Source organism: Humulus lupulus, chromosome 3 (genome assembly GCF_963169125.1).
Source record: "Humulus lupulus chromosome 3, drHumLupu1.1, whole genome shotgun sequence".
In the NCBI taxonomy this organism is placed as follows: Eukaryota; Viridiplantae; Streptophyta; class Magnoliopsida; order Rosales; family Cannabaceae; genus Humulus; species Humulus lupulus.
In genome coordinates this window covers 177,855,265-177,927,353 of record NC_084795.1, presented here as the reverse complement: position 1 = coordinate 177,927,353, position 72,089 = coordinate 177,855,265, and positions in this window count along the sequence as shown.

The window sequence follows — 72,089 nt, the reverse complement described above, 5'->3', positions numbered from 1 at the left end:
CAATCTATTGGTTATGAATGTGAATATTGTGTTATGAATATGGTTGGTTGACTGTTTGGATGACAAACTGTTATTACTGATTGGATAAATGGTATGAAATATCGAATTCTTAGTTGAGCATTGTGAAACATTAGATAGGTGTTGCTGATCTTGCTATGTTACTATGCTTTCTTGCTGGGCCTTGGCTCACGGGTGCTACGTGGTGCAGGTAAAGGCAAGGATAGGCTGAATCAACCATGAGTTGGAGAGCTCTGGGGGCGAGGTGTACATCGTCAGCTGCTCGGCCGCCACGGTCGAGAAATTGTACAGGAACGGAAACCGAAAATGTATATTTTGCCATTAAAGTGGCTTGAACTATTTGTAACTTCTAGAAATCGTTGTAACTAAGACACCTAAACCCTGTTTTGAGTCTCCATGTATTAAACCGTCATTTTGAATGGAAATAACCTGTTTGTGACCAAAATCTTTTTATTCTTACTCTGATAATGGTATAGAGTTTACACTTTGTCTGAATGACTTGATTAGCAAGTCTTGCACTATTTTAAACACACAGTGTAACGGTCTTGGTTATCCAGAGCGTTACAGCCTGGGGGTACGAACAGGAATTCAGAGAATAGATTGAGATTTATTTTGATGATGGGGAATATTTATTTGGTGGTTTATCGAGTGTTGGAAAGCAACGGGAAAATATTAGGGACACTTGAGGATTAGCGGGAATTGGGTAAAATGACTAAAACGACCCTATTTGGACAAAAGGATTTAGAGTTATTAAGAAGGGCATTTTGGTCATTTGGCTTTTAAAGATAGGTTTTATGAGGCTTTACACTTAGTGGGATTTATAGAGAGTGTTGGCTGTGGAGAGAAAGAAAGAAAAAGGAAAGAAAGGAAAAGAGGGAAAAACAGAGGGGTTTTCACAAGGGTCGGTTTGTGCATTTTTGCACCTTTCCGCTCCATTTTTCTTGGAGCAAAGCTTAGTGGAGAGCAAGGATAGGCTGAGCATCAAGGATCTTGGGTTAGACTTAAAGATTTGGCAAGAACACATCAATGTTTGAGGTAAGTTTTAGAGATTTTCGGTTTTAAGGGTTTTGATGGTTTGAGCTGTGTTTTGAGCTGAGTTAATGGGAATTTTAGGGATTTCTGGGCAAGCTTTGAGGGAGAGCAAGCTAAGGAGGCCTAGGGTTGATTCAAGGTCGAAATTCGCATTAATGGTATGATTTCTAAGACTCTATCTTTGTGGTTTGCTTGAATTTCTGGTTTAGGGTTGTTCGTGGTAGATTTTGAGATTTGAGTTGAATGTGATTGGGTTTTGAGTTCTTGGGATGTTTGGGATGAGTGTGAGATGTTTATAAGCTTGATTTTGGGCTTGGAAAAGGTTTGGACAGGTTTGGGATTGAATTGGTTGAAGGAAATCGCAGAAATGCGATTTTGGGTTTTCTGGGCTGCAACTAGCGCTACAGCGCTAGTCAGTGGGCGCTGTAGCGCTAGTCCCTGTTTCTGGGGGGTGCATTCTGCTTGTAGCGCTACAGCGCCCTCTTTAGAGCGCTGTAGCGCTGCACTGTTCACAGAGGTGAATTTTGGGTTTTTGATGAGGGATTTTGACCTAGGGTTCGGGGCTCGATTCCGCCACTTTGTTTTGGGGATTTAGGACTTCCCGGGGGCTCGGGATTGGTCCCGAGGCTAGGAATTCGGACTTGGGGTTCGGTGTTGACTTTGACCTATGTTTGTGCCTAGGTGTGCGCTAAGGCTCGTGTGGGATCATGCTCAAGGAGTCAGGTGACCTAAGCTATTGAGTGGAAAGGTAAGAAAACCGTAACAACCGATAATAGGGCATGGCCCCACTGTGTGATTGTAGGGCATGGCCCCGGATTGTATTATGTGTAAATGTTTAACCTTAAATGAACCGTGATGTGTGTGAATGTTTATTTCGAATGTACTATACGTGTGATTATGATGAAATGAACGGCAAGGGCCGAGTACGGCGTAGGCCGGGGCGGTCGTGGGGCCGAGTACGGCGTAGGCCGGGGCGGCCGTGGGGCCGAAAGAAACACCTAGCACATGGGATGCTATAGTTAGGGCGGGGCCCGGTGGATACATGTGTTATGCTATATTCAGGGTGGGACCCAAGGGATACATGAGTTATCCTCGCGGTGAGAACCGATACCCCAGGCTTCGGTAAGGCTCTGGGGCGGCTTGGCCGTGTTTGCTTAGTCTAATGGTTGACTTGTTTATCTGTGGGCTATCTGATATGATTAACTATATATATTGGCATATGTTATGTTCTGCATGAGTTTTCTTGCTGGGCTTCGGCTCACGGGTGCTCCGTGTTGCAGGTAGGGCAAACACTGAGTCAACTAACCATGAGTACGGAGAGCGTGAAGCGACGCGTACATGTTTGGCCTGCCCGACTGCTTTGGTTGGGGGTTTATTCGAAAATGGCTGTAATAATCTATGATTTTATGATTAAACAACTGTAAACTTATTTCAATATGTAAATAGTTTTCAAACCTTATTTTGGGATCCCAAGTGTTTAATACTAGAAGTTTTTATTGAGTCAACGCATTTTCAAAGATTACAACCCTAACTTTTAATTAAGCACACTTTTGTTTCAAAACCTCGGTTAGCGAGTTCATTGCACACTGTTTTGTCTTAAAACTCACTTAGTAACGGCTCTAAGGAAGTAGGGCGTTACAACTTGGTATCAGAGCGAGCCAGGGTTTATTGGTTCTGGAGATCGACCGAACATGTACGCTCGCTGTCAGTGACAAGCTCGACTCAGGGTTGGTTGGTATGATTGATTGACATGTCTGAATATATGTTTGAATGCCCTGTTTGCTTGCTTATTTATATGGAGCATGAGAAATGAGTTGACATATGCATGAGATGCTGTTGGGCTGGGCCCTTGATTATTGCATGTTGAGATTGATGCATGCTGAATAATACTATTATGCATATGGATGAATATTAGCATAATGGTTCGCATATTGAGCTTATGTGGTCAATTGTTTAATTTAAACTCGTATGTAATATCCGTTTATTTGCTTGTATGAAGCATGTTGAGACCTGGATATACTTAGTGATGTTAAATCTGGTAGCTGAATGTATATCATTGTGGATTTGACCTAGTATATGCTTGTGTGTGCATTATACCTGTGGATATTTGGATCTAGTTGTGGGTTGGTTCAGGGTGTGAACCTCGGAGTTCAGGAGTTGTGTCAGTTTTGGACAGATGAACTCATGTTGTTGGTTCCTTGAAGGGATTGTGGACCTGATATTGTGTTGAGATGGGGGATTCTAGATATAAGTTGGAGTTGAGAGCTCCAGTTATCCCTGAAGGCAGCAGCGGAGGGTCACTAGTGTGTGAGTAAGCTGCGGAGTTTGTTAGTTGAGATGGAATAGAAGAACAGCGGGTTTCTCTGGGGAAATTGCTGATTTAGATGTTTTAACAGTAAGGTTACCAGTGTTGGTTTACTGTGAGGTATGGACAGAAAAGGGTATTAAATGAAAGGCTTAAAGGGTGTCATCCTCGGGTTTTGAGGAGAGTTCGGACTGACAAGGAATTTATCAATAGACGGGCAGAGTTAATTCCACCCTTGGTTAAGAGGATGAGAGATCCCGAGTAGAGGGTTGTGTTAAATGTTGAGGCAGAGAGATGCCTGGAATTGGTACTCGGGATGAGGTACTGGCTTAATGGGTTAGGAAGGACCTAGATGATGGATGGTTAGAAGGGGTTATAAAGGCATGATCTGAACCGTGGAAAGTGGAGGCCTTTATAAGTTTGGTTCGGGCTGATAGGGTAACAACAGTGTAAATTAATGGGTTTGGTGAATCAGGTAATTCATTTTGGAATTTATACTGACGGATGTATCCGGAATTGATGACGACCCATTTAAGGATATGAGATCTGGAATAGTCTAGGGAATTTGGGCCGCCCTGATATAAGGAATTATCGTATGTATGTGGATGGCGGAGAGGGCCATGATGTCGAGGAACTGATGGTTGATGATTAGAGCATGAGTGCTAGAGCCGCAAGGGCAGTGCTTCCTTTGATGGAATTAGTAAAGATAGATTCGGGGCAATCAAGTTAAAAGAACCCCGGATAGGGTTGTGGCTTCTGGAATTGCCAAGAAAGGGGAGAGGTCTGGTTGAAAGGATGGTACTTTTATTTGATAGAACGCAGCGTTGGATTCACGATTGTTGAGGTAGAAGGACCCCAGACAGTGCTTGGGCACCTAATTTGAGATATTGAAAGAAGCTCGATTGCTAAGGTGGTTGTCGAGCTGGCGACAGAACCAGGGAGGTTAGTTAGTATGCGCGTGAGGTAGAGGATGCCACCTGAGAGGAGGTCAGGTGAGGGCATGAATTCTACGTAGAATGACTCGAGATGATGGGATGGATTTCCCATGGTGAGGGAACGGAGAACCAGAGTGCAGCGATACATTCAAAGTTCGAGGCTGAGTCCTCAAGGGTGAGTATTTAACTGACGAGCTTATGCTTTAGTCATGTAGCGAACTGGAAGGATTCGGTGTTGAGAATGCTCCGAGAGGGTGATGGACATAGAGAGGTTGCCTCAATGATGCCACTTGAGAGGCTGAGGACAGTGATACTTATTGAGAAGGAATTAGAAACTCTGGCAGATGGATTGTTGAGGATATCATCTGGAGTACGTAAAGGAGACAGAGCTGATCAGTGGGAAAATTACGTGGGTATGTAAAGAAAGATTTAGGGGATACTTCAAGGTCAGACTACAGATAGGATTGGTATAAGGAATGTTGTAAAAGACGGTTTAGCTGACAGAAAGTCTATTGAAGCGATCGAAGGAATCTGAGCCTGGTGTAGCCAGTGTGCTATACTGCGGGGATTGTTAGCATCGTCGGGTTAGAACAAAAGTTTAATGTTTGATACAAGATGGGACGATGTCCCCAAGAGTTGATCTACGACCTGGTTATTACCAGCTGGAAACCAAGGACAGAGACATTTCGGGAAATTGTCTAGTTTGCATCGGGTAGGGTGTAAGGAGTTGGTAACAAAGATTCTGGAATGGTTCAAGCTACAACAGCACAGGTAAGTTCTTTAGGCAGAGAATGCATGAACGGTATGGGTAAGTCCCTTCAAGCTCACGAGCAGTACATGTGGATTACTCCCAGACGGAAATGGTGAGCAACGATTATGCGAAAGACGTTTGTACCCAGAAGGTAGAGTCTCAGGTAAGGTTCTACGGAGTGTTAGTTTGGACGTCGTCAGGAGTACTCAGACTAGAGCTACAAGGAGAAAGGACAGGTAAGAGAGGAATTGATCTGAAGCCGCAAAGAAGCTAATGAGTATCTGAAGAATTGAAGGCATAACAAGACTGGTAAGCGCGTCATCTATTGCACAAGCACCTCCGGAGGCGACTACATCAGAGATGAGGAGAACAGTAAAACTTGAGGTTAGACGGATTGAGTGGTGTCAAATCAGAAAGAAATTCAGAAGACAAGGTAAGATTTGATTGGTTACGGACGATGATGGAATCTGTGTGTGTTATGGTTAAGTTAAGAGTGGTGGCATAAAGGACTTGGTCCATGATGAGGTACTTGAGGGTTGGGTATTAGTAAGAAGGTTAACGTTGAGACCCAGATGCGGTGAAAAGTAACAGACGGACGACCAGTGTTTGAAATCCTCGATTGAGCGAGGGGAGTTATAGTTTGGAGGCGGAACTCCTAACTGAGAGGTGTGTGTCAGTCAAGGAATAGCGTCTTAGATTGTAATGGAGGATACAAGGCAACGACTGAGATCTGCGTAACGTTAGCAGGTATGATTAGCTGGTGAGTGTCACTGAGCTATGGAACCTGAAGTGTCGGCCTTGGTTGAAGCAGGGAAGGACCCTGCTAAGGTGGTACAAGTTGGGATACCAGGAATGGATGAAGGATCCAATTAGATTCGGGTTGTGAATGAGAATTTTGAATGGACATCATTCCACCTCCTAGGGTACGTCGTACCGGGAGGGTCGAGCGGGTGACGGAATATAGTGTTTTCCTTTGGACCCTGAGGGGTTAGGTGATGTGGTAGTGTATCATGGGAATAGACCACTTTAGACCTTGAGTAAATTGTTTGGACATGAAAAGTTTTAACTCAGTTGGGGGAGTTAATGTTGTTGGGTCAAGTGAACTGGTTTCGAGAGAGAACGTCGATGATACTGAATTGAGGCCCTATGGTATTTTAAATTGTTGGAATGGATTTAGAGAATGAAAAGAACAGAGTGGGAACCTGGAATTATCAGTTGATTGCAAGTGGAATGGCAGTCTGAAAGTTATCAAAGATCTTAAAGAATTAAGCGCTGAGTAGGCGAATACTTGAGGTATTAAGGGAAGTGTAATCCCCGACGAGTTAGTCGTGGTGGCAGTTGTTGGTGTCTTGTTAATGTAACGCATAGTGAATACTACGGTTTGGCTTTAGTTCAGAGAGAAAGCCAAAGAGGTCGTTGAAACTCCTCAAGGCAGGGGTGTCTGCCTATTTGAAAGAATAAAGAACTGGTAAATTGTTAAATGTTGAGGAAATAAAGTTCCGGAAGGAAAGATTTGTAACTCTACGTAATAACAGACGAGGATCTGTAAGGTGTTCAGAGAAAGAAGGGAGAGTTCTGACTCTTATTTCAACATGAAATTCAGAAGTTGTACTAAGGGTTAGGCCAGCGGGGCCTACAAGTTGATCCCACCTAGTAGAGGTGATGAATTGGTCAATGAATTGGCTATCGAGATGACAATGAATTGGTCATTGTAATATAGGCAGACCCTGAGGTTTCAGCAGGGTTGCGGTGTAAACAAGAAGCTATCGGGAGCATGGCTGTTAGACAAAATCTTGAGAGGCAAGATTGTTACTCCTGTAAGAGTGTTGTTGAAAAGTAAAGTAAAGGCGGTGGACCTTGGAAGTTATGGTCAGAACTGCGGGTTTATTGACTGATGTGTTTGGATAAATTTCGAGGACGAAATTTTTATGAGGAGGGGATAGTTGTAACGACCCAAATTAGCTATTAAGGCTTAAGTGCCTTGATTAGCGTGCCAGGAGGGCATGATGGGATTTATGTGTGATTTAATGAGTTAAATGCATGGTTATGATTTAAAGCATGTTATATGACTATTTGTTTATCTGAGATGCATGACTATATATATTAGTATGCATGTAGGCCCGGACCGTGTTAGAAGGGCATAATTGTAATTTTGGCCATGATTGGGCATAACTGTATTGATATGTGTTTATTGTTGAGACCCCAGTGGTATGTGGGTGTATCTGTGCTTTGTGACTCGAGGCGATCCCAGTGAGCAGGCTAGCGGAAAGTGATGACAGGAATTTATACCCGGCTCGGGGCGAGCCTGGGGGTACGAACAGGAATTCAGAGAATAGATTGAGATTTATTTTGATGATGGGGAATATTTATTTGGTGGTTTATCGAGTGTTGGAAAGCAACGGGAAAATATTAGGGACACTTGAGGATTAGCGGGAATTGGGTAAAATGACTAAAACGGCCCTATTTGGACAAAAAGGATTTAGAGTTAATAAGAAGGGCATTTTGGTCATTTGGCTTTTAAAGATAGGTTTTATGAGGCTTTACACTTAGTGGGATTTATAGAGAGTGTTGGCTGTGGAGAGAAAGAAGGAAAAAGGAAAGAAAGGAAAAGAGGGAAAAACAGAGGGGTTTTCACAAGGGTCGGTTTGTGCATTTTTGCACCTTTCCGCTCCATTTTTCTTGGAGCAAAGCTTAGTGGAGAGCAAGGATAGGCTGAGCATCAAGGATCTTGGGTTAGACTTGAAGATTTGGCAAGAACACATCAATGTTTGAGGTAAGTTTTAGAGATTTTCGGTTTTAAGGGTTTTGATGGTTTGAGCTGTGTTTTGAGCTGAGTTAATGGGAATTTTAGGGATTTCTGGGCAAGCTTTGAGGGAGAGCAAGCTAAGGAGGCCTAGGGTTGATTCAAGGTCGAAATTCGCATTAATGGTATGATTTCTAAGACTCTATCTTTGTGGTTTGCTTGAATTTCTGGTTTAGGGTTGTTCGTGGTAGATTTTGAGATTTGAGTTGAATGTGATTGGGTTTTGAGTTCTTGGGATGTTTGGGATGAGTGTGAGATGTTTATAAGCTTGATTTTGGGCTTGGAAAAGGTTTGGACAGGTTTGGGATTGAATTGGTTGAAGGAAATCGCAGAAATGCGATTTTGGGTTTTCTGGGCTGCAACTAGCGCTACAGCGCTAGTCAGTGGGCGCTGTAGCGCTAGTCCCTGTTTCTGGGGGGTGCATTCTGCTTGTAGCGCTACAGCGCCCTCTTTAGAGCGCTGTAGCGCTGCACTGTTCACAGAGGTGAATTTTGGGTTTTTGATGAGGGATTTTGACCTAGGGTTCGGGGCTCGATTCCGCCACTTTGTTTTGGGGATTTAGGACTTCCCGGGGGCTCGGGATTGGTCCCGAGGCTAGGAATTCGGACTTGGGGTTCGGTGTTGACTTTGACCTATGTTTGTGCCTAGGTGTGCGCTAAGGCTCGTGTGGGATCATGCTCAAGGAGTCAGGTGACCTAAGCTATTGAGTGGAAAGGTAAGAAAACCGTAACAACCGATAATAGGGCATGGCCCCACTGTGTGATTGTAGGGCATGGCCCCGGATTGTATTATGTGTAAATGTTTAACCTTAAATGAACCGTGATGTGTGTGAATGTTTATTTCGAATGTACTATACGTGTGATTATGATGAAATGAACGGCAAGGGCCGAGTACGGCGTAGGCCGGGGCGGCCGTGGGGCCGAAAGAAACACCTAGCACATGGGATGCTATAGTCAGGGCGGGGCCCGGTGGATACATGTGTTATGCTATATTCAGGGTGGGACCCAAGGGATACATGAGTTATCCTCGCGGTGAGAACCGATACCCCAGGCTTCGGTAAGGCTCTGGGGCGGCTTGGCCGTGTTTGCTTAGTCTAATGGTTGACTTGTTTATCTGTGGGCTATCTGATATGATTAACTATATATATTGGCATATGTTATGTTCTGCATGAGTTTTCTTGCTGGGCTTCGGCTCACGGGTGCTCCGTGTTGCAGGTAGGGCAAACACTGAGTCAACTAACCATGAGTACGGAGAGCGTGAAGCGACGCGTACATGTTTGGCCTGCCCGACTGCTTTGGTTGGGGGTTTATTCGAAAATGGCTGTAATAATCTATGATTTTATGATTAAACAACTGTAAACTTATTTCAATATGTAAATAGTTTTCAAACCTTATTTTGGGATCCCAAGTGTTTAATACTAGAAGTTTTTATTGAGTTAACGCATTTTCAAAGATTACAACCCTAACTTTTAATTAAGCACACTTTTGTTTCAAAACCTCGGTTAGCGAGTTCATTGCACACTGTTTTGTCTTAAAACTCACTTAGTAACGGCTCTAAGGAAGTAGGGCGTTACATAAGCTTTGATTGGATTTTATGGTTTTGGGTTGCTGAGTTGACTAGGAACTTTGTTTTTGGGATTTGGTTATGTTTGGATAGGTTTTTGGAGGGATTTGACTTGAGGAAAATGGAGAAAAAAACAGAGTTTCCAGGTTTAGCCGCGACCTTGTTCTTGGGGAGTCGCGACTCTCTTGGACGCTGGAGAAACATGTGTCATTGGGCCTTTTGAGTCGCGGCCCTTGATAAGGCGCGGCGCGGCGCAGATGCAGTCAGGGATGAATCTTGGGCTCTCTGACTTGGGGTGAGTCGCGGCTCAAATGTTTGGGTTGCGACGCTTAAGGGGTTTTTGAGCCTTGGAAGGGTTTTGAGTGTGGGAACTCAAACCCAAGGGCTCGGGATCGATCCTACTACCTAGTTTAGTAGGATTCGATGTCCCAGAGGCTAGGACTCGGTCCGGAAGCCTTTTTTTACTTGTTATTGACGGGATTCTATACTTTGTTGTGACTAGGTTATCGCTAGGGGCTCGGGATCAGGATCGTGCTCGAGGGTCATTCTTATTTTACTTTACACTCAAACCTGAGGTAAGAAAATTGCACCCAATATGATAACTCTACAAAATTGAGTTATCTTACCACTCTTTATGTGCTAATTGTTGCTTAATTCTTGAGTTTTTAATTGATTTATCAAGTTTTAAAGTAATTTTGAATTTATTGGGTTTATTTTGATTTTATATATTTTTGTGTGTTTTTATAGTTATTTTTTTGTAAAATGTTGTAGTTAATTATTTGATTTATTGTTGTTGAATTTGAGGTAAAAATATGTTGTATTATTGAGCTTAAATATTAAATATAAATTAAGTTATAATTAATATTTTCAAAGAATTAACTTGATTTATTTTATAGTTGGAAATATTTTATTATGATTTATTTTATATTTATTTTGTAGGGAGTATATTGTTTTTTTTTGGGCTTTGAGAAGTAATGAAATCAAAAGAAAGAAGTGACATTTTTGAAGAAAGAAAGGAGAAAAATGAGGAAAGTGAAGCTTCCTTCAATGCCCAAGTTCAACACCATCCCAGGCCCAACACCCTTTGGTCCACTACCCAGCCGGCCCACCATTTCTGCCAACAGCCAGCCCAACATCCAAGCTGCAGCCTCCAACAGCCTTCAGCCAAAGCCCAACAGCTGCCACCATGCCCCTGCATCTCCATCCGCCTGATGCATCCAGCCACTGCCCTCTTCAGCTAAAGCAGCCCAACACGCCCAACCAGCCTCCCTGCAGCAGCCACTTGCCAGCCCAAACCCATGCATGCCCAATTTTCTTAAGCCCAACAATGTCTCTTTGTCCTTGTGTCTAAAAATTTCACTTTTTTTACCCAAACTTTTCTACATATTTTACCCCAAAACTTTATTATTACACTCTATAATTTACCCCTATTTGCCATATTATAATTAATTAAATTAATTTAATCAATTTAAATTGATTATTTTAATACCTCATGTTTTGGCTATAAATAAGGGATTTGGGGTGTCAATTTGGAGGGGAGGTTACCATACCAAAGTTTCTACACTTTCAAACCTCTCTATTCTCTTCATCTTCTTCTTCTTTTTTTTTGGTTAATTTTCTATGTATTTTTAGAGGAAAAATTTGGGGGTTTTCCTCCAAATTTTCCTATCTATGTTTGTCATTTTTTGTTTGTATTTTCTATTCTAGTTATGCGTTTCTAATCTTTTTAAGATTATTAAGGTGATGATGAAACAATATGTAACTAGATAGTGTTTATTTTGTATGTTGATTTCCCATTTTGTGCAACAAAGTTTATGGAATTTTCTTCTTCAAATATATTCTTTCATCTTAAATATCATGTATTTTGGATTGTTAGCACATATTTACACTTTGTTCTTCATTAGTGCAAAAACATGATATTCTTTGTGTGTCATTAATTTGTACACATCCATGCTTAGAACAAAAATATTATGTTTTGCCTTATAAATAATGTTCATTGATTTATTTGTTATTTCATTAGGTTGATTTACATTAAATACTTTGAAATTATAACTTTTTGAAAAGTGAAGAAAAATCCTATCTTTTTAGAAGTAGTTTGTGCTTAAAATTACAAATCTATTTAGAAAATGATAGTTTGATTTATTTTAACTATCACTAAAACTTGGGAATCAATGTACTTATAATTATTATTGAACTTATATTTTGTGGATTATATTATCTTAATAATCTTTCTTTTACCATCTTGATTTCTATTATTAATTTATGTTTATATATTGTCTTTAATATCTTTAGTATTATCTTTTATTTTATTTTCATTATACAAAAATTTCATCAATCTTTGGGGCTAGGTTAGAATTTATTAATTTTTATTTAAAATAGTTCTCTTTTCGATTTTAGACAACTCCTTTGGGTTCGATCTCATGCTTACACGAACACTATTCTATAAATACGATTCGTGCGCTTGCGAGTATAAATATTTAAAACATACCCGTTTTGGGTCCATCACAATACGTGATTTACATGATTAGGGCTTGGCCCGAATGTTGAATATGGATTGGATTAGGGCTTGGGCCCCTGTAAATGTGCATGAATATGCTTATGCTTGTGGTTGATTGATTAAGCATGTTGAATGCTCTATATCTGGATATTTGTTATATAATGAATGCTTGTCCGCATTATCTAATTGAGAAAGGCTTCACTTATGAGTCAAGGACATCAATAACATTGAGCGCTGGTTGAAAAGTATTTTCCTTATCAATCAAGGGCGGCAATAGTGTGTTGAGCACTGGTCGATATGGTTAGGCCTAATCAGGAGTGCATCATACGCTTGTTCGACCCAATGGTCGTAGAAAATTAAGCGTCAGGTACGCTGGGCCAACTCCAAAGCTGGTTATACAGAGGATAGGGCAATGGGCCCCGAGGTGACTTATTAGTCTCATATCCTAGGGCACTGAGCCCTAGTATGATTCATTAATCATGTATTTTGGGTAACGGGCCTCGATATGATTCAGTTAATCATTTATTTAGGGCACCTGGCCCCATATGACACTGTAGTAATTTATATGAATGGTATGCATGCATGAGTAGGGTTATTACTGCTAGGCATGCTTATTATGGTTTGGTAATGTGTTATTCACTGCTTATGAGCATGTTTAAGTTTTCTTGTTGTGCCTTGGCTCACGGGTGCTATGTGGTGCAGGAAAGGGGAAAGGGAAGTCGGACCAGCCATGAGTTGGAGAGCTTTAGTGGCAACGTGTACATATGCGGCCGAGTGACCGCCATGGCCAAGGTTTCTCTAAGGAACTAGGGTTAAACCCTATTTTTTCCGCTTAGGTCGGCGGATTGTAACTTTTGAGTTGTAATTACCCTTTCAGAATTGTAACAAACTTTGTAAATGTTTATTATGGAATCCCATGTACAACTTAACGTTTTAATGAAATATCTATTCCTTTTTACCGAAATTTTTAACCTTGGACCATTAATCACATTTAGTTGCACGTTTATGGCCAAATGACTCGTTTAGCGAGTTTAGCACTATTAAGAATACACAGTGTAACGGTCTTGGCTAACCGGGGCATTGCAAAATACCACTGCTGCCAACTCTAAATCATGTGGGTACCGCTGTTCATATTCTTTTAACTATCGTGAAGCATAAGCAATCACCTTCCCAGTCTGCATCAGAACACACCCTAATCCTTGTCTTGAAGCATCGTAGTAAAACACAAAATTTTCCTAATTTGAAGGAAGACTAAGCACTGATGCAGTAATCAATCACCACTTCAACTCCTGAAAGTTGTTCTCACATCTGTCAGACCAAACAAACTTCAATTCTTGCATGATAACTCTGTCAAAGGTGTTGCAATTTCGGAGAACCCTTCAACAAAATGTTGATAGTACCCTGCCAAACCAAGGAAACTTCTAATCTCTAAAGCATTCCTTGGCCTTGGCCAATCTCTCACCGCCTTTATCTTGGTCGGATCTACCATAATTTTATCCTTACTAACAATATGACCAAGAAACCTCACCTAAGGTAACCATAACTCACACTTCTTAAACTTGGCATACAACTTGTGTTTCCTCAATCTTTGTAATACAAAACTGAGATGCTGCTCATGCTCTGTCTCTGATTGGGAGTAGATTAATATGTCATTGATGAAGACAATCAAAAAATTGTCTAAATAATCCTTAAACACCCCGTTCATCAAATCCATGAACGTTGTCAGGGCATTGGTCAGTTCAAAGGACATAACCAATAGCTCATAATGCATGTACCTCATGTGAAAGGTTGTCTTTAGAATATCCTCATCTTTGATCCTTAGTTGGTGATAATCAGATCGAAGATCAATCTTCGAGACCACTATCTAACCCTATAATTGGTCAAACAAGTCACCAATCTTTAGCAATAGATACTTATTCTTAATAGTCAATTTTTTCAACTCCTGATAGTCGATACACCCCCTAATGATTCATCTTTCTTCTTTACAAACAATACTGGTGCACCCCACAGAGAGAAACTAAGTCTGATGAATTCCAAGTCGAGTAACTCCTCCAACTGAACTTTTAATTCTTTCAACTCTGTCGGTTCCATTCTGTACAGTGCCTTAGATACTAGTTCTGTCCCTGGTGCCATTTCAATAACAAATTCAATCTCTCGATGCAGTGGCAACCTCGGTATATCTGCTGGGAACACATCTAAAAACTCACAGACCAATCTAGTCTCCTTTGGTTTGACTAGTGCAATCTTAGAGGTATTTACCACACTATCTAGGAATCCTATGAAACATCCTTACAATAGGTCTCTAGCCTTCAATGCCTAAATCATATGAATGTGAGGCCTGTTCACAACACCCATAAACACAAGTGGGTCCTCTCCCTCAGGCTCAAAAGTCACCATCCTCCTTTTGCAATCTATGGTTGCCCCATACTTGGCCAACCAATCCATACCCAAATTCCTATCAAAGTCTTCCATCGCTAGCTCAATAAAATCCACAGACAATTCCCTACTATCTACCTCTACTGGCAATGATCTGACTCATCTCCTAGAGACTACCGATTCCTCAGTAGGCAACAAAGTCCCAAACCCCATAGCATACACATCACAGGGTCTACTAAGTCTATCTATCACCCTAATGGATACAAAGGAATGCGTAGCACCAGTATCAATCAAGTATAGGAGGAGCCAATGCTTAATATCTGACATGTCACCACCGAGGGACTAGCCTCAGCCTCTGTTTGTATCAATGTAAATACTCGGGCCAAAACCAAGTTGTCACCCCTCTTCGATTCCTCTTTCTTCAACTGTGGGCAGTCTTTCTTGGGATGTCTCACTACCCTGCATAGGAAGCATGCTTTAGCACGACATTCCCCCAAATGGTGTCTTCTGCACTAAGGACACTCTGGATAACTCATCCAGCTCTCAGTTCCACCCTGATAGCCACCATGAGTACCCCAAAATCTCATCTCTGGTCCAGGGGTACTAAATGTGTCAGTGGCCTTCCTTTTCTAATCAATGGGGCCTCTGCCCCTACCAAACCCTGTAAATGGAGGTACCACCCTCCAAGCATCGCGCCTTGTGATACCCTCCTTCCAAATATTATCCTCTTTGCCCTCAGAAGTAATGGCCTTTTCAACAACGACATATGTAGTAACTCCATGCACTGAAGTGATTCTAACATCGTGTTATCATAGGGTTTAGTCATCGAACAAACTGCTTTTTCGTTGTTGCATCAATTGGCACTAAGTCAGGGGCAAACATGGCCAACCTGTTAAATTTTAGAGCATATTCAGTCACCGTCATGTTGCCCTGAACCAAAAATGGTGAACTCATCCACCTTCGTAGTTCGAACTGCGTCATTATAATACTTCTCGTTAAACCAATCTCGGAACTCTTCCCAACTCTTCGTAGCAACGTTCCGAGTCTGGGACACAACCTCCCACGAAATACGGGCATCATTCCATAGCATATTGTTGTGATTGGTTAAATACATGGTGAAATTGTTTATGCACGAAGAGGTGTAAAAACAATAACGATTTCACAAAAGTCAACATGTGAAAGTTGACTTTCAGTATAGGCATTTATAAATCATATTTTTGGGTCCAAAATGTTTATTTGGAGTATATAAGAGTACCCAAAAAGTTTGGGAGCATTTGGTGGTGTTTTGAGACAAATTTTGGAGCGTCAAAATAGAGGCATCAGCGATGCATCGCCTCTGGAAGGCAACACGTCGCGACCAAAAAATGGTAGACCAGAAAAAACGTCGTCTGGTGTTAGGTGATGCATCGCCTGCGAAGTGATGCATCGCCTGGTGGTGATGCATCGCTTGGGATATCCATATGTGTCCGTACAGTTACATGTTTTAGCTTCAATACTTAAATTTAAATGTTCTACTCTCATTGGTTGAGTCTAATGAGGGTCCTATACTATTTAAAGGGTTGATATGAGTTAATTGGTAAATTTACCACTCATCTCTCTCTCTCTCTCTAGCTTTCAGGATTACTAGTTTTCTCCAAGATCTTTATCAAGAAAGTTTGGCTTGTATGAAGACCTGAGGCTTGTGTATCCTAATCTCATTCCATTGTAGTAGTTATTGGAAAAACAATCAGAGTGCACAACGAAATGGCATGGTGGGCCCAGTTGATTAACAGCAAAAAATTTTCCACCTCTCATATAAACAATTTATATGTTCAAGAATACATCCAGATAGGAACCATTAATATGAAATATTATTAATCATGCAACATATGTATATATATACACATACTAATACATTATATGCACACACATACAAATATTCAAGGACAGAAATATTCACCTCTTGAAGCATATCAAGTGTCCTTGAGTCTTTTTGTATAAATAACGATCTTCCTATCCAACACTTTGAGTACTCAGACCACGATCTTCCGGAGTGTTCTCTACACCTCAAGATGTGTGTGGGCACATAGAGAACAAGGGTTTGTAATTTAGAAATTACAAGTTTATCTTAACACATGAGTACTTGGATTATGGTTTGAGAAATGTTGGAATAATAGAAGAATATGAGAATTTCTTGTCTAACAATTTTCTGAATTATTTTCTAAATCACCACTTTTCATCTATCTTTTTCTTATTATCACATAATATATATAGATTATCTATTACATTATTATTCATAATAATAATATAATAATACAATTATAATGATGATAGGAATTGATTTAAGTAATATCTAACTTACCAAATTTGAAAAAATCTATTTTCAAAGTATTAATTAATTAAATAAATAAAATAAAAGAATACTGATACTTTATCAATATCATCTTACACTAGGGGTGCACACGGGTTTGATTTTTGGGTTTCGGATTCATCGGGTTCGGGTTTCGAGTTGAGAAAATTGGTACCGAAACCGATTTGAAATTTTTGAGTTTTTTCGGGTTTCGGGTTTTATTCAGGTTCGGTTTCGGGTTTGATTCGGGTTGGGCTGGGCCATTTGTGTTTTGGGCTGAAAAGCCAAAATTTGCAAAAATACCATTTTTTACACTTTTTTTTCTTTCAAAAATACCATTTTTTTGGATTTTGGGTTTGATTTTGGGTTGGACTGGGCCGATTAGGTTTTGGGCCGAAAAGCCAAATTTTGCAAAAATACCATTTTACACTTTTGTTCAAAAATACCCTTTTTTTTACGATTTCGGGTTTGAACCTGAACCCGAGTTTTAACAAATTTCAACCCTGAACCCGACTCGACTTTTGTGGGGTTCAGGTCGAATTTAACCCGAATCCGACGGGCGGGTTTGCGGGTTTTTCGGGTCAAATGTTCACCCCTATCTTACACGCATGGCACAGTCCTTGGACTGTGTCATGTGTGTAGCACTATTCCTTTAAGGGAACATTGCATTTTTCCTATTTGCTTTTATTTTTTTATTTAATTAAATAAATCCTTCCCACAACATATGGTATTATCTTTTTAAGGAAAATATCACAACCATAATTCAAATTTAAATTTTAAATTCAAAATTCAAATTGATGATCATCATTATCATCATCTTTTGAAAATCAATAAATCAAAACTATTTTGACTTACCGTTTTTATTTTCTCCCACTTAAATAAAATAATTAATTTTATATATATTTTGAAATTCTATATTCAAATAAATAAATATATTTTTGAAAATTTAATAATTAATTCTAAATTAATTATTCAACCTCAATTATCATATAATTGTATATTTGACCCGAAGAATAAAATTCTTCTCAAATTTCCAAATTACAGTTTTACTCTTGTATCAACTCTTACCTTGAGATGGTGTTGATAGAGCCACCCTGAGGACCTATAATATCAAGCTCCAATAAATATTAGATTATTAATCAAAGCTCTTTGATTAAATAATCATATTTATTAATTTCATGATAACTCCACTATAAATATGAGATTGAACTCTTGATAGTTATAGACATATATTTGCAAAGTAATTTATTAAAGAATAAAATGTCCATTGATATAATCATTACATACAACGTTAATCCTCTATTAATGGTTCATAATTAAAAGGGAATAAAATTATTGTTTTACCCTTTTAACTATATCTAGTTCCTAGTGTACCATTGACTTTACTAGTGAATGTTGTGTCACAACAAGTTTGCAACGTGAGCGTTTATAACCTTTTCAGTTCCAAAAGTCAACCCAATCGGGAACCATTATTTAATCTATAAGAAGGTATAGATTCCATATATGTTAAACTATGTCCCCAACCATATATGACATTGAGTCCCCAAAACAATTTTTCTTAGCCTGATCTTTCTGACAAACCTTAACACATGAATCAAAGGATCAGATGACATATATAGGAGTTCATAGTAACCTCAGGATTAAGATCATCGTGTATATGATCATCATTTGATGTGTTTGATTAATACTACGAAACACTATTTAAACAAGTATTAACAAATCACAATTGTTCCAGTTCTATATATCACTATATATAAAGTACATTCACTAAAGTGTCCTACTACACTAGTGAATTGTACTAGCACTAATTAATCTAAAGATTCCACAACTTTATTTTACTGCGAACTATTTTAAGTTCATTATCTCAATCTCGATCATCTCATACCAATATGAGTTTAAGACTACATAGATGAATTTTGGAATTTTTTCATATTTACTTAATATTATTAACATAATATTGGACATAGTCTATATATATAATAATTCAATTCAATTATTTATTTCATTTAAAACATTTGTTAACTACAATTGCTTTAAGGGCACTATTCCCAACAGTAGCTTCAAGCATTTCCATAGAGAAGGCTAGAAATAGAGATTTTTGGACAACAAATCTACATTTGTCTCAAGCCTTGCAACTTTTGTGTTTCACATAAAATCGTAACTTTGTGACTTTATGTTCTAAGGGTTGTTCTCCAAAAAAGGTCTACTCTAGACTTTGATCTCTTTGTGTTTATGTAATTTGTGTTTACTATCATTAAAGTTAGATTACTTGTATCTTTTGTTTTGATTTGTAACATAAAAGGTTTCTTCTAGCCTAACCCCAACACATATAAGTGGCACATGCTACCCTGTCATTGCCTGCCACCCTCATAAAGTCAAGGATGGAGGTAATCATACTCATCAACTTCTCATCCCTTAGTGGATTTGGGCCTTCCTTAAAAGGATGAGTGTGTTTCTTCCTGAACCTCTAATACAGTGGAACCTCTCATCAACCTCCCGTTGTCCCATGACTGGTACCACTACAGGTGGGACGGGTGGGACAGCATTCCCTGGTGGAACCTGCTATCTCAGTTGCCTAATCTCTTCTTCCTGCCTCTGAAGTCTTGCTTGCATTTTTGCAAACATCTGCTGCCAGTTCATAGGGGCAGGCGGAGGGTCATGGCCCTGGTTATCATCTTTAGCCTCGATATCAGGATTGTCTAGTTGAATTGATCACCTTGGAGGCATAACTCCCCAAGTATATCCACAATCAACGACTTCGCTTATCAGACAATGATAACGTATCCAGAAACCATCCCACGGTCAAAAGCCGAACAAATACGGCATACACATGCAACAATAATGCTAATATGCACATCCTTAATCTTCACAAACAACAATAATGTTAGGAATATATGACTTTACTCTTTGCAAATCAACAATGAATAATGATAATAATGCAGTATTCCAAACCCTAGATGTTGATCAAGATTCAAATTTAAAGTATGAATGCAATTCTTGATAATCAAAGAAACATGTTCATGATATGAATGTTAATCTTGAATATAAAGAACTAAATGATTAAATGATGATAAGATTAAATTAGATACATTTAATCATTAATACTAACAATGAAAAAACATAATAGAATTACAAAATACAAGATTAGGGTTAGAGAGATACGACCTTTGTATTGAGCAACTTGAATCTTCAAACTTGGGGAACTTCTAAGGCTTATACACAATTGTTTCCCTAAAATATTTGCATGATGATGTGGCATGTTTAAGAGGCACATGGACAAGATGTGACTGGTTATTGATGAAGGCCTGGTCAACCAACGGCCAGAGTATCAAGAGGAAATTAAAGCGACTTAATAGGCGTAAGAATATGCTGAGTAGCAGGAAAAGAAGATGTGCAGATGCATACGATCAGAGCTGCTCAATGAATCGAGACATTCTTAGATCTGTTATGAGTTAGATATTCCCAAGATATGTGATTATTTTTATATGTAAATATCATTATTTCTGTTACTATTTGGTTATGCTCGTAATGCAAGTTAAGGACGACCCATAGGCCCATATGTACATCCTTGAGTTTATAAATAGGACTCATGGGATTCATTTATGGGGGTGCAATAATTTGTATTCAGAGAGAACAAGTCCTTTTATACACGATCTTTGTATTCAACTTCGGAGCTTGTGAAACTTAGTGAACCCTAGTTTGCTGATCACAAGTTTTGGAGTCTACATCAATAAAAACATTAAGTGGACATAGGTTATTACCAATCTCTAGGGCAGAACCACTATAAAACCATTGTATCAATTTAATTCTTGTATTCAGTTCTATAATTCTTATCATTTTTCGTGACTCCGTGTCATTGACTAAATTGAGGGTCAACATTTTGGTGCTTTCATTGAGAGCTGAACTCAAGAACTCCAAGATAACAATGGCGAAGAACTCCAGGAGAGCGGGTCAAGCTGGACAGACATCAGAAAATGTGCCAAATCCACCTCCTCCCTATGTGTAGCAGAGGACGAGCCACAGGTGGAATTGGAAGAGGAGGAGATGGACGTTGAAACCTTGCGAACAACTTTGGGAGTGTTGCAAGACGAGTTAGCTACCCTAATAGTTAACAAAGAGAACATGACTAAAACTATGGTAATGCAACAGATGGAGATCGACCAACAACACTGAGAGTTGAACGAATGATAGGCGAACATGGATCGTTGGCAAAGAGATGCTACAACGGCTTTAGAGGCGGCCATTCATTTGGGTCGAGGACAGCCACCTGCTCCACCTGCACCAACCTCTCAGCCAGATCTGCCACCAAACCCTCACCCTCCTCAAAATCCATAATTTGATCACCCCCAATGTCCTCCAAATCTACAAGATCCAAGGAGTCCACAGCGACCGGAACAACATCCAACTTCTCAGTAGGAAAGACAGACCTAGAATCCTAATAGAAATGACGAGCAGCAACAACCCTCTTGTGTTGGTTGAGGTAATATGCAGAATCACAGAAAGAATATGGATGAGCAGCGTCCCAGAAACCCTAGACGTCAAACAGCTGAGGAACAGAGCCCTCCTGGTAGGGGACAACATCCCTCAGGAAGAAGGAGGCAGATGGACTCAGGTTCTATGGTTCGAGACCCTCCACGACAGAGCAATGTCTAGGGACCCAACGACCAACATAGACCTCCGCCCGTTTACCAAGACGTACTAGGAAGAAGAGAGGGGGACAGTGCGTACAGCAGGTCGCGTACTCACAGGTTGCAGTTCAAAGATAGCCATGATTACAATGAAGCAGACTCCGAATATAACAGGAGAAACAGTGGTCGACAACAGGAGGAAAGGAATGGGAAAGAAAACCCTTCTACGATTGACAACCGACCAACAAGCCAGAATGCTGGGGGGGGGGCAGCCCAGACAACCCAATGTCTTTGATTGACTAGGTGCAAGCGAGCAGAGGCGAAGGGATGAGGACCTAAGAGACGTACTTAATGGATGAAGGGAAAGGCACGATGAATACGCCCCACCTGCAACGGCCGCTCCTGCCCCTGCTATACCAGACGTTGTTCAGGCTCAACTAGATGCCCTGAATCAGGCTGTACAATAGCTGGCCAGGAATAAAATGTCCCATATAGAATACGACAGGAGAAAGGGCACCCCATTCATCAACAAAATTGCTATGGTGGAAATCCTGAGCAAGTTCAAAATGTCAGTATTGCCCAACTTTAATGGAAGAGAAGACCCGGTATCTCGTGTGAATAAATTTGAGATACAAATGGACATCCAGGAGGTGTTTGAAGATGCTCGATGCAGAATATTTTAGGCTACTTAATATGATGCTGCACAGGAATGGTACTTCAAATTTCCACTGGCCATCATAATTTCATGGGAAATGTTTGTAAATGAGTTCTATGGACAGTTTTATGCTGGTCAGATACATCCGACAAAGGCCAATCAGCTGGTTGACATTAGACAGAAGGAAGGAGAGCCTCTCAAGGAGTACATCCAGAGGTTTATACGAGCAACTGCTCGGGCTAAGACTGTTGGAGATGAGGGAAAGATGATGGCTATCACAGCTGGAGTGCAACGCCAATCTCCCCTACGGAGCAGCCCTGAAAAAAGGGAGTCAAGACCACTCAAGAATTCCTGGATCTAGCAGACAAGTACATCAAGCTAGAGGAGGCTATCGTCAATGAAGTAAAGTCCCCAAAGGATGACCAGGGCAAGAAGGAAGAGACGACCAAATCCGCCAGTGGGTATGGAAAATCCAACGGTACTAACGACAAATTTAATAATAAGATTGGAGGAAAAAGGGAAAATACTAAGCAGACGACATCTGATAATAAGCGTCCTAAGTAGAAAAAATTTGAGCTGAGGTTCACTAACTACACAGCCTTGTCGATAGTAGAGTAGAAGTGTAGCAGGCCAACCATGCCACGTTCTCTTTTAGGTGACCAGCCCCGATCGGAAAAGACATTCCAAGAGGGACACAACCAAGTTCTGTCATTTCCACAATGACTATGGCCATGATACCTATTATATTATTTCATATAATATAATATTAGATTAAATAATGTGACAAAATATGATTTGTCACACCTTGTAACATATTATTGAGAGTCACAAAATTGGACACATGTGTGTGCCCAAATGTGACATATTTTGGAGTTACAAAATTAGTTACAAATTTGTAACTCCCAAATATTACCCAATAATGTGTATATTATATGTTACACATTTGAGATTGGATTTCATAAAGCCATAATGAAATATGGCTGTTGGAGACATGTTTTTAACTCCCAATAGGTGTTTGGAGGTTACAAAATCATGTGGGAAAGGATTTGGGACGTTTTGGAACGATTTGGAAAATGACACTTTTTGTGCTGAAACTAGGCTGTGGCCGCAGTCACTATCTTTCCCTGGCCGTGGCCTGGGGGACAAAGGCCAGTGGCTGTGGCCACTGATGATTCTGGCCGCGGCCAGTGAGGCTGACAGCCTGTAACGACCCAAAATCACTAATATGGCTTAAGGGCCTTGATTAGTGTGCCAGGAGGGCATAATTGGTTTATGTGTGAATTTATTGATTTAATGCATGATTATATGAATATGGATGTGGTTAAATGTTATGTTTGTGAGAACCACATTATTATGTGGGTAAATCTACAGCAGGCGACTTGAGGCGATCTTAGGGAGCTAGATAGCGGGAAAGTCACAACGGGGCTTAATATTTGACTTTGGACAAGTTAGGGGGTATTTCGGGTATCAGATGGTTATTTAGATTACCGAGTTATAGAAATAAATAATTGGAGATATATTTGAGGTTAGGAAGTCTAGGTGGGAATATTGGAGAATTTTACCATTTTGCCCTCGGGGACGTTTCCGGTACCCCGAGCTTTGGGATTAGCTTAATTGCCTAAGGATAGACTTAAGGAGCTGTAGAAAACAATAGAACATAATAAATCGACTCTTTCCTCTTTCTCCCTTTCTCTCTAAAAGGAAACTCTTGGAACTTAGAGGAACTCAGCTGAAAGCTCTGTGATTTAGGCTTGGGTCTTGAGGGATTAGCTCAATTTTAGCAAGGGAATTCAACCAGGACTAAGGTAAAGATTGATTCTCACTTTCTGTTGTTGAAATTCTGTGATTTTGAGTGTGTTCTAAGAGGTTTTGGGTTTTTGGATTTGAAGATTTAATTGAGGCTGGAACCTTGGAAGTTAGGCTAGGAAGCTCTTGAAGGATTGGTTCTGCAGCTGAGGTAAGCTTTAATGGTTGAGTTATAGTGTTTCCATGGCTGGGTTTTGTGTTCTTGAGTTAGAAAGTTTCAGTCATTGAAATAGGTTTTTGATGGGTTTCTAGTCTAGGTTTCAGCTGGGTTATGTTGCTGGAATCTTGTGGGAAGTTTTTGGATAATTGAGTTGTGGAATTGGGGTAGTTTTGAGTGAGTTTGCATGAGGTTTAAGAGTAAAAAATGGAGGTTTTTTTGGGTTCAAAGGGGTTGGGCCACGACATAGTTCTTGGTGAGCCGCGGCCCTTCGAAGCTGATGGGTGCTGAGGAAGGAGGGCGGGTCGCGGCATGGTCTGAGTAGGGCTACGACCCTTACCTGTTTTTGGGCATTGGGAGGTCTCTGGTTGGGGCCATGCCACGACATGGGTGGCTAATGTTGCGACCCTTAATGGATTTTGGGATTTTGAGATTCTAGGCTTGGGAATTTAACCTAGGGTGCTCGGGATTGAATCTTTTACCATGATTGGTGAAGTTCAATGTTCCGGAGACTAGAACTTTGTCTAGAAGCTCATTTAAGATTGTTGATGGTATCCTTTATCTTGGTTGTGACTAGGTGCTAAGCTAGGGCTCGAGGATCGGATCGCGCTCAAGGAGCATCGCTCATAATTAGTTCACTTGGAAGCCAAAGGTAAGAAAACTGCACCTGGTTGTGTATTTGTAATGGGACTAAGGGTTCCCTAATATGTATGCATTGAAAAGGATGGTATTATGCCATGTAAATAGTAAACCAACGGCCCAAGAGTGCCAAAGGTTACACTTGCACACAGGGCGCGGCTCGGCCACTGGTAGCCGAGGACAGCTTATTATGCATTGAGCTCAGTTTAAGCGGGCCGGAGTCAGTGGGGTAAACAGAGGGTGCGGCCTAAGTTGTCAGCCCTAGTTATTATGTGATATGACTGTTATTAATGATTGGTTGCATCTTTGATTCTAATTACATGCTATGTGATTAATGTGGAATGTTAAGTGGTTGATCATGCTTGATGAATTATTCTCTTGATATGATTGTTGAGATGTGTAATATGTTTTCTTGCTGGGCCTTGGCTCACGGGTGCTACGTGGTGCAGGTAAAGGCAATGGCAAACTTGATCAGCCCTGACTTGGAGAGCTCTGTGAGCGGAATGTACATGACCAGTTGCTCAGCCGCCACGGTTGAGAGGATAAGAGGAACAGAAAATCTATAAATGTCTGTTTTGCCTTAGAGTGGTTGATGGTAGTCTGTAATTTGGAAATTTTGTAAACCAACCTTTTAAACACTATTCCTTTTTGGGATCCCATATGTAAATCTGTTTAAATATATGAAATGTATCTTTTGAGACCAAAACCATTTTAACCCTAGCACATTTATGGTTTAGTGACAGGTTTTGACTAAATGACTTGATTAGCAAGTCCTGCACCTTTATAAGTACATAGTGTAGCGGTCCTGGCTATCCAGGGCGTTACACAGCCTATGTGAATTTTCAGTTTTTTTCCAAATTGAACGGTTCTAACATCCCAAATAACTCCCAAATCTCCATTTTAATTCCATAAAAATCCAATTAAACATTGGTAACAACCATGGGGGTTGGTGGAATTTGAAATTAAAAGGGATATCTCAAATTCTATAAATAGGAGCCTAATGCTCACTTGTAAGACACACCATTTTCCATCCACAAAGCACTTGGCTGGAAAATACACCTTGAGGCTTGATTATTCCAGAAAGCATTTCCAAAAATCTGTGAGAGATCCCTTAGTGCTTGAGTTAGGGGGAAATAAGCTTTTGGACAAAGGTTTTAAACTTTGTTCAAGTTAGGGATCCCTAACCCTCTTCACTTAGGTTGTGTAAGTGAGAGTTTACTATTGTTTTGTTCTTGTATTTTTCTCTATTTCTTTTCTTCTTACTTTCATTTTCTATTTACTTGTAACTTTTGTTTAGAGTTGTAACCTTCTTTTCTTTTGTTTCAAACGCCTTTCCCATTCTTTGTTTGCTTGTATTTTTAGTTATAGAGTTGTAACACTCTTTTTGATCAATCATCTTGTCCATTGTATTTTTTGCATAGAGTTGTAATATTAAGTTATCTTTTCCATTGAGGCAATAACATCTATTTTTCCTAACATTCAAAAGCTTATCCCTTTTTGTTTCAATGGAAGGAGAGACCATCAAGATCATGAACCAAGACTTAGTGAGGTTGGATAGGTTTGATGGATCCAATTTCACTAGGTGGCAAGACAAGGTGAAATTCCTTTTGACAACACTCAAGATAGACTACATCCTTGAGTCATCATTGGCACCTCTAGCCGAGCCATCCGACAAAGACACTCCCGAGGAGGTGGAGAAAAGAAGGAAGAGAGAAGAGGACAACCTTCTTTGTAGGGGTCATATCCTTAATGCCCTATCCGATAGGCTATATGACCTCTATACCAATACCAAATCCGCGAAGGAGATTTGGGATGCCTTGGAGAGTAAGTACAAGGTCGAGGAAGAAGGTACGGAAACTCTTTTACCTCAAATTCATGAGTTACAAGTGATTGTAAACAAGTTGAAAGTTCTCAAGATTGAACTTCCCGAGGCCTTTCAAGTTGGTGCAATAGTGGCAAAATTACCACCAACTTGGAGAAGCTATAGGAAAAGAATCCTCCATAAGAATGAGGATTACACTTTGGAAGAGATCCAAAAACACATTAGAATTGAAGAGGAATCGAGAATAAGAGACAAGGGTGTAAATGAGTCTAAAGATGAGACTTCCAAGGCAAATGCGGTTTCACACAAGCATCCAAAGGGCAACAACAACAACAAAAAGGGTAGTGGGAACCCTTTAGGTCCAAAGAAAGATCATGGACAATTCCAAGACGTGAGAGGGCATTGTTTTGTTTGTGGAAAACCCGGGCACTATGCTAGAGTATGTAAGTACCGAAAGGACCCACATGAGAATGAGGTAAATGCTATAGAAAAGGAAGAAGAGATCCTAGCATGATTACCATGTTTATGTGCCTTGTTGGGAAAATTGTTATTTTGTAATAAAGCTTGTACTCTTGAAAGCTATCAATAAAATTAAAGTATTATTCTATGATAATTCTTTATTTTGCTATGAGACATTTGTGTGAGACATTAACAAAGTTTCAAAATGAACTTGTTAAAATAATAGGTAAGTGTGTAGACCTATTATTTCATAATGTGATTATTTGTTTGAGAAATTCTCACATTACACTTGTGTTCGCATTTTATTTTGTGAAATATATAAAAGAAAGCAACCAAGTGAAAGTTACTTTCAAATAAGTGTGCCTTGCTTTAGCAAGTAAATGAATCAAGATAAACATTGAGGTTTTTTATTTTGATCTATTGAGTGTTTATCATGAAGCTTAAGGACTCATGATGAACTTTGAGAATCATAGGTCTAGATTTATCTTGGAGGATAAATGACTTATTAGAAATGAAGAGATTTATATTTTAAAGTGATATTTTATTATCACTATGTGAGAAATGTGGGATTGATGCTCCAAAGTCAATCAATTTATTGTTAATTAATTGATTAACTTGGTCATTCTATCAAATAGGTGATTTGGAATTCCACATTCTAAATCACATTGGCTATATATGTATAGAATGAACAAATCTAGATATGTTTGGTGCTAAAGTCATTGTTTGTAATATTTTGATTCAAGAAGGCATCAATTTAAAACATAAAGGAGAATTTTAGAAACAAAGAGGTTTCTAGAATTAATATTCAAGGAAAATGTGTTATCTTGGATCTAAAACTATAAGATAGTGGGGGTGTTGACTATAGTCAAAATTACTATTTTAAAGGGGTAACTATTTTAATCAAACTATGGCTAGCAACAAAGTTTGAATAAAATAATGAGAGTGTCTAAGTATGCATACATGAGAAAAGAAATGATTCAAATGGAATCATTTCTACATCTCAAGGGGTGGGACTTAGACTCCCTAAAGAGATTCATGGTTGATGGTAACCTATCTTAATACTAGTCACCAAACTAGTATTAGGTTCAATAGGTAATAACAAGTCAATCAAGTGAATAGTAGTAGTACTCAAATTTTGTCCCATCTGAGATAAGAGTACTAGTGTGTTACCAAAATGAGGGTTAAAACCGAAAGATTTTTTAATAGAACTTAGTCTTGAGAAGACAAGTATTTTAAGGTAACAAAATAATGTAAAAGTTCTACCTATATAGACCTAGGGGTGGTGCCACCCCTCATGAGAATTGGGAGTCATTCTCAAGAAAAGTCTATGAATGGAATGTGCACATGGCCATTAACGGTGCAAAAGCGAGACATTGAGGTCTTAAGTGAACATAGCAAAGGTGTGTGTGTTATTATCAGTTTGTTATCAAGGGATAGTGGTTCAATGCTTTGGCAACCAAAATTTCAACAAACTTTGTGATAATTACACTAAGGTAAAATTCAAGTTGAAAGACATTTTACTTTATGCACCAATGCAAATGTTTCTATAGAGAGTGATTATTTAATCAAGTGGGGGAATATTATATTTTAATATAATGTTTGATTGATTAAATACGTGTTACAAAAAGTTATTATTTAATCTAGTGGAAGAATGTTATATTATTTCATATAATATAATATTAGATTAAATAATGTGACAAAATGTGATTTGTCACACCTTGTAACATATTATTGAGAGTCACAAAATTGGACTAATGTGTGTGCCCAAATGTGACTTATTTTGGAGTTACAAAATCAGTTACAAATTTGTAACTCCCAAATATTACCCAATAATGTGTATATTATATGTTACACATTTGAGATTGGATTTCATAAAGCGATAATGAAATATGGCTGTTGGAGACATGTTTTTAACTCCCAATAGGTGTTTGGAGGTTAAAAAATCACGCTGTAGGGAGTCAAGGAGCAAAGCAGTGGATAAGATAGAAGAAGGGTCCAGGCTCCCGGTGGAGCAGAGGAGACGGTTAGGATAACGAACTTGAAACGCGGAGCCCGAGCGGCGGGCGAGTGAGTGGTTAGTGGCCAATAGCGCCCTAGTTGAAGGCATTCCTCTCTACGGCTGGCACTCGAGGAACCACGAGGCACTCCATACAGAGCAAGCAAGTCTTAGGGGTGAGATGCCCATGCAAGGACCTCAATTCTTATTAGGAGGTCGAACCAAGGACCTATGGAAGTCGGGGCTACCCCGTCCCCATGGGCAACGCAACAATGTCTTGAGGGAGGAGTTTAGAGGCCTTATAGTAGCACAGACTTATTTTTATTTCTAGGTCATGCGAAGGGGGCCAGTCCAAGATCGTACTGTTCCTCTACAAAGACAACAGACGCTCTCAACGACTAGGCGCCACTCTCTTTCTGAGTTATTCCAGCTACTTCATGATTTCGTGCTGCGGTGAACAAACCAAAAAAAAAAAAAGAGGGTCGTCTCAGCAGAAGGAGAAGGACCTACAATGGCAGAGACTACTGACCTTCTTCTTGTTTTGTTCCTAGCCGTCTGTTATGAGTCTGGGAAGCCTTGAATCCTAAATAATATGAGGGATCCCTCAAAATAGAGTAAGGACGGGCAGGGCTTTCGCAAGGGCCTCCCCCCTCTTCCCGGTCAAGATAGATGGGAAGGAGCCCTATCAAGTAAAGGCCATAACCAGCCTTCTTATTTATGTACGTACACCTTTGTTTCAGGCTCTTCAAGACCTTCCTCCTGCTAATCCGACCATTTTCGAACTTGTCTTTCCCACCCGGAGGACTTCTCAATTCTTGCGATTCCCAGCTTATTCTTATTATAATAAGAATAAGCTCCCCTTTCTCTAATAATAAGGTCAGGCGCTAACGCGACCTTCCTTTAGCTGGTTTTGGCTTTCCCCTTGTCTAGGTTGGAGCTATGAAGCTTACCTTATTTATATTATGAAAAGGGGCCATGAAGTGGAATGGCCTCTCTTTTTAAGTAAAAAAGGGTTGCAGATTTTTCTTCTTGATTTTTTTCTGGTATGCCGCTCTGCGAGCAAGGAGTGAAAGAACCAAGTAGGCTATGTTAATGGCAAGTTTTTAAAAGTCGAGAATCAAAGGACTCGCAGGGGTTTACTTAGCGCTAACTATTTTAGTTTTGTTTTTTTTTTCTCTTCTTTGTAGTTATCTAAACGCCATTTGGTATTTTTATTGGGTGATGATGAAGAGTATAGTCGTCGCAGTAACAAAACTGACATTCGTCGGGAGCGGGGAGGGTTTTTTAGGCAGGCGATGGCGGCTCTTTAACATAGGCATAGAAACGCTTATAAACATAGCTTTTGGCGAGAACGAGCCGCTGCATATGGATTTCGGGGGTGAAGGGAGTACTGATCCAGGAACCAATCTTCCATCTTCGGCCTCTTCTTCCCAAAGTGGAGGTGGACTTCCAGATCTGAATGAATCCCCGTCTCCCGCTTCCGTCATTAAACACATTAGAGAGGAGGTCTTTTCCTCTCAAAAGAAAGTACCTGATCTCAACGAATCCCCGGAAGACGAAGAAAAGAAAGAAGTGGTTCGAACCCGGATTCGCCACTTGGTAGATCAGTTACAAAACGAACTTCAGCAAAGAAAATAAGTAGTAGAGAGTCTCGAACCGAAGAACTTTGTTGAACAATTATAGGTTTTACCGCAATTTGCCAAAATATTTGGGGGAGAAGGAGAAACGGAGAGGTGGGTAACCATAGTTTTCTTTTTTCGTGGTGTTGTGGTTGGTGAAAGCTAATTTTTAAGTAGAGCAGCTCCCAGCTCTCCACTATGGTGGAGGAGGTGCCGTGAAGATCTAAGAGTGTGAGCAGTACGAGTTGAAAGGCTCCCATACTGTTTGGAGGGCAGGGGGCATAGATGCCAAACAAACCTGACCCCTATCTATCGTCGTAGAAGCTGTTCCTAGGAAAGATTATGGTTCTCGGGTATCCAATCAATTAATCCCCCAAACCGGGGAAGCTTAAGCAGAAATGAAAGAGTAGGGTGAGGGACACTAAATTGAAGGCTTCGCTCGCTCGCTCACTCTAACGCTCGTTTAGTAAATAGCGAGTGCATAAGCCCCTTTAAAGATAGGGGCGAGTAATACACGAGCTCGTCAGTCAAGTACGGAACGAGCCTTGTCTACGAAGCAGAGCGACCTCGTCTTGCTTCTGGCGAAGCTTCTAGCACTAGATAATAGGCATCTCTTGTATGATAGGAATACTACTTTTGAGGCCGACAGAGCGATAGCAAAGCCAAGCCGTATAAAGGCGAGCATCCCTTATAGCAATAGCAAATGGCCTACTTATAGCCCTTTATCCCTCTTTATTCGGGGACTTCAACGGGCCTTACAAGCTCATAAAATGGCAAGTCTTCACATTTTCCTCAGACAGTGGGAATGAATTCTATTACTTGATTGACATTGAAAGATATGTGTACCACACCAAACAAGCAATATGCCGATATGCTTGATGTACCAGCCAAGCCAGCTCGACTGTATACAGTAGTTAGGATTCGCCTTTGCCTCAGACAGAAGAACAACGGATTGCACAGGACAGCCGGGAAGGAAAGCCTTACATAGTCGATATTGATTTGGACAAAGGAACTGAAACCGGTACCAGAAACCAAACAAGAGATGGAATTCAAAATGGAACAGATGACCGACCTACAATAAGACAAAAATAGAATTCCTAATTCCATTCTCTAAGACGAACTAAAGGAATGTCTCTAAGCAGCTAAGGGCCGAGAGCAAGCAGAAAGGAAAGAAGTAGTCCCATCCGCCTAGAAGTCGATAAAGAGAATATGAGTGGGCAGAAGAGAATAGATCAATAGACACAGAAAGAGAAAGCAAAAAAAGGCACAGCAGGTTCTACTTTTACACTTTCCCAAAGATAGCTCAAAGCAAGCAATAAGATGAAAGATTGGATGAAATGTTACTAGCCTTACCTTAGGCCACTACCGAGCGGAAATGGAGGATCATAACACTTGAGAGATGAACCTACTTGAAAAGGCAGAGACAATACCTCTTGTTGTGACAAATCGAGTTTCCAAAAGGCCATTTATCAATCACATTTTCAGGCACACCAGTCAAACAAAGAGCCATCGGACCCATTAAAGTCCCCTTTTTTACTAATATACAAGGCCTTTGTCAGGATGTCTTTCATCAAACCAAAGAGGGGCAATAAATGGAATAAAATAACCAAGAGAATGAACTAACCCCAAGGGATGATCTCGGATTGAAATCCAAGGCATGGTTCCATTGAAAGCCCAGGGAAAAATTCCTAAAACAGAAAAAAATAGGATTTTCAGTTCAAGGGGGTATGATCCCAATAAAGATAGGATGGATTGTCAGTAATTTTGGACGAAGCAGCGGGCATACCAGAAATGGATTGTCAGTAATGGTAGATGGAGCAAGGATGCATAGCAGGCTTAAAACACGACACAAGTAGGACGAATTGAGGCCGAGCTTTCCTCTACTACTCATTGGAGCTAGCATACAAAATTCTTCGTTGAAGGGTTCAACTATCAGGGCAGCCATTGCGACCAATATTCACTTTCAAGAATCATCGAGCCTACGCCTATTTCATTACTCTCGAAGATCTCATCAAAGAGCTAAGGGATGAGAAAAGGAGGAGGTGGAATTTCTTTCAACTAGAACATTTATTACAACATCTTACAACACTTAATATTACAGAAAATGACAGAGAATTCGGTAAGGGGATAGAAGCACATCCTGCACCCGATATGTCAAAGCAGCTTGAAGTCCTGCAACTCGTGCATATTGATGAAAGAGAAAAAGTAGGCCAATTCACGCATCTTCCGCAGAGTTTTGCCCTATGAGCTAACTTTCCATTTGACAGAAAAGAGCAAGCAGACCTGTGAAAGTCACATCTTTGACTAATATAACAGGCTTCTGAGAGGATTCTTTAATCAACCAAAACCTGCGAGTCCAACATTTCTACCACTTACAAGTTGAGATATGTTCCATTCCCAATGGCAGAAGAAGGATGCAAGCTGGAAGGACTTGGACAAGATATTCTTCACTTGGATAAGAGATGCAGCGCGCTTAGCGTCGGAAAGATCCCTCTACATGGGTGTGCTATAAAACTAGGAGAAGAACAGAACTAAACGGATCAATTCCTTTGACTGGTCGTTTCGAGCTTCCAGTTTTTCTGGATTGCTAACGTGGTTCGATGACGCCGACGAAGGGAACCAGCAGAAAGGCTCTCAAAGGCAGGCGCGTAGCATAGGTGGACTCATAGGATAAGGCTGTGCATCTGAATCCCAACTAGAGAGCTCCTTTCTATAAAGGGCTACTCGACCCATTTGGAAAGAGCGACTCTAAGGCCTATTCTATTGGTAACTTTTCAGTCGAAAGGCTTTCAATTAGTTTCAGAGATCACTTTTCTCAGGCCAAGACCGTAGGAATAAAAAAAACCACTTCTCATTCAGGAGCGGGAAACATTGAAATTCAATTTCATTTAGAAATCGCAACAACAACTCTCGTTCGGTTACAAATCCAAGATTTTGACTGGGGAGATCATAGCAGACGAGAGCCGATCCCAGGTTTCTCTCCTTCGCGTGGTAGTTCTATGTTCCGTATCCAATAGTCCACCCAGCTACTATCATCGAGGGAGGGGTGCAAGGCTTCGTTTGAATAGGTACGTTTAATGATCCACGCCTTCTGGTTCCGGTTGAATAGTTGTTGCCTCGTCGAATAGCTGGTTTTCCTGATCAAACTAGAGGTTACCAAGCTCGAAAAAAGCCGAGGTCTATTAGAAGTCAAATCAAAGAGGCCACTAGCTTATGCTTATTCCCCTTCACTAATGCCTCTGACTGAATAGAACCCCGTTGAAGCTTTAGCTCTTCTCGTCAGAACACACGCCTACCCGAACAGCGTAATCGCACTTCTTTGTTGGCACATTGACCGGACCACATGTGTGCTACTGAAACTACTTATGCTTTTGCCCGGTCAACACCTAGCTATGGGTCTGTAGACTCTGGAACTTAAACAGCAACCCGTGTCTCTGTCCCGCCGGTGATTATGCCAATCATTTGAATATGTTGGTATAGTCCAATACATAATCATTGGGTCCACTAAAACTAGTTGGAACAGTCAAAATCAGGTATGCCTTAAAGTGGTAGGTGATCCGCAACAAACTATGAAACTACGCCCGCGGACTCTAGATCCCGATCGCTATCCGCTGGATCTTCTAATGGATAAAATTTCACTTATGCTTGCTCCAGAACGGGCTGGGCTATAGTCGAACGGATGCCAGAATATTGGTTTACTGGGCCAATGATGCTCTTTCCTTAAACTCCCTTAATCCACCTTAGACCCCCTCCCTTTGCCGAGAGGAAGGACTAGAGTTAGGCATTCAATGGCTTTCGATGTATGATTGATGATGGGCGTGCTGAAAGTAGTGATTCATGGGAGGGAGCAACTTCAATAGCTTTGGCTGTGAAAACTCTTGGTCTTGGAGCATCAGTTCACCCAAGATCGGCAGGAAAAATAACTACTAAGTTAGTGCCAGAAAAGCATCTTGCGTGACGTGGAAAGAGTTTCAAAAGAAAGAGATTCATCAGCTATGGAATCTGACAGGTATCGGTATTGAACAGAGGGGGCAGCTCATATAACAGCAGCTGGAATCTATCTAACTGCTCCATGGGCTTCTATACTCCCTCGAGTGATGCCCGCTCAAGTCCTATCCGAATTATAGAGGAGGAGCTAACGTGATGAATATCAGACGCTCAATTAGACTCGCCATCCATCCAATGCTACGTGTTGGTTAATAACCTTATCAGTTAGGTTTATATGCGCTCTTCCTTATGTACATGATAGGTTGAGGTGAAACTATATAGCCATTATTCACATGAGGAGTAGATCCATTCATAGCAGCTTCATTGGTAACAGCTATTGGGTAGGTGACGATAGATGCTCGTCTACATGTGGACCCTTTCAACAACTCTGTAAGTGATCTGCACATCTCGAGAACCCCTGATGAAAGTGCTAGCACCAATGGTAGTTTCTATACCTTGGAGAAAAAAAATACTTGTGTTTCGTGCCCCCAATCCGAGTTCGAGCTATTAGTAGTGCAAGTAGCAGCGTCAGCCGTAATAGCAGCGCCAGTCTAATGTGACCTCGAGGTCAGACCAAGGGAACTTCCGTGGGCGGTATGACGAGGCACTTCCAGGTAACGAGTCATAGTGCTAGTCGTAGTATTGCTAGCCGCCTATCCAATTAGGGACCCATAATCTGCCAATCCACATCTATCGAATATAGCTGCTAAAGACTAGTGGTTTGGGATAAGATAGGGCCTAAAAGAAAGGTAATAGTGAGCTCGAGCTGGAGCTGCTGCTCAGCCAGCGCTTTTCTCCTTGGTGAGTGTTTTGTTTTTAACTTGTTCCCTTGGCCCATTGGTCACTTCCTCCCTTAGTGTCAACCCGAGGATCCCACCATTTATAACTAAACATTGGGGCCTTTAATCAAATAGGCTTGTTAACAAATTACTTATTATTATGGAAAGTGGATTGACGATCGAAATCATAAATATCTTTCTCTATTTTTATTACATTTGGAACATTAAAACTATATTAAATAAACAATTGGATCGTGACAAGTCGTTACTACCAGCCAGCCGTTACCTCTTTATGACCTCCTTCTCTCTTTTTCCTAGTTATCCATCAAATGGCACTATCTTTCTATCTAGTTTCTATCTGTGAGCATGGTTGAGCAAGGTGAAAATAGAAGTAGAGATTCTAGCGGGCTCCCACCCGGTATCTCTTGTAGACACTTCTTCCTTCCCCAAGATTAAGCCGGTCAACACAAGAGGATTCATATCATGTGGCTCACATTCTGTGGTCGACTTCCTGGCAGAATGCTTTCACTGCTTTCTCGGACCGTTCCATTTACCCTCCATATTACCCGGTGCAACCTAGACCACATGCTTTTCAAGACCTTCCTAAGGATCTGATCTATCTCGTGGGACTCACTCCGGAAGTATAAACATTGAAGAGGTAAGCTCTCTAATGCGAGCAAACCCGAGAAAACAAACACATACTAGTTCAACTATGAGGACTTCGAAAGAGTACGTACTACGGGTCAGTACTAAAGGCTTCGTTAGCCAATTCTCCTTTGTAAACCCACCAAACCTAGTATCAACACCATAACATATTAGAAGCTATTCTAAATGTCGCCACTGGACTAATTGACCGCCCTATCCTATTCTCATTCCTATGATTAGATCACCCACGGGCTAAAACCATCGCCATCGCCCTAGACTGCTAACAAAGATTCTAACCCTACTGGATCCTACCCTTCAACTAAACCTGACTTCCCGCTTAAGAAGTACTCAATTCCCGTGCGAGCTTTGAGAATCATTCTACCCCTCTATAACACAATCTTTCTTCTAGTCTTGCTTTCTCAAGCCAATCCTACGTCCGGAATGGGATTGGGTCTTCTTTTTACGTCGAACCCTAGTTGTTGGTAGGTCGGCTTTTGATAGCAACCCCTTGCCTGTAGGAAAAGTGTACCATTTTGGGTTCGGAACTTGACACATAGTTTTCTTTCCTCTCCCCCTATCACGTTGATTCGGCAGGCGCTTTTGCCCTATATAACCCAATTGAGCTAGCCCGTGCTACTGCCCCATCAAAGCGAATAAAGGAAACTCTTTCTTTCTATTATAGAAGATAGACCATTTACTGAGAAGAGAAATGACCATGAACCACAAGCCCAGATGTCGTTACCATTCCTCCGTTTGCCGCTTTCGAGCTGTAGTTCGCTAGCTCTGTTGTTAGATTAGATAGGTGTAGTCACCCTCTTTTTTCTTTAGAAAAATCTCAATTTGCTTTGTCTTCCGTGCTCGGGCTAAGCCCTTGCCTTGCTTTTCTCCCGTCACCTCTAGCTTGGCTATCTACCTTTTCGACCAACTCATATGGTAGTGGGGACTGCTGACCACCACTTACCCAGGCTAGCTTAGACGAAGACTTTCTTTGTTATGGGAAGGCTTCAACCTCTGTCAAAATTACACCTTTTGATGGTCAATAGACACCTCAATTTCTTTCTCCGAGCTGAGCTCCTAAGGCTAATACCTATGCCTGCTTAAGCTTGAACGAACTACTATTATATACACTTAGGAGCATACTAGCCATAGCCTGCGCTTCTGAGCCCCGCCGGGTTAAACTAGACTCAAATACTTGTAAAAAAGAAGCAAGCTGACCGACTTTCTAAGGAAGTAGGGCTTTACACGTAATACCAAACCCTTTCTTTTGAATATCCCGCTTCTACCACTTGATCTGGTTGGGCTGACTTCTTCGGCTTAGGTCCCATCTGTTGGGTCACAATCTCCTACCTGAAATGACGGATCAAAGGGAGTAACGGGCTAGCCTATAGGAAGAAACTACGACCCCGCCCACGGAATAAGTCCAGTGACGGATTCGAACGAATGCCCGAGCTAGCTTTAAGGTATACTAGAGTAGTAAGAGTCCCATTTGAAACGGTTAGGGGGTCATCGAATCGAGTTGTACCACTTTTGCTTTGATTCCATTACGAACTTCATTCTCCTGTATTGGTTGCACATTACGAGTCCATCTCATCAACCCCTAAATTTGGTACTAGATCAAGGATTGGAAGATCTCGATCTGCGAGCCCTGGCTCGACGATATAATCCAAAGATGAGGTAAGGTCGCTAACCTTCTTTCGTCCAGGTCGTAATTGAATGTTTTTTGTATATAAAGCTCTTTCTTTTTACCTCATTCACTACGAGGAATTATACCCCATCTTCCTAACCTAAATCTTATTCCTGCAAAGCTTTATCCTATCAAAGAGGTTGTGCCAACAAAAGAATCTGATCATTGAACTCTTCCTGTATAGGCCCTGTATAAGCTTGAATTTTTTACTTTCTAGGACTTAAAACTCTAAGTAGGTATGCAGTTGAAGGAAAAGCGCAGCAGCGGAAGCGTCAAGGGGAGACGAAGTCTCAAATACCAGAGCAAGTGAATAACGGGCAAAGGGAATGGTATTAGGGAGGCTCCACTCTCTAAGAAATGAGTGGAGAGAGTTTGGGGATCTATCCTAAGGGGTTCCTAAACATCTTCTTCATCAGGTCTCATGAGTCAAATCTTTCATCGGCAGCCACAACTCCAATCCTAAATTAGCTAGTTCAGACGATTGAACAAGAAACCCCATGAGTTGTTGGGTTCGAAAGATATGATTGCTAAAGAAGAAAGAGATTTGACTCACTATGGAAGGTGCTGCTTTCAGTTGATCATCCATGTGCCAATTAAAGAGAACAAAGTGAGAGGCCTGCTACTAATGAGCGAGTTACCTCATAGCAAGCAAGCACTGGATTTCAGAAAACTCAAGGTAAAGCAGAAAGAATCAAAGCGAGGATCAAATACTATGAAAACTTTCAAACAGGATTGCCCACAGGATGGATCTTGAACTTGCTAGCTCAATGCTAGAAAGATACCTTCTTTGCCCCTTTGAAGTCAAGCTTGTGCTTCTAACAGCCTTTTCTCAAATACGTGGAAGATACCCGCGGAAAAAGAGGCATGTCGTAAATAAAAAGAAATCCTCATACCTCCACTCCTAGGTAAAATGATGTATATATTATCGAGAGCCTATAGCCGCCATATCAGAACTCGGGAACTAGAACCACCCTACCAAGGAAAGAAAGAGGGATAAGCACAATCAAGCATACTAGTAATAGATGGCACTTGTCATACGGAGAATAAAGGTATACGGGAACTGCGGGGGCTTGCTTAGAACTTCAACCCTAAGCACTCCCTTACGTCTTAAGACGACTACTACTTAGGAATAGGCAAGAACTGGTTCTGTCTATAAGGAAAGAGGAGTCTCCTAGTCCACAAGAACCCACTTTCTACTCAGGTCATATGGAGAAGAGTTAGAAGTCAGTAACTTTCGAATAAAACCTTTTCACTCTGAATCTCTAGAGCAAGCAGATATGCTAGTGCTAGTATAAGCACCACCTCCTCCCTAATCACCTGCTCTTTAGTCTTTACCCCGCTGACTGGCTAAAAGATAGAGGCTGTACTGGATGAAAGTATTAGATATTAATACACTCGGACTATGCCAATAAAAGAAAAGACATAATGTACACGAGCTACTGGTAATATGCGATTATAGGTATGAGACTAGAAACTTGCTTAAAATACTCAAGCTTGAAAGCATATTGATACTAGCTGGTTTGAACTGGTAAACAACTTGACTGCCTTCTTGCTTTTCCGCCCTAGCTATTACTATTCATCTTAAGGGAAAGATGGATCTTTCTTCTCTAGAGCTCTCTACTGTTAATATGACTATGTAAGAATGTAAGAGAAAGCCGAAGAAAAGCAACTGAAACTGGCCTAGAATAGTTTTGATCAGAGGTTACCATACTTCTCTTTCCAGGCTAAAGCTGTAAAGGACTTTTTTTTATAGGGATTCAAGCTTGCGAAATGCCTTTCATTCTTAGTCTTGAGTAAAATGGCTTTGGATACAGGTGCGAGTTTATGCGAAAAGGATAGTAAAAAAACTCTATACGAGATGCGAGTAGTTGGTGGAATAGGAGTAAGGACTTTGTTTGCCTGCTTGAAGGACTATCGCACTTTCAGTGGTACTGAGACTGTCCCTAGCACTACCCTTAAGCTGGTTTACAAGAGTTACTGGCTTTCCTTTCTTAACCGCCCATCTTTTTAATATAGGAAAACCCCAGCCAAGAGAGAATGGATTCACCATACGCTCTTCGTATTACTAGCTCGGATATTACTGGCCAAGACTGAGCAAAGACTGCATCAATTATGTCAAAAGGTGTCGGGTGTGCCATTTGCATTCGAATCTAGATCGACTCCCAAAAAATTTTCTCCACCTTATTCCTATTGACCCTTTCCAGCCTTAGTCAAACAAATAGGGGTGGGGCGCAGTTCTTAAACATAAAAATGGTGAGAAAAGAAAGAGGAAGTGATCCAGTTCGCTTCTGGCGTATGGAATGAGGCGCAAAGCAAATACCCTTGAGAAGGAGGTCTTGGCTGCTCTCAAGGCCATTCTAAAATTCTAGGTGCATCTTCACTTTACTTTAAGGACGGACTGTTCATCCTTAAAGGGAGTCTTGGAGAAGGATCTGGTAGCCAAACTGATCTTTGCAAGATGGCAAGCCATGTTCTCTTTGTTCCGTTTTGACATAGAGCACATCAAAGGGGAATCCAACTCCCTCTCGGAGTTTCTTACCCGAAAATATTTACAAGGGGGAACAGGACGCATCAGCATGATGAGGACGGTCTGTAAGAAAACAGAGTGGTTCCCTACCACTAGAGATCGAGTACTAGGATCGATATTGCGATCAGAATACTTCCCGGGCCAGCCATGGGCAACAACTAATCTACGACCAAGGGCCGGATGTGTACGAAGGAGAATGGTCCTCGATGGATTGGACGAGAGTGGCCTAAGAATGACAGGTGCGGCCTATGTCAAGCACCACTTTGACGGCCGTGGGAACATCTCGCATTCGGTATGTATTCAAAAGGACCAATTGAAGGCCCCGGAGGCAAAAGGTAGGGTGTTCAAGTTCTCAAGTGGCAACCTAATCGGCTTTTTCACTTTATTTAATGGACTGAAGGACTGGTCCTTCTCTTGCCGCTTCTTTCCGAATGAAGGGATGAAGCTTTTATTTTCTTTCAGACCACATTTGCCTTTACTATCCAAGAAGACAGGATAATAAGGGGCTATGTCTATTCTACCTTCAAAATCATTCTGCTTACAGGCGTGGAAAGGATTTTTCCGGGAAGCCCAGTTGAGGAGAGAAGGTTTTGGGGGAAATGGGGTCCCGTGGAGTCTTTCCCGTTCTTTGGTTTTTAGGAGGGTAGAAACCTCTGAGTCTGCGACAAGCTTTCTCAAAATTGTTATTGACCAGTATAGTATCCTGTTTCAATCGGTAAACTTTCATTTCACATAGCCACTTGATAGTTCGATAAGCCAAAGAAAGATAGGAGTGCTTTCTCCCAACTTAGTTTTTTTTTTCACTTGGTCCTACCCGGGTTGTCGACTACCATGGCCGTTCACTGCTTGAACGTTAGGGATCAGACACCCAGCTGCCCCCTAGGAAGTACTACTTGATGGTTGTAGACATAATTGTGCGAGAAGTGGAAAAGTTAATCAATGTGGACTTGCAGAGTTACAGTACGCTACCTGGTTGGCCAATCTCGTTTCAGTAAAAAAAGAAATAAAAGTGAATAGAAAAAAGACAGGCGCAAAATTAGCATCAGTAATGAGGGATGGGATGGCAGTTATTGAGCACAACCCCAAATTAACTTGAGACTGAGAGAGTCCCTTACAAATAGCTTCTCGGTGTAGGGCCATAATTCTTTGGGCTATATTTACCCCTTTCCGGCTCGGGTCCGGGTAGGTAGTCAGTATTGAGACATCTAATTGCATTCGGATCGGGCTACATTCTGACCCAATTTGGTGAAGATCATCTGTTAGCTGCGATAAGCTACTATAGGATTGTAGAAAGTTTGTTCTCAGTGATTCGAGGAGCGAAAGGGCTCAGAAACACCGACGCGAGCATTCGGTTAAACCAAACCATTTCAAGCGCTCCCATATAGAACCAGAGTAATGGCAGTTGACTATCTATCTATAAAATTAGGGCTCAAGGCATCCACCCAACTGATATTTAGGATGGTTACAAAAATATCCTCAATTCGGTATATAGAAAGGTATAAAAGGTATCTCACAGGGTAGACCAAAAAAAGAAAAACTATAGTGCGATAGAAGGTGGCATATAGTCAAGATATATGCCCTCCTATGTTGGTCCAAAGAAATCCTGACTTCATGGGAATAAGGAAAGCATTTCTTTCGCATGCCCATATGTATAAAACCATCGCATCTTAGGGTTAGTTCAGGGCACTTTAGTTTGTTGTGGTTCATTCGCTCCAAATTCCACCCTACTATGGTATAGTAAAACTATCCATAGTCCGTTATGAAGATAGTTGGTGATAGGCTTCCTAGTGGGTACGACCTATTTCTTATTTTATTTAATGGATAGTGTTGACGGTGAGAACTCGTCAACTAAGTTGAGTTGGAAAAAATTATCAAGTAAAGATAGTTTATGAAAAAGCTGTAGAAATGTAAGTAATAACTCAAGAACAATGACAGAACAACAATGGAGAAATCAATATTTCATTCACTCTCAAGCACTTGCTACAGTAAATTTTCCAACCCCCCCTCAGGTGGGGTTAGAGTTCATTTTATAGTAGGCTCTAATGGCCCTGGGTACATGGTGGTCCTGGGGACCAAGCGGTACATAAGTACTCTGTCAAGAGAGTGGCTTCAGAGGTTGTGGTCGTACCTCCAGTACAGGGGCAGGTGTCAGGAGGATGCCTCCACTACTTGTCCGTACCCATGCCTGATGAGTGGTGACAGGCATAGTGGCACATGTGGTAGTGGTGTCGACTCTGACTCTTGGCCGTAGACGTACAGGACATAACTCTTATTCCAACACTCCCACTCTCCCACTGGTACAGGTGTCCGTACTCAACATACAATGTCTTAACGGCCGTACTCAGTACTAGATCGTACAAGTATGTTCCATTCGACTCGTACTGGAGCCTCTAAGCATTGGGGTCTCAAGGTGTAAGGAATGGGACCCTTGGTGCGTGTAATGGTCGTGGCGTGAGGTGGGGGTCTCGGGTCCTTGGCACGAGATGCCTGAAGCACCCTGAGGTCACCCACGAGCCTAGGTGATAGGCATGTGGCCTTGACGGATGTCTAAGGATGGGTGGTGAGACGCCTTCCTTGCGACCCCCTTGGTGGTGCGTCTCCCTTGGTGCATGGTTTCACTCGCATGGCCACCAGGTGGCATGGCTCCTATTCCTTCGCGAGGCCCCCTTGGAAGGCCTATTGATGATGCGGCTCCCGAGCTGCTCACGAGGCCCTCCTCCTCTCGCGTGGCCATGTGATGGTGTGGTTCGCTCGGGGCGCGAGGCCGAACGTCTGCTGAGGTGCGAGGCTACGGTGCTGGGGCACGATTCCGAGGGTGCTCCAGCGAGGCCACGCGGGCTTGGACGCGAGGCGGGGCGCGCATCAAGGGCCTCGCTCGGACGCGAGGCGAGGCGCGCATCAGGGGCCTCGCTCGGACGCGAGGCGGGGGCTCGCTTGGACGTGAGGCGGGGCGCGCACCAGGAGCCTCGCTCGGACGCGAGGCCGAGGCTGCTTTGGACGCGAGGCCACGCAAGGTCAATGCTGCTGGGGTGTGAGCTTGGGCACGCGGGGCCGTCTCGCGGGGCACAGTCTTAGGCATGCGAGGCCGTTGTGAGAGGGTCGTGCCCCGAGCATCTCGTGGCTCAAGCACGCATGTAGGCCTTTAAGGGACATCACCACACGACTTGGTTCTTTTATGGGCGCGGAATACTGAGCGTCTACACTTGCCCCCCAGTCTAGGAGAGGACCTTTAGGTGCTCTTCTAGACTATTCACCTTGATTCTTATAAATAGGCCTTCATGCATGGCCTAATATTTTCACCTTACTCCTTTGGCTTAGTGGTTTGGAGAACCCCTCCTTTTTCAAAAGGTAAAGGGTTCAATCCCCCACAAACCTCACTTTTGCCATAGCTTCTTTTATTTTATTTTTTTCAATTCATTATCATCATTTTTTTTTTACATATGAGCTAATTTTTTGGTATGTCTATTTGGAGACTAACACATCTTTTTTGCCTATTTTTGCAGACTTGTATTCTCGACCATTTGGTGTTTTTGGCCCTCATCCTCCTTTTTTGGTCTCGACAGCCTCCAATTTCTACATCTTGAGGTATATTCTCTTTTTCCCTGGTTTTCGTTGGGTTCAAATTAGCATTACGCGGGATGGGGTACCCTGATCTGAGCTTGTAGTGAGTTTGACCATATGCACGCCCCTCCCCCTTTTTTTTTATATCCTGTAGTGGGCCATTTAGGACGTCTGCATCCAGAGATATTAAGCCTATTCCTTTGTGTTTTGTAGCCTTTCCCTCGTTTATACGTGAACCCCTTTTTGCTGTTGGGACGAGGTCTCATGGCCAGTGACGACCCGTCCGACATACCTCCGGGGGCTGAATTAATTGACCTGTCCTCAGACTTAGAGTCCCTTGAGGGAAATCCTCACCAGGACTATGACTCCTTAAAGCAGGCCCGCATCCGCCACCTTGAGTACATGGTTGAACTTAGGTGTAAAATTTGGGTAGTGGAGAGCAAAATTGACTCAGTGTCGAGAGGAGACGGAGGACCTTCCACCCCAGACCTTAGTGACCATGTAGCGAGCCTTAGGGTGACCCTCTTAGAGTTGCAGAGGGAGTTAGAGTTTATGGAGGGACACCTTCCGCTTGAGCCTTCCAGCCCATCTTCGCCTGATGACTGTCAGGGGGCTGCTTCTGCTTCTCCTCAGCCCCTAGTCTCAGTTTTTCCCAGCTTAGCACTTTCGCAGTCGCTCCCTCGATGGAAGACTCTTGCTAGGAAGAAAAAATGGAGGGTCAAGTGTTCTGTCTCTTCCTCACATTTTTCTTTTGATTTTGTAGATATGGCGAGGGCAAGGCGACAGATATCTACCCAAGAGCAGGACGACGCCCCTTTACTAGTGTCCGAGCTGGTGTCACGCGTGTCTGACAACAAACTGATGGACATCGTGCATCATTATCGCATCCCTCCAGATTATGCTATATACGCCCCTTTGGAGACATGTCGGGCTGACCGCCCTAGGCTCGGCTTCGTGGCCCTCAGTGAGCACATTCTGAAAGCGGGTGGTACCGTTCTGTTACACCCATTCTTTGTTGCAGTCCTCAACTACTTCGACCTTGCTCCGCTTCAGCTGGCACCCAATGGCTGGCTGAATTTGAGCTGCCTTTTCATTGCCTATATGAAACTGTTGAAGCGCGCCCCTATGGCAACCGAGGTACATTTCCTCTACAACCTCATGCCCCTTCACAATTCAAAAGGCTTTTACTACTTACAAAAAGACAACAACGGGGCCTCTTTGATAGAGGTTCAGTGTCTAACCCGGGGGCTTGGAAGCAGTACTTTTTCTTCGTGGAAGGTCCACTCTCTGTCCGTGAGGATTTCCAGACCACTCCCAGTAAGTACTCTGAGCATCACTTTCTCTCTCTTTTTTTTTGTTTTTGTTTTTGCAACTTATGGTCTCATGCCTTACGCTCACATCGATTATGGCGCGTATTGTGCAGAGCGATTCGCCGAACCCATCGTCGTCGGGTTGTTAGCGAAAGACATGAGACAATTCCTCAACGCTGATCCTACCAGGAAAGAGGCGGTGCACCTTTTCATCGTAAAAAATCTGAACCGCCACAAGCTATCTCCCGTTTCTGACCCCAAGTTGTTGTGGACCATCTCTGGGTCCACGAAGATGAAGGAGACCTTGGATGAGCCTTGCCCGGATGACGATGAGGACGAGGAGGGGCCGGAGGAAGTCCCCCTTGACCACGGGGGATCCCACCAACTGCCTCCATCTCCTGGGGGGTGCCCTCCATGTGCTTCCTATGATCCGGACGCAGCCCCTCACTCACAAGACCAGCAGGACATTCCGGGGTGTAGTATTTACCCTGACCCTGAGGGCCACGACGCCTTCACTCAGGCTCCTCTCGACCCCGGATCACCGGGGGCTGATTACGCCGGCCTTGCGGAGCCCCCCTTCGATCTACTAGAGCCTTGGCTTTCCACTTTCACCACGCCGCCTCCCGCATCGGCAAGCGGGTCGTCTGTCCCCATCCAGCCAGGTGCCCCTGGCACGGATGGGGAGCCCTGGGTGACTCGGATGGCATCATCTTACGGACAGCGATACACCCAGCTTGCCTCGAGCCTCCCTGTATACGACTGGAGTGGCCTTGGGAACGTGACCCAAACGGACCTTGGGGAGACCTAAGGCGCTCCATGACTTGGGTGAGTCCCCGCCCCTCGCGTCGGCCCTATTATGTATAGGTGTTTATGCATATATATATATTTTTTTGCTTTTGTCATTTATTGCTGCTGTTGCTAACTTTTTTGTGCAGGCCTATACGGTGGCTATGCGGTTTGCCGACTCGTCTAACAACCTCTCTGCGTCTACTGCTGAGAGGGACTGCCTTACAGCCCGAGTGTAGGAGCTTGAGAAAGAGCTTAATGAAACCAAGGCTAAGTTGTCAAAGGTCCAGACCAAATTTTCCAACTTGATACTAAAGAGGAAGGAAGTAAAGGCCAAGACCAAGGGGCTAGAGGACAAGGTTACCCGCTTAGAGCGTGAACTCCAGGAGGCCAAGGCCATCACGGCTGCGTCGCAGCAGAGAGTTACCCAGTTGGAGGCCAAATTCGAGGCCCTCAGGGCCGAACTTCAGTCGGCGCAGGAGAGAAATGCTTCCTTGGAGGCGGAGAGGGCTACCACCGAGCGCAGGTCCATAGATCGTGCCCTTTACAATGTGTGGAGGCATGATCCGAATTTCGACTTCTCTTCTTTTGGTGAACATGCTGTTGCTCGAGCGGCCATGTGGAGCGCCCACATTAGGAGGCCCTGAAGTAGTTACCTCATAACATTTGCCGGCTAGCCCTCCATGGGTGTATGCTCTCTTCCTTCTTTTTGTACTTCAGGCCTTTGTAATATGACTGTCATTACTATTTTTCTAGCGTAACTCTTGTACTATCTTTTAAACTTTCTTTTTCAATGTATAAATACATATGCTGCTGTTTATTTCTTGTTCTACTGCATTTGAGGCCCTTTTAAGGCTATCACCTCTTTTATTTACCAGGCTAGAGGTCCTTTGGAGCCCATGTGAAAGGGTTCACTGGGACCTCTTTTGGTGCCTCTTGATTACTTTTATAAGGATATTTTGACCCCTTGGGTCCTAGCTATCCTTTTATATATTTTTGCGCGCACTTATTATTCGTTGTGAGAAGCGTCCTTCTCGTCATTATGCTTAGTACTATTTTTGCAAGGGTCTCTTTTGGGACCCTTTTTGGCTAGACAGCTTGGCGGCTGCTCTAGACTTATTATTGTTGTTACCGTATAATGGCTAGACTTATTATCGGCTAGGCGGCTTGGTGGCAGCTCTAGACTTATTATTGTTGTTACCATATATATATATATATATATATATTTTTTAAGTCCCTAAGGCCTCTTTGATATTCACAAGGGTAGCTAATCCTTGTGATCCCAGGAGATGCCTTGTAAGGACTCCGCTTAAGGCCCTGATATAGGGGGTCCCTCTGGGATCCCCGCTAAAGGGTCCTTTTTAGGGTCCTCCTGATGGAGGGTTGTTTTTAGGATCCTCCTGGTAGAGAGTCCCTTTTAGGAGTCTCCTTCTTAGGAGGGCGAGGGATCCTTTTTAGGGTCCTCCGTTAGAGGGCCCTTTTTAGGTTTCCTTTGCTAGCCGCATGTTGTTGCCTCCTGTCCTACTTAGAGGGCCCTTTTTAGGTTTCCTTTGCTAGCCGCATGTTGTTGCCTCCTGTCCTACTTCCTCCTGATGGAGGGCCCTTTTTAGGATCCTCCTGACAAGGGGTCATTTTTAGGGTCCTCTTGGTAGAGGGTCCCTTTTAAGGGCCTCCTTTTTAAGAGGGCGAGGGGTCCTTTTTAGGGTCCTCCGTTAGAGGGCCCTTTTTAGGTTTCCTTTGCTAGCCGTATGTTATTGCCTCCTGTCCTGCCCCCCAAGTGTTTGGTGAAATTTATTTCGGCAGGCACTTTGGTTGATGCCCGCGTAGCGAAGAAAAATAACACATGAAGTTGCAAACAGTTTCATTCATAATACGCGGTTTACAGCCGACTTTGTAAATAAAAAAGGGGGATTACATCTAACAAGGAGGTTACCTAGGTAGCCTCTTTGATTCTTACTTTCTTAAGCTAAAATAATGAAGAGCAAACTAAACATAAGTTCTTTTGGCACTGAGAGCCGAAGCCTTGCTGGTAGCACTTCTCAAGAGGCTCCGTAACTCGTGGGTCCAATCTTGTGCGGATCTAACTTGTGTGGGTCACTTCTTCATACACAGCCGTTGTCATTGGCATAGATGGTTTGGTGGCTACGTGGAGGGACATGTTATAGCATTCCCTCGCTTCCTTCTGCTCCCCTTTCACACATGCTACTCCCCCAGGGGTAGGGAATTTCATAGCTAGGTGATACACAAAAGTTATCGCCTTCAATTCTCTCAGAGAGGGTCTTCCTAATACCGCATTGAAGGCTGAGGTACAATCTACCACGACAAAGTTAGCCATTACGGTGGTTTGCCTGGTTTGCTCCCCCATGGTGAGGGCTAATTCGATTGTCCCTAGGGGTTGCATCGAATCTCCCGTAAACCCATACAAAGTCGTAGTGCAAGGCTTTAGGTGACGGAGGCTCAATCCCATCTTTTCCAGCGCCTGTCGATACAAGATGTCCACAGAGCTCCCGTTATCCACCATGAACCGGTGTACCCTCATGTTAGCAAGCTGGGCGGTTAGCACCAGGGGGTCATTATGAGGGAAATGCACCCCTTGTGCATCTTCTTCAGTGAAAGTTATTGAGTCATTCTCGCCCTTGAAGCTCTTCGGGGGGCGTTGCTCCAAACTTAAAACGCAATGTGGTGGACTTCGTCGGGCCTCCTTGGCATACCTGTCTCGCTCTTTCCTAGAATCGCCTCCGAATCCTGGTCCTCCAAAGATGGTCCTGACCTCTCCTTGCACTTCCGGGGCCACCTCACGTGCCCATGATGGAGACACTCCTCCTTCTGGCCTATGGTTATCCTTGCGCACGTACCTGCCCAAATGTCCCCTGCGGATGAGTTCCTCAATTTCTTCCTTCAAATGGATACACTCTGCCGTGGTGTGACCGGTATCCTTGTGGTACTGGCAGTATCTACTAGGATCCCTTTTGGACCGGTCCTTTCTCATTGGTGGGGGCCTTTTGAAAGGAACTCGATCTTCGTTGGTGAGGTAAATGTGCTCCCTGGTATCTGTAAGGTTCATGTAGTAAGTATAAGCCGCTTGCCTATGATCATTCCCCTGTTTAGTTTTCCTCTGCTGGTCATCTCTTGATCCATCGTATGCCCTTCTCTTCTTTGTTACATTCGACCCGTCGTTAGCTGGGGGCTTCGCGTGGGGCTCCTCCTTTCTTGCCTTTAAGTTTGCGTGGCCATCCTCCACACGGATGTACTTCTGCGCTCTCTCGTAGAAGTCATCTAAGTCGCTGACCTCCCTCTTCAACATGTTGTCCCACAACTTGCTCCCTGGGAGCACTCCGGCTGTAATAGCCATTTTTAACTCGGCGAGTTAGGCTCCCCACTTTCGCGGCCTCCATTTTGAACCGGTGAATGTAGCTCTTCAGGCTCTCATTCTCTCCTTGCTTCACGTTGGCCAGGCTGGTACCTGGCATCGTGTAATCCCGCACGGCATGGTGCTGCTGGAGGAATTTGTTAGAAAACTGCTGCTAGGACCTGATGGACCCCGGCCTTAATATTTTGAACCATTTGTAGGCGGGTCCTTTCAAAGTGACAGCGAAACAGTGGCATCTGGCACCGCTTCCAATCCCTCTCAGTTTCATCAGATCGTTGAACGCATCCAGGTGGTACTTTGGATCCGTGTTCCCTTCGTAGGGGGTCATATTGGGTTCCTTAAAGTTGGCAGGGAACCGGATGGCCTGAATCTCCCTCACAAAGGGCGACTCATGGTCGAATTCTTCCTTACAGACCTGGCCGCCTGATGCGGTGATGATCTTGCTTCGCATGCTCTTCATCTCCGTGTCCAGGTCCTGCCTCCTCTTGCTTAGAGTGTCCCTCAAAGCGGACGGGCTAAGATCTGCCTTTCCCTTGCCCTCTCGGGGCGCCATAGGGGGCGTGGTCCCTTTGCTCGCCCTCTTTTTATTGAGCTCCTCCCGTAAATCTGAGGGTGCTCTTTTAGAGGTGACCTCGTCCTCATTGCGAGGGGCAGCTTTGGTCCTTGGTGCTGCTTTCTGGGCCTGCTTAGGTGGTTCAGGGTGCTCGCGTTGCTTCGCTCGTGGGGTGTTACTGGTAGAGTGCCAGGTTCTCCCATCATCTACCGGTACAGTGGTCTCCACCCCATCCTGGCCTTTCTCCTTCCTCTTAGGCAAGGTCACGCTCGACTTACCCTGCAACAGGCCATTCAGGACCTCTTGCATGTTCTCCAAGGTGGTTTCCAACCTTTGGTTCTTACGGTGGAGCTCACGTATTTCCTCTTCATAAAACCAAGATTTTGAACTTGAGCTCACGGAATGGACCCGGGGATGCTTATCATGCCTACGAGTAGAGGGGCCTGGGTCCTGCCGGCCGGAGTTCGGTACCTGCGGTGGTTTTGGGAGAGGGAACCCATTAGCATTTCCCGGTGGTGCTCTTGGAGGACTTTCTCCAGGTGGAGCGGCCGGTGACGAGGCCACTCTATCGCCTCCGTGAACCTCAGGGTCCTTCGGGGGCTCCACGTCTCTAGGTGGAGGAGCGTCCTTCATGGAGGCCTTCAGCTGGACTCCGTTCAGGTGAACCTCTACCTCTCGTGGCTCCCTGAGTCGCTTTGAATGTCTTGGCATTTCTTCTTGCTGGAAACAATGGTGGAACAGTAGCTTGAAACTAACGTTCCCACAGACGGCGCCAAACTGTTGACGGTGAGAACTCGTCAACTAAGTTGAGTTGGAAAAAATTATCAAGTAAAGATAGTTTATGAAAAAGCTGTAGAAATGTAAGTAATAACTCAAGAACAATGACAGAACAACAATGGAGAAATCAATCTTTCATTCACTCTCAAGCACTTGCTACAGTAAATTTTCCAACCCCCCCTCGGTGGGGTTAGAGTTCATTTTATAGTAGGCTCTAATGGCCCTGGGTACATGGTGGTCCTGGGGACCAAGCGGTACATAAGTACTCTATCAAGAGAGTGGCTTCAGAGGTTGTGGTCGTACCTCCAGTACAGGGGCAGGTGTCAGGAGGATGCCTCCACTACTTGTCCGTACCCATACCTGATGAGTGGTGACAGGCATAGTGGCGCAGGTGGTAGTGGTATCGACTCTGACTCCTGGCCGTAGACGTATGGGCCATAACTCTTATTCCAACACTCCCACTCTCCCACTGGTACAGGTGTCCGTACTCAACATACAATGTCTTAACGGCTGTACTCAGTACTAGATCGTACAAGTATGTGCCATTCGACTCGTACTGGAGCCTCTAAGCATTGGGGTCTCAAGGTGTAAGGAATGGGACCCTTGGTGCGTGTAATGGTCGTGGCATGAGGTGGGGGTCTCGGGTCCTTGGCACGAGATGCCTGAAGCACCCCGAGGTCACCCACGAGCCTAGGCGATAGGCATGTGGCCTTGACGGATGTCTAAGGATGCGTGGTGAGATGCCTTCCTTGCGACCCCCTTGGTGGTGCGTCTCCCTTGGTGCATGGCTTCACTCGCGTGGCCACCAGGTGGCGTGGCTCCTATTCCTTCGCGAGGCCCCCTTGGAAGGCCTATTGATGACGCGGCTCCCTAGCTGCTCACGAGGCCCTCCTCCTCTCGTGTGGCCATGTGATGGTGTGGTTCGCTCGGGGCGTGACACCGAGGGTGCTCCAGCAAGGCCACGTGGGCTTGGACGCGAGGCGGGGCGCGCATCAAGGGCCTCGCTCGGACGCGAGGTGGGGGATCGCTCGGACGCGAGGCGGGGCGCGCATCAGGTGCCTCGCTTGGAAGCGAGGCGGGGGCTCGCGAGGACGCGAGGCGGGGCGCGCACCAGGAGCCTCGCTCGGACGTGAGGCGGGGAGCTCATCAGGAGAAGGTGGGGCCTCGCTCGGACGTGAGGCCATGAGAGGCCGATGCTGCTGGGATGTGAGCTTGGGCACGCGGGGCCGTCTCGCGGGGCACAGTCTTAGGCATGCGAGGCCGTTGTGAGAGGGTCGTGCCCCGAGCGTCTCATGGCTCAAGCACGCATGTAGGCCTTTAAGGGACCTCACCACATGACTTGGTTCTTTTATGGGCGCGGAATACTGAGCATCTACAGATAGTATAATCGAAAATAGACTTTCTATTTATATCTATAAAAATATATGAATTCCCTGAGGGTTGCATTGATTCAAACTTTTTTGTAGTCGAGTCGGGATAAATTCAAATCAGTCTTTACAAACCGGACCTTGTTCACGTGCATCGTTGAATTAGGTTGACCTCCATATTGGTATATATGTCTTGGACGCATCTTGATTGCAAAGGTACATCACTTCATATTTTCATATTGTCGGTGCCATTAATGCCGCATGATCTTCTACACATGGAATCTATAAAAAAAAAAAGAATTCAAAAAGGGCGTAACGTATGCACATAGACTCTCAAATTTAACTTAACCTTGTCGCGTTACCTTAGAGGTTCTATTTTAGGAGGGGGCAAAGAAAAGGCTAAAGCCCTTTATATAGGGCTAAATGCGCCCTCTCCCCTATAACTAATAATTAAGGGAAAATGCCTTTACCGAGCCTCCAATCTTCGACCTACTCAAGCTCAAGGCCAAACAATCGACCCTAACAAGAGGAAGGGGCCTCGGGAGGAGAAGGAGGAGCGTCGGGATTCTAGTTGCCCCTCATCCCATGACGAAGTGCAGAGATCATTTCTTTATCAGATGAAATCGATTCGACCGGTTTCTTGACTACTTTTCCTTTCTCCTTATTCTTGGGATCCGATGGAGCTTCCTTCGCCTTCATCTTCGGTTCTGTATTGCAAAGAAAATCAAAGTTAAGGCAAGAAAAAAAGAATGAAATATGAATGGGTTGCATTCGATAATAAGTATACCAGTATAAATTCTAAAGAGACGTCTCAGTCGCAGCCGAACCGACTGAGAACACAGGGAGCGATCCCCACAGCCGCTAAAGGTAGCTGGAGCCGGGTTTTTTCGAGGTTCTTTCTTCCCTACTTCCGCTGCCAAAGCCTTACTAGATAAGGGGGGCGATTCGGGTGAGAGAGAGAAAGTCCTCCTTCTCACTCGACTTGCGCGAGTCACTGCCACTCCGTGCGCCATAAACACCACCCCCAATTTATACCGCATTCATCTTTCAGCAAAGTTGCATTGTGTTTTTTTGCATTTGTGTTGGAGAACGTCAAGAGATTTAGTAGGTGAGAAGTATAACCATAAGTGCAATGGAACAAGTTTAGATTGAGTTAATGATCAGTGGCTTGCTTGGCCCCCTTAAACAAAGGCACATCACTTAGACCGCTAAAAATTGATGCAAGCAAAGTTCCCCAGTATCTATGGGTCGAAGCGTTTAATAAAGCAGTGCATATAAATTACGGATTGCCATCGTCGACTATTGCTGGTGACTCCCCTCATCAAAAGCTTTTTCAAAAGATTTTAGACTATTCCTATTTCATTTCAAAGACTTTGGATGTCTCTGTTTTCCTCATATTTATGCTTCACAAAGAAACAAGTTTTCTCAAAAGAAAATAGTTGGAGTCTTTCTTTGTTGGATATAGTGAAGAACATAAACATAAAGGGCAGGACCGGTTTGACAAAAGTTGATTTTTCTCTTCTATTCGGATTCAGCTAAAATTTTGGGGGAGAATCTTGAGCAGTAGCAGCCTGGAGTGACGTTACAGCAGCATTCATCTTCGGATTTTCAGCAGCCCATTCTCAGACTTAAAGCCTCTACGAGTTGCAAGTGAATTCAGGTAATCCAATCAATTATCTAAAGCTCTTGAGCCTCAGGGCCCCTTATCTCCTTCTCCAAATCTCAGAAGATCCACACTCCTATTGATCTATTTTTCTCCTATGGTTCCTACTCTCTTGACTTGAGCATAAGTCTTTCAGAAATCTAAAAAATCATGGAACCGGATTCTTATCTGACGATAAAGCCAAATCTTCTGAGAATTGGAAACGAGCTATGTTAGAAAAAATGGAAGCTCTTCAAAAGAATGAAACTTGGGATCTTGTCTTTCCACCACCTGACCAAAACATTGTTGGGTCAAGGTGGGCTTACAAGATCAAATACAAGTAAGATGGTTTTTTTATATAGAGGGACAAACGGCTTGTAGCAAAAGGCTTTTATCAAGAGTAAGAAAGCTCACTTGGTTGCTCAAGGCTATGAAAAACAAAGAGTATGGTCTATATTATGCCGAGACATCACGTTCAGTCCAGTTGCTCAAAATGGTACCATTCGCACCCGCTTACATTCAGCACTGGCCCAACTCTCATCCCAATTAAACGTCAAGAACGCTTTCCTTCACGGAGATCTCAAAGAAGAGGTCGAGGCCAACCTCCCGGTTATGAAGACTCTATTCATCTATACTATTTGTGTAAGCTTTCAAGGGCTCTCTATGGACTCAACTACCCAGATCTAAAGAATTCATCAAAGAGCCTTTTTCTAACTAGGAGAGTCAGCAAGCTACCGAAAGCGAAGCTTCTGGCCCCCCTTTGATATTACTACCTCCTTTTCGTTCTACTTAGGTGGAGCAATCTGAACTCTCGACAGAATATACAAGAGGTTTTTATTCCTGTGTAGGCACCTCAACAAACTCATGCGGACACTCCTCAGCCCGAGGATAATCTCTCAAATACACATGTTGATGTTGACCCGTTTTTCTTTTCTTTGCTGATTCCTCTCAATGAAATTTTCCGTGTTGCACTAAGTTACTTACGGATGTATGCATGCGGTCCAGGAACACTTTGGGGTGAACATCCATCCGAACAAGTAGGGTCAATAGTTCAGCATTTAGGCCGTAACATTTAGCAATAAAAAAAAGATTTAACCCAACAAGTGCTCTCCAAACCAAGCTAGATAGTCTCCTATCACTAGGCTCACCAACCAACCTGGACTTTAATTCTTATTATTCCTACCGGATATCAAAACCATAAGGATTGTTTCCAGCCATGAGTTCCCATATGACATAAGCGCTCTTGGGTGGGCTGGGCCATTCCATCAAATCTTTGAGAAGGGGCCCAATCTCGTATTTGATTCCGACGGCCGGCATAGATCTCATGAGACCCGCCCACTATTACTACGAAAAAAGTAATGCCCTTTTCCTTTGCTACTAGGAGAGTCAGCAACTTCTATTAGCGCTGGACCTTGAGTCGAATTGATTGTGTCATGTGCAACGTCCATCAATGATGGTTCATTAATGTCCATTGATTTAGACTCCTTCCCCCTGCCCAACTACGAATAAGATCGAGAGGAGCCCGAAAGCCCCCAAACTAAGAACGGAAACGGAAGCCTTTCCTTTCGATTCCCCCCATTCTATCTTAAATAAAGCTCAGCGGGGCCAATTTCTCGTACTTGCTCAGTGCGCTCTCCTTTCATCGAGTGCCCCACCCGGTTCACTGGGCTGTTGCCCTACCAAGTACTTGCCCGCAGCTCCTGCCGCCCGAAAAGCGGGCTCTACGCTCGTTATCCTTACTGTTCTCTCTGTTGGGTTACCCTCCCATTTCTCTAGCCATAAGCTATGGCTGCTCCAGCTCGCAACCACAGGGACCCGCCCTGCGGCCAGAGTGGGCTCCGCGGTCAGGTTAGCCCCCATTCGAATTACGTTAGGGGGTCTTTCGCTTTCTTTTGCTAGATCTAGAGAGATACCACGAGTCCTCCATCCCAGATTCCATCACCGCGGCCATCTGGTTCACCGGTACTACCAAAAAGTCTCATGTTTAGGTTATTGTTATTGATGGTTTTATTATCTTGGACCACGAAGACCCCGGTCGTGCTTCTGGTTTCCATTCCCATCATCATATTGATGAGAAATCCCCTCTTGCTCTGCCATAAGAACTTGGAGTCCGTATCATGGTGAAGGTAAGGTAACGCTGTGATTCTTGCTCAAAAAACAGACCGAACGCGTTCGAGTTATTGGCTCGTCCAACCCGGCAGCATTCATGAATCGCTCGTTCAACTGTCCCTCGGAGACACGGTCGAGAAGTACCATGCATGGTTGCCCTCCATCCTTTCTTTCTCTCGGCCCCACCCAGCAAGATACGGCTCAGCCAAAAAACATGAGCGCCCCTGTGCGAGCCTTATTTTATTAGTAAAGTCAAGCTTTGGCTCCCTAAAGACTAAAGAAATGGATCAAAAAAAGGGGGGGGGGGGGGGGGGAGGGGGGGGGGGGAGGGGGGGGGACTTCTGCAATGGGCTATGCCACCCAAACCAATTGAGGAAAGTCGCATCCGTCCCATCGCAAGCACTTACAATGTCATGATCACATTGGTTTACCCTTTTTTTGGTAGTTCAACGGACGGTCGCCCCTCCAACAAGAAAAGGTATAAATATGGAAACTTCTTTGCCATTTGGATCAGAGAATTTATGGAGGAAATCGGGTTTTAAATTTCCAGAAACCACACGATTATATAGCCAAAGGGAATACGTCGCGCCTAAAATCATCCCAAGCGCTGCTAATGTGGCTACTAAGCTATTTCTTTGGAAAGCTCCTACTGAGATGGGAAATTCCCCGATAAAGCTACTAGTACCAAGTGAACTTATATTGCCCAAAGTGGAAGAGAAGGAAATGGTAGGGAGATTCGGCATGGTGCTCACTGAACCTCCGTAATATCTAACAAGTCGAGTCTTATGTCGGTCATATAGAACACCAACACATAGAAAAAGGGCTGAAGGAACCAGTCCATGACTTAACATCGGTAGAATGCTACCTCCAAATCCCTGTATGTTCGATAGAGCCAAAGATTCCCCCCCATTGATCGGAGTAACTAACTTGTTATAGGCTTCGAAGGAAGGGTAGGGTGAGTCATTCCTATCTATTCCAAACTTTCCTCTCCCGCTTATTGATTAGGGCGAGCTAGATGTAATGTCCCCTTCACTTCGATCTTTGCCTTTGCCTACGTAGTCTTTTTTCCTGCTATTTTCTTTTGCCTTCGGGATAATAGATGTATTTATTACTTCCCCTAGAAAGACTTGGGATCACCATGTATTCTAATCTTTCTCTAAACGCAAGAGCTAACTATCTATCCTTACCTTATAAGTAGGAGTAGTATCTCAATAAAGGGGATCTTTGGACATTCTAAAATCCCCACTCTGTCCTAAGCAGATGCTCTGCAGCATCGACGTGACTCATACCTAGGATGGGTGGCTCTCCATCTGATTCATGAACTCACCGAGACTGGAAGGTACTTCTGCCATTGGGGAACCCTATCTATAATAAATAAATATCTCGTAGAAAATGCTGAGTTGATAAACTGGTCACTTGGAACTGGATTCGGATGTGCTTTAGTTTAGTTCCAGGTGTGTATTCCAAGGTTCTCTATGAATCGGTTCTAGAGTAGCACTCGACAAAAGTTCCTGGCTTCACTATCGATTCCACGTTTGAGTCTCCGCCTCCACAAGAAAGTGCTAAACTCTTTGTCGCTAGTAGCGCGGGATTCCACTGCTTAACTTAAGTTAGGGCCCCGTCGCTTTATTGCCTCTTTCCTTCCCTACGGGAGAGCTTAAACCTTGGCCGCATATCCTATGTACTGATGGCTCTAGCCCGGACCGCTTCTCCCTCTAATCTAGTGACCCGTGGAGGTCTAGTTGCTTTCTCCTCGCCAGAAGAGCCACGGGGTCTTTTTTACCATAAATCTAGAGTGAAGGACTCGTCAGACTATTACTTCACTTAGTGTTAGTAGCAGGAATGGAGAGGCAGTCTGTGGTTGTGGTGAATTGGAGACAGGCTACGAGAAAGTAAAAATAGATGGGCTTGGAAATCTATATTATAAGGCCAAAGTCTAATCCTCCAATGTGCCGGTTGTTCCCCTCCGACTCCTAACTACCTTCCCTTCTTTTTCACTCTCCCTTGCTGCCGCCCAAGCAATGGAATGGGACTGAATCTGCTCTAAGGTAAATGTGAGGCCGATCTCTATCTTGATCCCAAGAAGTTAGAATAGAATGAAAGCAACCTCAATTGGGCATTCGGGTGCGACCAGGGAAGATGATCTCATCTTTGGTAAGCCGGATGGGAGGAATCCTTGAAGTGGTACCAATTTGCTTAGCTACCGAATAGGCATGTGGATATCTTCTTCTAATTCTAAAGAAGAGGCATTTTGCGTAAGTAAGAAAGGGGATTGGATTTGACCTATGAGCTTCTGGGCGAAACTGTGCTTTAAACATGCCCTTATCCGGGTTGAAGGCCTTAGCCAAGTCTCGGAAGTTAAGCCTCTGCCGACCTTCCCTCAGCGATTGGGTTCACGTAAGCTTGACCTGGATTCGAAGTAGCATCAGATGAGACTGGGATGTGGCCCTCTTTTTCCCTTTTTTGATCGGGAGGGCTCCCTTTCTTTCAACTGCCGTTTTGAGTTTTGTTTTTGGTGAACGAAAGTGAGTGCTAGGATTCCCCTGGTAGGTACACATCCTACACATTCAGACTGCTATGTTTCGATCAGAAGACGTCTTGCCGAGGCTCCGACCACTCCCTAAAAACGCCCATCCCGGAGCGCCCCTAGTGAGCTAGGGGCAGTTAGTTGTTCAACATGCTTCTGCTTTTGTTCCCCTCGACTTTGTTCAGCAGTTTGCTTCACTCATTGTTATGAATCTTGATGGTGAATGCTCGCTTTGCCTGATAAGTGGACAAGGGATCTTTGCTTTAGTTGCCTTAGCTAGCCTAGAACTGAACCCTGGACGGATTGGTTCCAGTTAGGCGAATTGGTCTCTGCTATGCTATCTTAACAACTTGAGTTAGCCTCTAGCCTTTTTCCTGGCCTAGGAGCTGTCTGTGAGTTTGCCTCATTGTACACCAACTTTCCCATCAAATTGTCTTAGGTCAGTGCTCACCCAAACAATCTGTATTGCACAACCTCTTATCTTAGAATCACACCTTCCTTTCTCTTCTGACGCTTTGATCTTCGGTCATTGGCGGCTGCTTTCTTAGTGTTGCTTGGATCCTGCCTACTTTCGACATTGACGTATATAGAATAGAGCCTAATCATTGGAGTCTCGACGTGGTGGTGTACGCATCGCTCTATAGCTAGAGTGAAGCGAGTCGCTAGCTACTGTTTTCTTTCCTATCGAGCCAGATGCGACCGAGAATGTTATGTGACCAAGGACGTTTTTGTGGAAGGGAAGGCTGACCCTACCTATAATATAAGGATGTTTGTTGATTAGCAAGAAGACACTGTTAGGAAGGTCTTGAAGCTCAACAAAGTCAAAGCCCGTTGACCTAGAAAGGATCCATGGAGCTCTTTCTTCTTGTGCCCCATCCCAAAAGCATTGAAAAAAGATAAGGAAGGGTCAACTAGTGAGAAGTCTTACTCTGGGAGTTTATACCTTTATTGGCTTTGCAATCCCTCTTAAGAAGTGGTGTCAGGTCAACAAGAAATTCTATTGATTTCGTTCAGCGAAAGGAAAGGTGTCCTTCTCTCATGAGTTTGATACCCCCACCCATAGATCATCCAGGGCAATCCACATGAGTTTTGCTGTTCATACATGAGCCATAGAAGGGCCTAAAATAAGGCTTTTTGAATAAGCAGTTCCATAAGCTCCAGTTAAAATTCGATGACCGAACAACTTCAAGATAAACTCTTTCTTTTGTATGATTTAAGGGGCCTATCTTGATTCAATAGCTACAGATAGGCTAAGAGTGCTTATTGCCAAAAGCACCACTATCAGGTAAGCCCTTTTCTTATTAGAAAGCCCTGAGGATTACATAGACTAGTCTAGTCTAATAGGAGTATGCCAAGAATTGGATCTCCTGAAGGTTGGGTATATAGCTGCTATTAGCATCTTAATTCGTAGATTAGATCTTTCCGGTTTAAGGACTGATGTCTGCTGGGTCCTCAAGCCCCTCTCTTCATTGAATCTTGGTACCTAGACACTTTGAATCAATCCCCTCTTTATATGTATTTGAGTTCGACACTCTATCCAAGATCTCTAGGAAAAGGGCTGAGAGCAAGACCATATCTAGTGAAAGTTACTAGCCCCTATACTAGCTCTTTGTTATGAGAACAAAGAGTTTGACAGTTATGATTTCAATTGAACGAATATTTAGTGAATTAGTGAATCTAAGTTCCATCGACTAAGATTCTAGCACTCAGTTGTGCCATTTATTTATTAGTGTAAGCTTGAAGTGTGAATGGATTTCTAGATAAGAAGCGCTACCCAATATTGAGCATGTGTCGGTAAAGGAAATCACAAATGAAAGGAAGTGAGTGGAAAGTCTTTCTCGGTACTTTAGCATGGTAATGAAGAGGAAATCCTGTAAGTGAAGGCCAAGGAGGGCTGACATAATTGATTCATGCTTTGCCTTAGGATGACTATCAAAAGCTTTTTTACCATAAGATGCTTTATTCTCCAAAGTACTAAATGATTTCCTAGTTTGATTTCGATACTTGCATCAAGTGGTTTTTTCCTTTCAGCCCCTGCATCCTATCTTATACTTGACGAGCTAGTTTCAGTTGTTGGAATTACTTTCCTTCTCTTGGCAAGTAAAGAGCTAGAGGATTAGGTGAGGCACAAAAAAGACTGTTTCAATCCAGCGGATACAGTACTTATGAAGCATGAAAATAGAAAAGAATGCTCTTTGGGCATTGCTTGTGTCGACCAGCCAAGCAGATGAGATTCTGTCTCTTCCTTTACTATTATCACTGACATTAAAGTTGACTCTCTCCTTGTTCGTTTCACTCCTTTCCGTGAAGAGCATAGTAGGCACCAAGTCGCAGTGACAACGCCTTCCTGCGTTGGTCCTCCGGTAATCAAGCAAGAACAAACAATCATTCATCGGAGGGAGCTTGGATTTCCAGTTAGGCAGATAGGTGCTCCTTTAAGACCATTGATTGTCACTCTTTGAACAGGCAGAGACGAACACACCATTCCAACGGCAAGAGGAGGAGGAGGATAGACTTTCGAACCCGACACATCCACTGCACGATCCTTTGAGCCGTAGTTCCGGGGTTTGATTGCAAAGGGAGCGGGAATGCTTTGAAGCTCAACGAAGTCAAAGCCCGTTGCCCATTGACCATGGAGGGATCTATGGAGTTCTCTCTGTCCTCCCTTTGCTTGAACTGGACTTTTCTGAAAAGGCGCTTTCTTAGGCAACCCCGATTTCAAAGGAGACCAGCTTATTAGATCCAGAACCCTCCCTAGCGGTAAGAATCTTCAAAAGTGGAGTCATTCCTTGTCCCTATTCCTAGTAGTGCCTCTGGACGCCAGCCTTCCTTCTAGTAGAAAGGCGTTTACTGTCCCTACTTTCAGATTCCCTGAATTCCACTCAAGGACACCTGTAACAAACAACAATAGGGTAGGGGTTTCAACCAAAAAAGAATGGGATGACTAGTGCTGGTTCATTTTATTAGCTAGTTATATACACTTTTTTATGATCTAAAGTAGACAGATTGAATTGCACGAGGGGATTTTAGCGAAAAGGTCTTGTACCTTTGAAATAGGGTTCATGTAGTAGTCTTATGCGTTGGACCGGGTCTCCTTTTGTCTGATTGCGACGATGAAATGTTAAAGAGATGTAGAAATGGTGAGAAAGCTCACAATCCATAAGTTTGCCCGTTTGGAGATGTTGAACTATCATTAGTACAATTGCGTAGACTTTCGTCGCTTTGTTCCTGCCTGGCTCACTAGTCAGACCCCCAAAGGGATATGTGCATCTTGTTCGGATGGGTAAGTTTGAGCTTTTATGAATTGAGTCTTGGTCTTTGGGCTCCGAGTATTTTGTGCTATGGTATTTGCTAAACAATCCATTTCTAGAACCTCCTTTCTGCTCCCATTGGTGGCTCAACTTCACTTTTGTCCAATGATTCGTTCTAACATAACAGGGCATTCGTGAACAAGAGAGCATTCCCTCACAGCGGATTCTAGGCATTCATCTGTAGCTGTTACTTTTACAACGATTATTTTATTCACCGGATATTCACTAAAAGAAAGAGCTTTTTCTTGAACAAGATACACCCGGCTAACTATCCATTTTTCATATTAATAAGATAAGAGAAATGAGATCCTCGCGTAGAAAAGAGATCAAAGGAAGAGAGCGGGCATGAGCAATAGTAGTAAATAACTAGAGATGGTACTACTGACTTTACTGTTGATGACGAAAAAGAGGCTGTTTATGAAACATGTTCGATTTGAATGGGTGTCTATGAAGGGAAATTTCCTTTACAAAATCCTGATAAAACGCTCAAATGGCACATTTCAATGTCTCGTAGGAAAGGAAATCCGATCTATGCCAAACAAAATTATCGGGAAAATGAAAGTGTCGATTTCACTTCCTTTGAATGGCATGTAATACTAGCTTTTTGTCACTTATCTTATTATAATAGTGGATGTCAGAGAAGAAGTTCCTAGTTTGGTTGAATTCAATCAAAAGTACCACTTTCCATTGAATCAGGAATCTCTTTTTCTAACAATTTCCTAAGAAAAGATAGATAGGATTGCAGGCTAGATTCGAGGTATGCCCAAACAAAGGTATGCCAGTTGTTTGATTTCAATATATTTTCAAGATTTGGTGGGTGTTCAGTGTACCCTACTGTATCGAAAAGTGCAGTATCTATTTGTACTTAATTACAGAGAACAATTCGGACTTGATGCAATGGTGGCGGAGATCAAGATCACTAAGCCAGTTCTTTGCCTTGCTCTACGCAAAGCCCCACCCAATCAGGCTGCCATGCTGAACAAGCCTGGTATGAAGCTGACAGCAGGAAAATTTGGCAATCGGCCACGTGACTTCACGTATGATGTCTCAAAGGCCGATGAGATCTATGATTGCTTGGAAAAAGTAGGGTCCCCAGAGCATCAAGTCCAGTTAGACACACTAAAGGGACAGAACCCTGTATGCAAGTTTCATGCCAGTAATAGTCACGCCACAGCTGACTGTGTAGCCTTCTGCCACGCAATACAAAACAAGAGGAGGCTTGCTGAAGTTTCCCTAAAAGGGAAAATAGATGTTGATTGACAAGCAACCATTGCCCAAGACTGCGCAAGCAGCGCCTGTAACGCCCTGGATAGCCAAGACCGTTACACTGTGTGTTTATAAAGTGCCAGACTTGCTAACCAAGTCATTTAGTTAAAACTGTGTTACTGAAACTATAAAGGAACTAGAGTTAAAAATGGTTTGGTCTCAAGAGCCACATTTTCCTTAAGAAGCATCATTCGTTTACACGGGATCCCAAAAATATTAAGTTTAAAGACAGTTTACAAAAGACACAAGGTTTATACATAATATCAGGCCATACTAAGGCAAAACAGACAATTAGGTATTCCCTGTCCTGATCCACTCCTCGACCATGGCGATCGAATAGCTGGCTATGTACATTCCACCTCGAAGCTCTCCATCTCAGGCTTGGTCCAATCTGCCTTTGCCTTTACCTGCACCACGTAGCACCCGTGAGCCAAGGCCCAGCAATAAAACATAACAACAGAGCATAAGCAATCAACAGACAAATCCATATCTCACATTGCATCACAAGTTCTCAAACATATAATCATTCAGTATGACCAAGTATTCAACACACTAAGCATATCAATTCATATCACATATCACTGCACAAATGATAACTAGGGCTAGCGCTCTCAGGCTGCTCCCTCCGTTATCCCACTGACTCCGGCCCGCTTAAGCCGAGCTCAGTGAATGTTAAGCTGTCCTCGGCTACCAGTGGCCAAGCCGCGCCCTATGCGCAAGTATTATGTACGGCACTCTTAGGCTGCTTTTACATGTCCCATGGCATAATACCATCACTGACACGATACAATTCTCGGGAGCACTTAGTCCCATCACAAACATATAATCGGGTGCAGTTTTCTTACCTTTCAATTCACTAGCTTTGATCCCTCGACTCCTTGAGCACGATCCCCCTCGAGCCCTAGCGCTCACCAAAACACAATCATGGGCCAAAGTCATTATCAATCCTCAAGTTCAAAACCTAGCCTCGGGGCCAATCCCGAGCCCCCGGGAAGTCCTAGTTCACCCAAACAAGGTGGTGGAATCAAACCCTAAACCCTAGGTCAAAAGCCCTTGCAAATAACCCTAAAATCCCCTTCAGAAGGCAGGGTAGCGCTACAACACTCATGGGAGGGCGCTACAGCGCTACAAATAGAAGCAAAACCCCATCAGCAAACTTGGCCTAGCGCTGTAGCGCTAGTCACAGACTGGCCAACACCAGTTTTTCCCTTCTGCGATTTCCTCGAACCAACCTCAACAAAAACTCTTCCAAATCTTCCCCAACCTCAAAAACAACCTTATGACCATACTCCACTCATCCCAAGCACCCCAAATACCTAGAACTTAAGCACATGCATCCCCAAACTCAAAATTCACCATAGCCACTCCTAAGCTCTAAAACTCAGTAAAAACCAGCTGAACAACAAAGTTGGAGTTTAGAATTTATACCTCTGGTGGAATTTCGACCTCAAGGTGCCTCTAGAATTCCTTGGCTTACTCCTCCTCAGCCTTAGGCCTGAATTCCCTAAAGTTCCATCCAATTCAACTTAAACACCATAGCTCAAAAACCAGAAATAGAAACTGAAGAACTCTAAAGTCTTACCTCAAGTGCTGATGAATCCTTGCTAAACCTCTGCCAATTTCTCAATCCTAGATTAGGATCCTTGATATTCAGTCTATACCAGCTCTCCTCTGAGCTTTACTCCAGAAATCCTCAAGAAACAGATTAAGGAAATATAAATCGACCTAGAGAACTCTCTCTGTTTTTCTCTCTTTCTTTTCCCTTCCTTTTCCTTCTTTTTCAGACTTCTACACTTCTCTATAATTCCCACTAACATAAAGCCTTGGTATACTTAACTTCTGTAAGCCAAATGACTATTATGCCCTCCCTATTAAGTCTAAACCCTTTAATCCACTTAGGGGCATTTTAGTCATTTTACCCCAATTCCCGCTAACTCCTCAAGTGTCTCTAATATTTCCCGCTTAACTCCCGATACCTAATTAATCACCAATAACATTCCTCAATGTCAAGATAAACTCCAGTATATTCACTTGTTATCCAGATTTCCGGATAGCGTTTAAATGGATAGCCTTCGGGAAGCAGAATTATCACAGTCCTTCACGGAGGGTGACCAGGGGTCGCGGATGGACAGGAAGGTTTCGCCTCTCCCGTTCAGTGTCTAGCACACGCTTTCAAGCAGCCGTAACCCGGAAGTTCGTCGATTCTCCCGGACTCCCGAAGGGAAATCCTTCGGGGAAGGTCCTTCTAGGAGAAGCTCTTCAGGTTATCTTCACAGATACGGTTCCGTGCTTTGCACGGAAGAAGACCAAGTGGTCGAGTCATGGAGGAGGCATAGTTGGGATGATATTCACCTGACACAGGATCCCGCCTGACACGCTTGACAGGTCAAGGCCGCACACATCCCAGCACGCCTAAAGGTGCCTTTTCACCTACTGTTCCGCTGACCGCCTGGAAAAGACGGCTGCCTTTTGCTGTTTCTGTAACGACCCCAAATTCGGTATTAAGGCTTAGGGCCTGAGATAGCGTGCCTGGAGGGCATAATGGAATTTTGTGTGGGTCTTTAATGGGTTTTATGCATGATTATGATTTAGTGCACGTTTTATGATTATGTGATTAATTGTGGTGCATGATTATGTGAATTAATATGCATGTAGACCTGATTGAGCATATTTGTAATTTGGCCATGTTGGGCATGACTATGTTGATACCTGTGATCTATGACTCGAGACGATCCTAGAACGAGCGGGTTAGCGGAAAGTCAAAGCGGGAACCTGTACCAGGCTTGGGTTAAGCCTGGGGAGTTAATCGAGAATTTGGGAATATATTTGGTGATTTATTAGGTATTGGGTAGCGAACGAGAATTATTAGGAACACTTGAGGAATTAGTGGGAATTTGGGTAATATGACTAAAATGCCCTTTATGGACATAAAGGCTTAGAATTGGTAAGAGAGGGTATTTTGGTCATTAGGCTTGCCAGAGATAAAATAGAGAAGGCCTTTATACTTAGTGGATTTAGTAGAGAAAATTATAGGCTGAAAAGAAAGAAAGAAAGAAGAGAAAAGAAAGTGAGGGAAAGCTGAAGGGTTGGCTTTGAAGATTTGGTTTGTGGTTCTCCCACCCTTTTTCTTTGATTTTTCTTGAGGTGAAGCTCAGTGGTAAGCTAGGGTTGTGGATTTGCAAGGGATTAGCAAGATCAAATCAGAGATTTGAGGTAAGTTCTTGAGATTTTCGGTTTTAGGGTTTTGCTGGTTTTGAACTGTGTTTTGAGCTAAATGGATGGGGTTTTTGGGGAAAACAGGTCAAGGTTGTGAAGGTGCAAGCCAAGGAGGTCTAGGTTTCAGTTCAAGGTCGAAATTCCACCCACGGTATGATTTCTAAGACCCTATCCTTGTTGTTTGAGTGATTTTCTGGTTTTTGGGTTCATTGGGTTAGATTTTGAATTGTGGGTTGCTTGAGCTTGGGATTGAGTTCATGGGGTGCTTGGGATGAGTGTGTTGTGTGTATAAGTTTGTTTTTGGGCTTGAGAAGGAGTTGGGCAAGTTTGGGGTCGAAATGGGGGAAGAAAATCGCAAGATGCGATTTTCGGTTTTGGTCTGCTGCAGCTAGCGCTACAGCGCTAGGCAGGGGGCGCTGTAGCGCTAGCCCCTGTCTGGTGAGGGTGGTTCTGCTTGTAGCGCTACAGTGCTACCTTTTGAGTGCTGTAGCGCTGCACTGTTCACAAAGGGGATTTTTGGGCTTTTGTGAAGGGATTTTGACCTAGGGTTCGGGGCTCGATTCCGCCACTTTTTTTTGGGGATCTAGGACTTCCCGGGGGCTCGGGATTAGTCCCGAGGCTAGGTTTTGGACTTGAGGATTGGTTATAACTTTGACTTGTGGATTTTGCTTAGGTAAGCGCTAGGGCTCAGGTAGGATCGTGCTCAAGGAGTCCGGTTGATCAAGGCTACTGAATCTAAAGGTAAGAAAACCGTAACACCCGAGTTTAGGGCATGGCCCCACTGTGTGATGGTTGGGCTCGGCCCTAGCTTATATTGTGCGCAAATGTGTAATCTTAGATAAACTATTGTATGTTTGAATGGTTATTTCATAATGTATGATATGTGTGATTGTAATTGAATGAACGGCAAGGCCGAGAGCGGCAAGGGCCGGGTACGGCAGTGGGGCCGGAAGCAACACTCAGCACATGGGATGCTAAAGCGAGGGTGGGACCCAAGGGATACATGAGTTATCCTACGGTAATGACCGAGACCCCAAGCTTTGGTAAGGCCTCTGGGGCGGCATGGCCGTGCTTGTTTAAATTGATGATTTTCTTATTTATCAGTGAATTATGCCAGCGATATTATTTGCATATGTTATGTGCTATTTGGGTTTTCTTGCTGGGCTTCGGCTCACGGGTGCTCCGTGTGGCAGGTAAAAGCAAGGAGTCAGTCAACCGGCCATGAGTATGGAGAGCGTGGGGGCGGCGCGTACATGTTCGGCCTACCCGACTGCTTTGGTTGGGGGCATTTTGTATATGGCTGTATTAAATCATTCTTTTGATAACTGATCAAGTGTAAACCTATTTTGAGTTGTAAATATTTTGTAAACCTTATTTTGGGATCCTAGATGTTTTATATTTAACGTTTTAATGAAGTTAAACATTTTCAAAGAGTACAGCCTTAAATTCTGATTTATCCACACTTTTGGTTTTAGAAACCACTTAGAGTCAGTCAAAAGCACGATTTCTAATTTAAACTCACTAAGTAACGACTCTAAGGTAGTAGGGCGTTACAGTTTCCCATACTTTCATGTAATTATACTTGCGTAGAGTTTTGTAGCCATGCTACTACAGTAATTGTATCCCCTATTTAGGGCTGGTGTAATTAAGACTAAGGGGACAGAGTAAAACCCTAATAAAAAAACACCTAGCTATAAAACCCCCCTCATTTTACGATAGAGGGGACGGCAAACAAATCACATAGCAAGAACTCTGCTAAAATCTCTCTAGCTTCATCTTCTCCAAGAGAACCCGAGAGAAACACTGTGAGGTTGTGAGGTTCTTGTACACCAGCTGTTTAACTGTAATTCTCTACAAGTATAATAACATCGACTCGTGGACTAGGGCTTGTTAACGCCTGAACCACGTAAAAACACTGTTTGTTTATTTATATTTCTGCACTTCTACAGTTCTTATCTGTTTATTATTCCGTTCGTATCCGTTTCCGAAAAACTCGGTAAACATTTTGGTGCTTTCATTGAGAGCTGTAGGAAGTTGTTAGTCATCTCTTTTTCTGTGTACGTTTTTTGTATTCACTCCGTGCTAAAAAGATGGTGACTACGAGAAAATCCGCGGTTGACAAAAATGCTAGGGTCAACCCCGATGCTATGATGGAAGATGCGGTACAAAACGAACCCTCGGACTACCGAGGTGAAGACCCGACATCCCGCCAGGATCGGGTCAGTACTGAAGATACGACATACTTAGAAGACGAAGAAGAGTATGTCCAAGACGGTTACTACAAAGACGGCTGCTACTACGAGAAGGATCCAGAACTGGTCCAAGTAGCCGAAGAACTGGCGGTCACTAAGGCTAAGCTTGCGGAGCAGGAGCGCGTCTCCGAAAAAATGCAACGCATGATGGAGCGCCTCCAAAGCAAGTTCGGAGATCTAGGCGACTTGGACGAGGACGCCTCTGTTTTAGGTGGTGCTGATGCCACCATGTCGGATCCAGCCGCTGCTGGACCATCCAAAGCCGCCCCTAACAAGGGCAAAGAAAAAGTTGGGGAGTTTGTGCGCACTAACGCCCCTGCACCTCCTAAAGGCGTGAATCACCAGGCCGACTGCCCCCCCCCCCCCCCCCCCCCGCGCGCAGAAGGTCTCTGGCGCTCCTAAGCCCAGACGTCCTTCAGCCCCAAGGGGGCACTCTGTGCCTAAAGGGCCCGGTGCTAAGGCACCCAGGCCTAGGGGAAGGAACAACCGCCCCAGTGATTCCGTCAACCAGGAACGGTCGGGCTGCGGACACGCACTCTGAAGATAGCTGGTCCACGGTGGACCTAAGAAGAAGGTTGGAGGCCAAGTATGAAAAGGCCAAAGGAGAAAAGGCCCGGCCTCGCGGAGACGACCTGCGAAATCATCTCAACGACAAGCTCCGGGGACGTGACCTCCCGGAGAGCGATACAAAGAGGCTCGAGGAACAGATCGCTGCCTTGACCAAGCTGGTCCGGAAGCAAAGTGGGGCCCTGTCAGACTCTGAGGAGGAAGACCCGGAACCATGTATTCGGAGGATCGCGGAAACGCCCCTCCCGGAGAATTTCAAAATGCCTCACATAGAATTGTATGAGGGGATGACAGACCCGCGCACCCATCTAGCTAAATATAATAAAATGATGCAAGTGGCGCGCGTCAGTGAGGATGCCAAATGCATGTGCTTCTCACTCACCCTTACCAAGTCCGCGAAGGACTGGTGGAAAAGATTAGTTCCCGGATCAATCCACAGTTGGAAGGAGCTACAGTCCGCATTCAGGAGGCAGTTCATTGCTGCCCATGACCACGACATGGAGGTTGGTTCCTTAACCAACATCAAGCAGCTACCCAATGAGAACCTCAAAGCTTTCATTCAAAGAATGATGGAAGCTGCTGCTAAGACCAAGGTCAGCGATGATATGAAGCTGATCGCCCTTCAATCGGGGCTCACCGTCGGCTCCCTACTATGGGGGGAAATGCAAAGGAGACGGGCAGAAACCCTGTCCGAATTCATGTCAAAAGCTCAGGGAATCATCAACCTTGAGGATGCCTACCAACAGGCCTTTGGAGTTCCCCCAGCTCCGACACCTTCCGTGACTGCGCTGAGCTTTGCTTCGCAAGCTCCCGCACCAGCACTCACGCTTCCAGGAGCCCAGTTCACTCCAAGCGTGTATGGGCCTTCCGCGTCTACTCAGACGCCGAGTCAAACCCATTTCTCTGGGTACGGAGCTGTACAAACCGGATGTAGTATTGCTCCTGGCCCACCGCAGCCGCAAGCGGAAGGCCCAGAACGAAATCAGAGCCAATCGCGGAATAAACGAGGCGGAAGAAACTCCAACCGGGGAGACCATTCAAAGAAACCCCGGAAGGACTATGAACCCAAGTTCACGGAGTACACCAGTTTGATAGATTCACGAGAGAATGTCTATCGGGCGAACTGTAATATGGTCAATTACAGGAAACCCCCGAAAGTGTCTCACGGAGGAAGGCGTCCGCGAGACTCCAATAAGAGGTGTGAGTTCCACGGAGACGTGGGGCACACCACAAATGAATGCCTTCAGCTGAAGGATGAAATCGAGTCCCTGGCAAGAGCGGGGCACCTCGGTCAATGGGTGAGGATACCCATATTCTATCCCAGACAGGGAGTAGTTCACGGGGCTGCATATTCCCCGGGACAGAGGGGGACCGCTAGCGCTCCTGGAGCCGGTCACCCCCAAGCTCCTGGGTCTCAGTTCCCAGCGCTTCCTGCTCCAACCTCTCCGGCACCCATTGCCTTGTTGGCTCCAGGACCTGGCAACCCATATTCGCCCGGCCTTGCTCCGCCACCCGTTGACGGACATGTAGCCGGAAGCACACGCAACTCCCAGAAAAGGTACTTGAGGGAGTTAGAACACACCGGGGAGATGTGCGCCTTGGTTCAATCACCTGCTCAACGTCCCTGAATGATGGACCTTCCCATCACCTTCACGGAAGACGACGCCCGACATGTGCACTTCCCCCACAACGATCCCCTCGTGGTGGAAGCCCAGATTGCCAATAAGAAGGTCTCGCGGATCTTGGTCGATGACGGAAGCTCCGTAAACATCCTCTTCAAAGCTGCCTTCCACGTGATCGGATTAACCGAGATAAACCTGACCCCATGCCCCATCCAGCTTCAAGGGTTCAATGGGGATGCACTCATGCCATTAGGCAAAATTCAACTTCCAGTCACCCTCAGAGGAGAAAGCGACGCTTGTGCCTTCAAGCACTGCACATTCGTGGTGGTCGACTGCCCCACGGCGTATAATGCCATCCTAGGCCGACCGGTCCTAATATATTGTGGGGCCATAACCTCGATACGCCACTTATGCTTGAAGTTTCCATGCGACGATGGGCGTATCGGCACCCTCCGAGGAGACCAACGAAGTGCACGAAGCTGTTATAACGTCTTCGTCCGATCTGTCTACACGGTCCAGGAGACGGTTGCTGCCGTTCCTTTGGCGGAAGAATTACCAGAAACTGGGGGTGCTCAAGGGGCATGCTTTGACGAACTCGACCCTAGAGTGGGGGTCGAGAGAGCGATAGAACCGATGGAGGAAGTCGAAGAGGTGATCCTCAACCCGGGAGATCCCACCAAAGTCATTCAGGTGGGGAAAAACCTTCCGTCGGCCATTCGAGAAAAGATCGTGGCCACTGTGAAGAATAATCAGGATATCCTGGCATGGTGCCACGCTGATATGACGTGGATTAATCCTAATGTTGCGTGCCACGCACTCAACATAGATCCATCTGCAACTCCAGTTCGCCAAAAGAGGAGGCCGTTAGACCCAGTGAGGGCCGAAGCAGTCAAAGCTGAAGTGGACAAGCTGATGTCCATAGGCTTTCTCCAGGAGTCACACTATCCCGTGTGGTTGGCCAACCCAGTTCTGGTCCTGAAGCCCAATGGGTCCTGGAGAATGTGCATTGACTTCACGGACCTAAACAAAGCCTGCCCGAAAGATTGTTTCCCTCTCCCGCGAATCGATCAGATGGTAGACGCTACTTCCGGGTATGAACTCTTATCCTTCATGGATGCGTACTCCGGGTACAACCAGATCAAGATGCATGTCGCGGACCAGGAACACACCAGCTTCCTCACGGACAAGGGTGTCTACTGTTACGTCGTCATGCCTTTCGGTTTGAAGAATGCTGGGGCGACGTACCAGCGTCTAGTAAACAAGATGTTCAAGGACCAGCTAGGGAGGAACATGGAGGTGTACGCAGACGACATGTTGGTAAAGTCCAAGACCTCCGGGGACCACAGTGACAACCTTGAGGAAGCTTTCGCCGTGATCCGAAAGTATGGAATGAAACTGAATCCGAAGAAATGTACTTTCGGGGTCTCGTCTGGGAAGTTCCTCGGTTTCATTGTCAGCTCCCGCGGAGTGGAGGCCAACCCTGAGAAAATTAAGGCGTTCATAGATATGCCTTCTCCCCGGAAGCATAAGGATGTCCAAAGCGTTACCGGAAGGATAGCTGCTCTCAGCCGCTTCGTATCTAAGGCCACTGACAAATGTGTCCCCTTTTTCAATGTGTTGCGAGGAAACAAGAGGTTCGAGTGGACCCCCGAATGCGAAGCAGCCTTCCAACACCTCAAGGAACATCTAACCCGAGCTCCCATTCTGTCCAAACCTGTCGAAGGAGAGGCGTTGTTCTTATACTTGGCTGTGACAAAGCACGCCGTGAGTGCCGCTCTCGTCCGGGAAGACGGCCGTATCCAGCTCCCTGTGTATTACGTAAGCAAGAGGTTACTGGACGC